The sequence below is a fragment of the Mercurialis annua genome, linkage group LG1-X (assembly GCF_937616625.2).
Source record: "Mercurialis annua linkage group LG1-X, ddMerAnnu1.2, whole genome shotgun sequence".
NCBI classification, from domain to species: Eukaryota; Viridiplantae; Streptophyta; class Magnoliopsida; order Malpighiales; family Euphorbiaceae; genus Mercurialis; species Mercurialis annua.
The window spans coordinates 146929-219017 of NC_065570.1; the positions used below are offsets into that span (position 1 = coordinate 146929).

General features: G+C 34.8%; 7 protein-coding genes across 8 annotated transcripts in view; 3 read left to right on the forward strand and 4 right to left on the reverse strand.

The window, feature by feature from the left end:
* Positions 1-32032: 32032 nt before the first annotated feature.
* Positions 32033-33907, reverse strand: LOC126678837 (aspartic proteinase NANA, chloroplast). Its single transcript, XM_050373750.2, has 2 exons — positions 33078-33907; positions 32033-33006 (listed from the first exon to the last, which is right to left on the reverse strand). Exons 1-2 carry the CDS (start codon positions 33713-33715, stop codon positions 32163-32165), a joined length of 1482 nt encoding a protein of 493 aa, XP_050229707.1. The 5' UTR covers positions 33716-33907; the 3' UTR covers positions 32033-32162.
* A 2629-nt stretch (positions 33908-36536) lies between these two features.
* On the reverse strand, positions 36537-38563 carry LOC126666154 (jasmonate-induced oxygenase 4). Its single transcript, XM_050359146.2, has 3 exons — positions 38034-38563; positions 37629-37953; positions 36537-36881 (listed from the first exon to the last, which is right to left on the reverse strand). Exons 1-3 carry the CDS (start codon positions 38510-38512, stop codon positions 36630-36632), a joined length of 1056 nt encoding a protein of 351 aa, XP_050215103.1. The 5' UTR covers positions 38513-38563; the 3' UTR covers positions 36537-36629.
* Positions 38564-52499: 13936 nt separating this feature from the next.
* On the forward strand, positions 52500-56121 carry LOC126664452 (coproporphyrinogen-III oxidase 1, chloroplastic-like). 2 transcript variants are annotated; one of them, XM_050356844.2, is made up of 8 exons: positions 52501-53154; positions 53239-53314; positions 53413-53507; positions 53848-53931; positions 55232-55319; positions 55396-55520; positions 55615-55713; positions 55804-56121. In XM_050356844.2, exons 1-8 carry the CDS (start codon positions 52630-52632, stop codon positions 55870-55872), a joined length of 1161 nt encoding a protein of 386 aa, XP_050212801.1. In that variant the 5' UTR covers positions 52501-52629; the 3' UTR covers positions 55873-56121. The 2 variants fall into 2 exon arrangements, with proteins under 2 accessions (XP_050212802.1, XP_050212801.1); XM_050356845.2 differs by lacking the exon at positions 53848-53931 and having other exon boundaries at positions 52500-53154.
* A 1498-nt stretch (positions 56122-57619) lies between these two features.
* Positions 57620-59391, reverse strand: LOC126677427 (uncharacterized). The gene has a single exon (XM_050372036.2). The coding sequence runs from the start codon at positions 59319-59321 to the stop codon at positions 57756-57758; it is 1566 nt and encodes a 521-aa protein (XP_050227993.1). The 5' UTR covers positions 59322-59391; the 3' UTR covers positions 57620-57755.
* Positions 59392-65207: 5816 nt separating this feature from the next.
* Positions 65208-67129, forward strand: LOC126663922 (uncharacterized). Its single transcript, XM_050356458.2, has 3 exons — positions 65208-65227; positions 65469-65700; positions 66333-67129. Exons 1-3 carry the CDS (start codon positions 65208-65210, stop codon positions 66519-66521), a joined length of 441 nt encoding a protein of 146 aa, XP_050212415.1. The 3' UTR covers positions 66522-67129.
* Positions 67130-67143: 14 nt separating this feature from the next.
* LOC126687852 (DNA damage-repair/toleration protein DRT100) lies at positions 67144-68698 on the reverse strand. The gene has a single exon (XM_050382408.1). The coding sequence runs from the start codon at positions 68655-68657 to the stop codon at positions 67311-67313; it is 1347 nt and encodes a 448-aa protein (XP_050238365.1). The 5' UTR covers positions 68658-68698; the 3' UTR covers positions 67144-67310.
* A 251-nt stretch (positions 68699-68949) lies between these two features.
* The window catches only part of LOC126687860 (phosphatidate cytidylyltransferase 1-like), a 9307-nt gene continuing 6167 nt past the window's right edge, over positions 68950-72089 (forward strand). The window contains exons 1-5 of the mRNA XM_050382416.2: positions 68950-69268; positions 69419-69565; positions 69852-70105; positions 70729-70880; positions 71013-71154. Of these exons, the coding sequence (XP_050238373.1) occupies positions 69494-69565; positions 69852-70105; positions 70729-70880; positions 71013-71154 (620 nt within the window). The 5' untranslated portion in view covers positions 68950-69268; positions 69419-69493. The remainder of the gene's footprint in view (positions 69269-69418; positions 69566-69851; positions 70106-70728; positions 70881-71012; positions 71155-72089) is intronic.

The following is a 72089-nucleotide window of genomic DNA, read 5'->3' on the forward strand; positions in this document are numbered from 1 at the left end:
TAATTTATCAAATAACTTTTATATGATTTTCAATAATCCCAACTAGAGACGTTGTCCGAATAACCGATAATTTATCGAGCTAACAAAATTCCTAGTTAAACACAACTTTTCAAAAATCCCTTTTCTATCCTATTTCGGACTATCAAACCGCTTACTTAATACAGTATGATTACAAAACTAAATAGACATTTCAATTGTCTGCAACACTGTCTAAAACTTCCGTTTAGGTTCCAACTTGATCCGGTACGCGTAAGGGGTCAAAAAACGCACCCAAACTCCCCTCCCGGAGCTGTTTTGGGGAATGCAGAAAAGCCCTAAAAATGGGATAAAACAATAATTAATTTATCAAATAACTTTTCTATTATTTTAAATAATCCCAACTAGAAACGTTGTCTGAATAACCGATAACTTATCGAGCTAACAAAATTTCTAGTTAAACTCAACTTTTCAAAAATCCCTTTTCTAGCCTACTTCGGGCTATCAAAACGCTAACTTAAATTAATCTGATTACCGAAACAATTGAACATTCTTATTTTTGGAAACACCATCGATAACTTCCGCATAGGTTCCAACTTCATCTGGTACACGTAGGGGGTCAGTAAACGCGCCCAAATTCCCCTCCCTGAGCAATTTTGAGGAATGCAGAAGAGTCCCAAAAACGGGATAAAACGATAATTTATTTATCAAATCACTTTTCTATGATTATAAATAATCCCAACTAGAAACATTGTCCGAATAACAAATAACTTATCGAGCTAACAAAATTCCTAGTTAAACTCAACTTTTCGAAAATCCCTTTTCTAGCCTACTTCGGGCTATCAAAACGCTTACTTAAAACTGTCTGATTACCAAAATAATTGAATATTCTTATTTTTTTCAACACCTTCTAAAACATCCGTTAAAGTTCCAACTTCATCCGGTACGTGTAGGGGGTCAAAAAACACACCCAAACTCTCCTCCCTGAGCTGTTTTGGGGAATGCAGACTAGCCCCAAAAACAGGATAAAACGATAATTAATTTATCAAATAACTTTTATATGATTTTCAATAAGCCCAACTAGGGACGTTGTCCGAATAACCGATAATTTATCGAGCTAACAAAATTCCTAGTTAAACACAACTTTTCAAAAATCCCTTTTCTATCCTATTTCGGACTATCAAACCGCTTACTTAATACAGTCTGATTACAAAACTAAATAGACATTTTAATTGTCTGCAACACTGTCTAAAACTTCCGTTTAGGTTCCAACTTGATCCGGTACGCGTAAGGGGTCAAAAAACGAACCCAAATTCTCCTCCCGGAGCTGTTTTGGGGAATGCAGAAAAGCCCCAAAAATGGGATAAAACAATAATTAATTTATCAAATAACTTTTCTATTATTTTAAATAATCCCAACTAGAAACGTTGTCCGAATAACCGATAACTTATCGAGCTAACAAAATTCCTAGTTAAACTCAACTTTTCAAAAATCCCTTTTCTAGCCTACTTCGGGCTATCAAAACGCTAACTTAAATAAATATGATTACGAAACCAATTGAACATTATTATTTTCGAAAACACCAGCGATAACTTCCGCTTAGGTTCCAACTTCATCTGGTACACGTAGGGGGTCAGTAAACGCGCCCAAATTCCCCTCCCTGAGCAATTTTGGGGAATGCAGAAGAGTCCCAAAAACGGGACAAAACGATAATTTATTTATCAAATCACTTTTCTATGATTATAAATAATCCCAACTAGAAACATTGTCCGAATAACAAATAACTTATCGAGCTAACAAAATTCCTAGTTAAACTCAACTTTTCGAAAATCCCTTTTCTAGCCTACTTCGGGCTATCATCGCTTACTTAAAACTGTCTGATTACCAAATTAATTGAATATTCTTATTTTTTCAACACCTTCTAAAACTTCCGTTTAAGTTCCAACTTCATCCGGTAAGCGTAGGGGGTCAAAAAACACACCCAAACTCTCCTCCCTGAGCTGTTTTGGGGAATGCAGACTAGCCCCAAAAACAGGATTAAACGATAATTAATTTATCAAATAACTTTTATATGATTTTTAATAATCCCAACTAGAGACGTTGTCCGAATAACCGATAATTTATCGAGCTAACAAAATTCCTAGTTAAACACAACTTTTCAAAAATCCCTTTTCTATCCTATTTCGGACTATCAAACCGCTTACTTAATACAGTATGATTACAAAACTAAATAGACATTTTAATTGTCTGCAACACTGTCTAAAACTTCCGTTTAGGTTCCAACTTGATCCGGTACGCGTAAGGGATCAAAAAACGCGCCCAAAGTCCCCTCCCGGAGCTGTTTTGGGGAATGCAGAAAAGCCCCAAAAATGGGATAAAACAATAATTAATTTATCAAATAACTTTTCTATTATTTTAAATAATCCCAACTAGAAACGTTGTCCGAATAACCGATAACTTATCGAGCTAACAAAATTCCTAGTTAAACTCAACTTTTCAAAAATCCCTTTTCTAGCCTACTTCGGGCTATCAAAATGCTAACTTAAATTAATCCGATTACCGAACCAATTGAACATTCTTATTTTTGGAAACACCATCGATAACTTCCGCATAGGTTCCAACTTCATCTGGTACACGTAGGGGGTCAGTAAACGCGCCCAAATTCCCCTCCCTGAGCAATTTTGGGGAATGCGGAAAAGTCCCAAAAACGGGATAAAACGATAATTTATTTATCAAATCACTTTTCTATGATTATAAATAATCCCAACTAGAAATATTGTCCGAATAACAAATAACTTATCGAGCTAACAAAATTCCTAGTTAAACTCAACTTTTCAAAAATCTCTTTTCTAGCCTACTTCGGGCTATCAAAACGCTTACTTAAAACTGTCTGATTACCAAAATAATTGAATATTCTTATTTTTTCAACACCTTCTAAAACTTCCGTTAAAGTTCCAACTTCATCCGGTACGCGTAGGGGGTCAAAAAACACACCCAAACTCTCCTCCCTGAGCTGTTTTGGGGAATGCAGACTAGCCCCAAAAACAGGATAAAACGATAATTAATTTATCAAATAACTTTTATATGATTTTCAATAATCCCAACTAGAGACGTCCGAATAACCGATAATTTATCGAGCTAACAAAATTCCTAGTAAAACACAACTTTTCAAAAATCCCTTTTCTATCCTATTTCGGACTATCAAACCGCTTACTTAATACAGTCTGATTACAAAACTAAATAGACATTTTAATTGTCTGCAACACTGTCTAAAACTTCCGTTTAGGTTCCAACTTGATCCGGTACGCGTAAGGGGTCAAAAAACGCACCCAAACTCCCCTCCCGGAGCTGTTTTGGGGAATGCAGAAAAGCCCTAAAATTGGGATAAAACAATAATTAATTTATCAAATAACTTTTCTATTATTTTAAATAATCCCAACTAGAAACGTTGTCCGAATAACCGATAACTTATCGAGCTAACAAAATTTCTAGTTAAACTCAACTTTTCAAAAATCCCTTTTCTAGCCTACTTCGGGCTATCAAAACGCTAACTTAAATTAATCTGATTACCGAACCAATTGAACATTCTTATTTTTGGAAACACCATCGATAACTTCCGCATAGGTTCCAACTTCATCTGGTACACGTAGGGGGTCAGTAAACGCGCCCAAATTCCCCTCCCTGAGCAATTTTGAGGAATGCAGAAGAGTCCCAAAAACGGGATTAAATGAAATTTATTTATCAAATCACTTTTCTATGATTATAAATAATCCCAACTAGAAACATTGTCCGAATAACAAATAACTTATCGAGCTAACAAAATTCCTAGTTAAACTCAACTTTTCGAAAATCCCTTTTCTAGCCTACTTCGGGCTATCAAAACGCTTACTTAAAACTGTCTGATTACCAAAATAATTGAATATTCTTATTTTTTTCAACACCTTCTAAAACATCCGTTAAAGTTCCAACTTCATCCGGTACGTGTAGGGGGTCAAAAAACACACCCAAACTCTCCTCCCTGAGCTGTTTTGGGGAATGCAAACTAGCCCCAAAAACAGGATAAAACGATAATTAATTTATCAAATAACTTTTATATGATTTTCAATAATCCCAACTAGAGACGTTTTCCGAATAACCGATAATTAATCGAGCTAACAAAATTCCTAGTTAAACACAACTTTTCAAAAATCCCTTTTCTATCCTATTTCGGATTATCAAACCGCTTACTTAAAACAGTCTGATTACAAAACTAAATAGACATTTTAATTGTCTGCAACACTGTCTAAAACTTCCGTTTCGGTTCCAACTTGATCCGGTACGCGTAAGGGGTCAAAAAACGCACCCAAACTCCCCTCCCGGAGCTGTTTTGGGGAACGCAGAAAAGCCCCAAAAACGGGATTAAAAAATAATTAATTTATCAAATAACTTCTCTATTATTTTAAATAATCTCAACTAGAAACGTTGTCCGAATAACCGATAACTTATCGAGCTAACAAAATTCCTAGTTAAACTCAACTTTTCAAAAATCCCTTTTCTAGCCTACTTTGGGCTATCAAAATGCTAACTTAAATTAATTTGATTACCGAACCAATTGAACATTCTTATTTTTGGAAACACCATCGATAACTTCCGCATAGGTTCCAACTTCATCTGGTACACGTAGGGGGTCAGTAAACGCGCCCAAATTCCCCTCCCTGAGCAATTTTGAGGAATGCAGAAAAGTCACAAAAACGGGATAAAACGATAATTTAATTATCAAATCACTTTTCTATGATTATAAATAATCCCAACTAGAAACATTGTCCGAATAACAAATAACTTATCGAGCTAACAAAATTCCTAGTTAAACTCAACTTTTCAAAAATCTCTTTTCTAGCCTACTTCGGGCTATCAAAACGCTTACTTAAAACTGTCTGATTACCAAAATAATTGAATATTCTTATTTTTTCAACACCTTCTAAAACTTCCGTTAAAGTTCCAACTTCATCCGTTACGCGTAGGGGTTAAAAAACACACCCAAACTCTCCTCCCTGAGCTGTTTTGGGGAATGCAGACTAGCCCCAAAAAAGGGATAAAACGATAATTAACTTATCAAATAACTTTTATATGATTTTCAATAATCCCAACTAGAGACGTTGTCCGAATAACCGATAATTTATCAAGCTAACAAAATTCCTAGTAAAACACAACTTTTCAAAAATCCCTTTTCTATCCTATTTCGGACTATCAAACCGCTTACTTAATACAGTCTGATTACAAAACTAATTAGACATTTTAATTGTCTGCAACACTGTCTAAAACTTCCGTTTAGGTTCCAACTTTATCCGGTACGCGTAAGGGGTGAAAAAACGCACCCAAACTCCCCTCCCGGAGCTGTTTTGGGGAATGCGGAAAAGCCCAAAAAACGGGATAAAACAATAATTAATTTATCAAATAACTTTTCTATTATTTTAAATAATCCCAACTAGAAACGTTGTCCGAATAACCGATAACTTATCGAGCTAACAAAATTCCTAGTTAAACTCAACTTTTCAAAAATCCCTTTTCTAGCCTACTTCGGTCTATCAAAACGCTAACTTAACTTAATCTGATTACCGAACCAATTGAACATTCTTATTTTCGGAAACACCATCGATAACTTCCGCTTAGGTTCCAACTTCATCTGGTACACGTAGGGGGTCAGTAAACGCGCCCAAATTCCCCTCCCTGAGCAACTTTGGGGAATGCGGAAAAGTCCCAAAAACGGGATAAAACGATAATTTATTTATCAAATCACTTTTCTATGATTATAAATAATTCCAACTAGAAACATTGTCCGAATAACAAATAACTTATCGAGCTAACAAAATTCCTAGCTAATCTCAACTTTTCAAAAATCTCTTTTCTAGCCTACTTCGGGCTATCAAAACGCTTACTTAAAACTGTTTGATTACCAAAATAATTGAATATTCTTATTTTTTCAACACCTTCTAAAACTTCCGTTAAAGTTCCAACTTCATCCGGTACGTGTAGGGGGTCAAAAAACACACCCAAACTCTCCTCCCTGAGCTGTTTTGGGGAATGCAGACTAGCCCCAAAAACAGGATAAAACGATAATTAATTTATCAAATAACTTTTATATGATTTTCAATAATCCCAACTAGAGACGTTGTCCGAATAACCGATAATTTATCGAGCTAACAAAATTCCTAGTTAAACACAACTTTTCAAAAATCCCTTTTCTATCCTATTTCGGACTATCAAACCGCTTACTTAATACAGTATGATTACAAAACTAAATTGACATTTTAATTGTCTGCAACACTGTCTAAAACTTCCGTTTAGGTTCCAACCTTATCCGGTACGCGTAAGGGGTCAAAAAACGCACCCAAATTCCCCTCCCGGAGCTGTTTTGGGGAATGCAGAAAAGCCCCAAAAATGGGATAAAACAATAATTAATTTATCAAATAACTTTTCTATTATTTTAAATAATCCCAACTAGAAACGTTGTCCGAATAACCGATAACTTATCGAGCTAACAAAATTCCTAGTTAAACTCCACTTTTCAAAAATCCCTTTTCTAGCCTACTTCGGGCTATCAAAAGGCTAACTTAAATTAATCTGATTACCGAACCAATTGAACATTCTTATTTTTGGAAACACCATCGATAACTTCCGCATAGGTTCCAACTTCATCTGGTACACGTAGGGGGTCAGTAAACGCGCCCAAATTCCCCTCCCTGAGCAATTTTGAGGAATGCAGAAGAGTCCCAAAAACGGGATAAAACGATAATTTATTTATCAAATCACTTTTCTATGATTATAAATAATCCCAACTAGAAACATTGTCCGAATAACAAATAACTTATCGAGCTAACAAAATTCCTAGTTAAACTCAACTTTTCGAAAATCCCTTTTCTAGCCTACTTCGGGCTATCAAACGCTTACTTAAAACAGCCTGATTACCAAAATAATTGAATATTCTTATTTTTTCAACACCTTCTAAAACTTCCGTTTAAGTTCCAACTTCATCCGGTAAGCGTAGGGGGTCAAAAAATACACCCAAACTCTCCTCCCTGAGCTGTTTTGGGGAATGCAGACTAGCCCAAAAAACAGGATAAAACGATAATTAATTTATCAAATTACTTTTATATGATTTTCAATAATCCCAACTAGAGACGTTGTCCGAATAACCGATAATTTATCGAGCTAACAAAATTCCTAGTTAAACACAACTTTTCATAAATCCCTTTTCTATCCTATTTCGGACTATCAAACCGCTTACTTAATACAGTCTGATTACAAAACTAAATAGACATTTTAATTGTCTGCAACACTGTCTAAAACTTCCGTTTAGGTTCCAACTTGATCCGGTACGCGTAAGGGGTCAAAAAACGCACCCAAACTCCCCTCCCAGAGCTGTTTTGGGGAATGCAGAAAAGCCCCAAAAATGGGATAAAACAATAATTAATTTATCAAATAACTTTTCTATTATTTTAAATAATCCCAACTAGAAACGTTGTCCGAATAACCGATAACTTATCGAGCTAACAAAATTCCTAGTTAAACTCAACTTTTCAAAAATCCCTTTTCTAGCCTACTTCGGGCTATCAAAAGGCTAACATAAATTAATCTGATTACCGAACCAATTGAACATTCTTATTTTTGGAAACACCATCGATAACTTCCGCATAGGTTCCAACTTCATCTGGTACACGTAGGGGGTCAGTAAACGCGCCCAAATTCCCCTCCCTGAGCAATTTTGAGGAATGCAGAAAAGTCCCAAAAACGGGATAAAACGATAATTTATTTATCAAATCACTTTTCTATGATTATAAATAATCCCAACTAGAAACATTGTCCGAATAACAAATAACTTATCGAGCTAACAAAATTCCTAGTTATACTAAACTTTTCGAAAATCCCTTTTCTAGCCTACTTCGGGCTATCAAAACGCTTACTTAAAACTGTCTGATTACCAAAATAATTGAATATTCTTATTTTTTCAACACCTTCTAAAACTTCCGTTAAAGTTCCAACTTCATCCGGTACGTGTAGGGGGGTCAAAAAACACACCCAAACTCTCCTCCCTGGGCTGTTTTGGGGAATGCAGACTAGCCCTAAAAATAGGATAAAACGATAATTAATTTATCAAATAACTTTTATATGATTTTCAATAATCCCAACTAGAGACGTTGTCCGAATAACCGATAATTTATCGAGCTAACAAAATTCCTAGTTAAACACAACTTTTCAAAAATCCCTTTTCTATCCTATTTCGGACTATCAAACCGCTTACTTAATACAGTCTAATTACAAAACTAAATAGACATTTTAATTGTCTGCAACACTTTCTAAAACTTCCGTTTAGGTTCCAACTTGATCCGGTACGCGTAAGGGGTCAAAAAACGCACCCAAACTCCCCTCCCGGAGCTGTTTTGGTGAATGCAGAAAAGCCCCAAAAATGGGATAAAAAAATAATTAATTTATCAAATAAATTTTCTATTATTTTAAATAATCTCAACTAGAAACGTTTTCCGAATAACCGATAACTTATCGAGCTAACAAAATTCCTAGTTAAACTCAACTTTTCAAAAATCCCTTTTCTAGCCTACTTCGGGCTATCAAAATGCTAACTTAAATTAATCTGATTACCGAACCAATTGAACATTCTTATTTTTGGAAACACCATCGATAACTTCCGCATAGGTTCCAACTTCATCTGGTACACGTAGGGGGTCAGTAAACGCGCCCAAATTCCCCTCCCTGAGCAATTTTGGGGTATGCGGAAAAGTCCCAAAAACGGGATAAAACGATAATTTATTCATCAAATCACTTTTCTATGATTATAAATAATCCCAACTAGAAACATTGTCCGAATAACAAATAACTTATCGAGCTAACAAAATTCCTAGTTAAACTCAACTTTTCAAAAATCTCTTTTCTAGCCTACTTCGGGCTATCAAAACGCTTACTTAAAACTGTCTGATTACCAAAATAATTGAATATTCTTATTTTTTCAACGCCTTCTAAAACTTTCGTTAAAGTTCCAACTTCATCTGGTACGCGTAGGGGGTCAAAAAACACCCCCAAACTCTCCTCCCTGAGCTGTTTTGGGGAATGCAAACTAGCCCCAAAAACGGGATAAAACGATAATTAACTTATCAAATAACTTTTATATGATTTTCAATAATCCCAACTAGAGACGTTGTCCAAATAACCGATAATTTATCGAGCTAACAAAATTCCTAGTTAAACACAACTTTTCAAAAATCCCTTTTCTATCCTATTTCGGACTATCAAACCGCTTACTTACTAAAGTCTGATTACAAAACTAAATAGACATTTTAATTGTCTGCAGCACTGTCTAAAACTTCCGTTTAGGTTCCAACTTGATCCGGTACGCGTAAGGGGTAAAAAAACGCACCCAAACTCCCCTCCCGGAGCTGTTTTGGGGAATGCAGAAAAGCCCAAAAAATGGGATAAAACAATAATTAATTTATCAAATAACTTTTCTATTATTTTAAATAATCCCAACTAGAAACGTTGTCCGAATAACAGATAACTTATCGACTAACAAAATTCCTAGTTAAACTCAACTTTTCAAAAATCACTTTTCTAGCCTACTTCGGTCTATCAAAACGCTAACTTAACTTAATCTGATTACCGAACCAATTGAACATTCTTATTTTCGGAAACACCATCGATAACTTCCGCTTAGGTTCCAACTTCATCTGGTACACGTAGAGGGTCAGTAAACGCGCCCAAATTCCCCTCCCTGAGCAATTTTGGGGAATGCGGAAAAGTCCCAAAAACGGGATAAAACGATAATTTATTTATCAAATCACTTTTCTATGATTATAAATAATCCCAACTAGAAACATTGTCCGAATAACAAATAACTTATCAAGCTAACAAAATTCCTAGTTAAACTCAACTTTTCAAAAATCCCTTTTCTAGCCTACTTCGGGATATCAAAACGCTTACTTAAATTAATCTGATTACCAAACCAATTGAACATTCTTATTTTTGGAAACACCATCGATAACTTCCGCTTAGGTTCCAACTTCATCTGGTACACGTAGGGGGTCAGTAAACGCGCCCAAATTCCCCTCCCTGAGCAATTTTGGGGAATGTAGAAAAGTCCCAAAAACGGGATAAAACGATAATTTATTTATCAAATCACTTTTCTATGATTATAAATAATCCTAACTAGAAACATTGTCCGAATAATAAATAACTTATCGAGCTAACAAAATTCCAAGTTAAACTTAACTTTTCAAAAATCCCTTTTCTAGTCTACTTCGGGATATCAAAACGCTTACTTAAAACAGTCTGATTACCAAAATAAACCCTAAACTCTAAACCCTCTTTCCTAGGTTACATACGTATGTTCATATGATGCATGTCCTATTAATGCATGCATTGATGTATGTAGTGATGCATTTCTATCAATGTCGTGGCAATCATGTATTTTTGTATCGGGTCTAGGCACAATTATGCTTTCAGAATCGTTAAACAAATAACTTTTAAATGTTATAAACATCGAGTTTTGTAAGTTCTCTAGACCTTTAAACTCTGCTTCTGGAAAGTTCCTCAACTTCTACAACTTTGCATTCCTTCTTCACACTCTTTCTGAAATTTCGATCGATCGAATCCTATAGCTTTTCTCACGCTATCTGATGCTAAACACCCATATATATAACATCAAATCACATTCACATCAATTATATTCTATTCATTGGAGGCAATACATCTCCTAGAAGCTTCATTTCAAAAAGCATATCATGTATGCCTGTCTCATCGAAACAACATATACGTATATATCTCGTATATACGTGTCACAAGAAATAAATAAGGACTTCACAAATCATTTATGGCTCTTATCACAAAACACCTCACACAGATGACTTGGATCAGACAGAACTCAACTCTATAGCTGCAGTAGTTCCTAGGTTACTTACTGACAAACGCATCTTTGCAGAGGTAACTGGACCAACTGCTCTGATACCACAATTGTCACGACCCAAATTATTGAGCCGAGACCGGTGCTAGGGAATGGGAGTGGTAGCTCCGAAACCCGTAGCAAGCCTAAAACCACTAATAATTTTTCTCATTTAAAGGTATAATATTATATGTAAATATTTTCAGAAAAACTCTTTTTGAAGATGCATTTATAGATATTAAAATATCATTTTACAATATAAAATAGGCTAAACCCATCTAAAGACCCTTGTAATATATCATTTTTGTTCAAAAAATCCTCGTACTATTTTTTTGTTCTTCAGGTCCCTGTACTTGGCAAAATTCCGATTTTTAGGTCCTTTTGAGGGACTGGAGGAACAAAAAAATTGTAAATAGAGGGACTGGAAAAAACTAAAAAAGGACCTAAAAATCAAAAATTATGTAAGTAGAAGGACTTGAAGAACAAAAAAATAGTATAGGGGCTTTTTGAACAAAAATGATATAGTACAAGGGCCTGTAGATGGGTTTAGCCTATAAAATACTATTTGAAGTCAAAATGTTTATCTAATACTGACAGCTACTGACTACTGCAGCTCTAGGAATTTATACTTGTGCAAGTCCAATGACTTCTGGCACAATAGAGATGGCTTGTCTGATCCGACTTCTAATACCTGCAAACATCAGAGTGAGGGGTCAGTATTTGGGAAAATACTGAGTGAGTATGCAACTTATTATCGGTATTATCAAAATACACATCGCATACTCAAACATATATATATCTATCTCGATATGATATAAAAATAACATAATATTCATAAATAGCAGATCCGACCGAAACCCTAATCTTAAACTCTGAACTTATCTTATTCCGAATATTCGAATCAAACTGATCCAAATGGTCCGACCCGGGAGTGTTCACACTCAACCACGTCAGCCGCGACCAATCTCTTAATCTCAAAGTGTGAGTCCAACTCACTGGTGGGTCCAACCCACTAGATACGGGGCTCTGGTTACACCGTAACCGAGTTCTCACTCGTATCACATTCATATCGTATGCGCATTTCGTAATCTCATAGACAATCTAGACACGCTAGACTGACTCAAATACTGGTGATCACACAGCCTATTGACACCCAATAGGTAGTTGGTTTCTTCGAATCGCACACTAGATATTCATATTCAGAACAATGAATATAACATCATTCATATAATCAAATTCACCGAACATAACATCTTATACGAACAAATCATATAAATGCGATGTATTGATAATAATATTCATAATGTATGAAAATAACTTTAATAATAATAATAATACGCGAAAGTAAATTGCCACTCACAGAACCCGCTATCCAAAACTGCATTATTGTCCGATCACGTAGGTTTCATGCGTCATTCCATTACGTAGCTATTCCAGCTCGTCGGCCTGGTAGCTTGTCGATATGTCAATTACCTATTCAAGTCACGCGTTCATAAACGTAAACTTAGTATCAACATCCTAACCACATTCTTTATGTTCTAAGTCCAAGTTTCACATTTTCGGAGTCCGTAAATAAAAATCAAGTTGAAACACTTCACGTCGGACCTCGGGACACCATTCCCACTTTAAAACAGGTATGCCAAGCCTTCCTCGCGTCGTGAGGCACTCCCTCACGTCATGAGGGAGCTCCTCACGTCGTGAGGAGCATCCTCACGTCGTGAGGATGTGTTTTCTGACTCCAATTACGATACCGACGTGTTTCCAACTTACTAACACATATCCATAATCATAACAATACTCTAGACAACCAAAAACGTGATAATAATTGCTCAAACGAATCGCATACGCGAATTCAATGAAACCGCTCGATTGAAAACCTAGGCAGCAACTATATCCTCACTTACATAAACCAATTATTGGTTCTTACCTCATTTTGATGCTCTAGGATGATAGATAATCCTATCCGCTTTCCAACGCCACGAGAATCGCTCAATTTCGAGTCCGAACGAAGAAATTAAGCCAATTGCAAGTTCGCTCGTTTCGCGAAATTATGTCTCACGTCGTGAGATATTGTCTCACGTCGTGAGACAGCCTTATACAGCCCCAAAAGTTGCCTCGACATGCTCCCGACACCCCTAACTCATTCTGACATGCCTTTACATCAATAATACACAAAATTCAACTTAATAATCATCAAAAATGTCAAAACCGACGTGGTTACGGTTGATACGATTCAATCGCAACAAAACAGCCTAAATATCTTCCATTTCAGCAACAAAAACCTGAAAATTACCTTGATTAAAAGCTTGGGGAAGATAGAGGATCGAATTCTCGATCCAACGGCGCGAGAATCACTCGATTTCGTCGAGAAACGAAGAAACGGCGGTGAATCGAAATTGATCGCCACTTTTCTCCTTTCTCTGATGCATTTCCTTCTTCTGGACAATTCTTTTTTCTTCTTCTTATCTTCATCTCTTATATATATTTATCTTGGCAAATATACCACTTTCATCCTTCATTTCTTTAACTTGAACTATTTCTCTTTTAAACTTTCTATTCTTAATCCAATGATTAATATACACTTTAACTCAATTACTTTCGTATTATTTATATTCAAATAAATAATACTAACACAAGATTATTACTTTCCGTAAATAATCTTTTAATTACTATTCTCGAGGTTTAGTTGGTTAATTTGCACTTTGGTCCTTGAACTTTTCAAAAGTTGCAATTTAGCACAAAATGCATCCGCGTCCAAATTTTAAAAGGTCTCCGATTGACCTCAAACTTTTACCACTTATACTATATAACATTTCGCGGACCTTGGCGAAATAATTTTCACTTCGGGATTTATATGGCTAAATTACCATTTTAGTCCCTATACTCTATTTTGCGATTTTATTAACATTTTTCTTTTCTAATTCCAATTCCAACTTTAGAACGGAAATATAATGTTAAATCTCTCGCAATAATCCTTTCGAATCCGTCCTGCTAAAATTTAATATTTATCTTAATTTCTCGGAAATCTTTTCGATATCGCCACTCTGGCGACCTAACACTGGACACGTGGTCCAATTAAATACTTAAATATTTTGGGGCATTACAGAAATCATCCATAAATACTTCCATGATATCTTCTATCATGTCGGCGAAGATAGATGCCATACACCTTTGAAAGGTGGCGGGGGCATTGCAAAGCCCAAAAGGCATCCGGCGGTATGCAAAAGTTTTGTAGGGGCAAGTGAACGTCGTCTTTTCTTGATCGTTCGGGAAGATGAGTATTTGATTATACCCGGAATAACCGTCAAGAAAACAATAGTACTTGTGACCCACCACTCTCTCTAACATTTGGTCAATGAATGGCAATGGGAAGTGGTCCTTCCGAGTTTTCGCGTTTAGCTTCTGGTAGTCAATACACACTCGACGTCCTGTTACCGTACGAGTTGAGATTTGCTCCCCTTTCTCATTTTCAATCACGGTCATTCCCCCCTTCTTGGGCACACATTGGATGGGGCTTACCCAACCACTATCCAAGATATGATAGATGATTCCTGCGTTTAAGAGCTTGACTATCTCCTTGTGTACCACTTCTTTCATATTCGGATTCAATCTTCTTTGCCTTTGAGTTGACTTCTTTGACTTGTCTTCGAGATGAATCTTGTGCATCACAACTTGAGGGCTTATCCCTCGGATGTCGGAAGTTTGCCATCCCATTGTTAGTATATGACTTCTTACCACTTGCACAACCCTCTTTTCTTAAGCTTCTGAGAGCTTGTTGGAGATGATGATATGAAGTGTCTTGTTTTCACCCACAAAATCATACCAGAGATGAGGTGGTAAAGGTTTCATTTTCACAACTGGTGGTACCTCGGAGGAAGGAGGAGTAATTCCCTCATTCTTGAAAAAAAAATCTCCGGTTTAGGCTCATCTTCCTCTGAATACTTATCATTAACCTCATCGGAATGGAAACTAACCTTCGAAAGTTGAGAAAAAACAGTCTCAGTTGACAAAATGCTTGTTTCTTTTGAGATAGAAGGTGTCTCGATCGAAACATAGGGTGTTTCGACCGAGACAGCCTTGTTTCGATCGAAACAAGCTACTTGTTCTTCCTCACTGCTTTTTTCTTTGATGCCTGTTTATGAAGAAACAAAAGTATTTCGAAAGAAACAGGCTTCTGTGAATTTCTGATGTCCCAAACTCCCTTCTGTGCCATTATTAAGCCTCTCAATTAATGTTCAATCTTAGTTGATCCTCAACCAATTCATCAACCAATTCCATCCTCGTGCATTCTTCCTCCTCGATGGCATTCCGCATCGCTCTCTTCATGTCGAACTCGACCTTTTCTTCGTCGATTCTCATGGTAAGCTTTTCGGCATGCACATCAATCAAAGCCCGGCCGGTGTTCATGAATGGGCGACCAAGAATCATAGGACACTTCTTATCCACTACATAGTCTAAGATCACAAAATCCACCAGGAAGATGAATTTATCCACTTTAACAAGCACATCCTCAACTATCCCACACGGCTTCTTAAGAGAGTGATCGGCGAGTTGTAATACCATCGAGGTACGCTTCACCGGTTGATCACTAAACAAGGACCTAAAAAGAAACAAAGGCATCAAATTTATGCTTGCACCTAAATCACATAAACAGTTAATCGAATTCATGTTGCCAATAGTGCAAGGGATAATGAAACTCCCTAGATCTTTTATCTTTGTCGGTAGATCACTTTGGATGATAGAACTACAACTCTCCGTTAGAGAAATTGTTCTGCCTTATTCCCAACTACGCTTGTTCATAATTATATATTCCAAGAAGTTTGCATATTGAGGCATCTCCCTCAATGAATCCGCCAAACTAAGGTTGATTTGAAGCTTCTTGAAGATCTACAGATACTTGTGGAACTTCTGATTATCCTGCACTTTCTTCAACCTACCCGAAAATGGAACTTTAGGCACAAATGGAGGAGGTGGAGGCGGTCTCACATACGGTTCCTCAACTTCGACTACAACATCCTCATTAGCCTTGAGTGGCTCTTGACTAGAGCTAGCAACATCTGCCTCAATAATAGGCTCTTCCTCTTCCACTCTATGCCTCTTGCAATTAGATTTCTCAAGGGTTCTCCCACTTCTAAGCTCAACCGCTTTGAGTTGCTCCCTTGGGTTGTTTTCTGTAGTGGATGGCAATCCACCTTGAGCTCTTCCTTGAAGTGCAATTGTCATTTGCGAAATTTGAGTCTCAAGGTGGTAAATAGTGGAGGCTTGATTCTTCTCTCTTTGCTTTGCCTCAAGCTCTTTTTACTTGTTCTCAAGATCCATTCTATCAAACTTCTCCAACAACCTATCCATCTTGCTCCCCTCATCTGAATTCCTTTGTGGTTGAAATCCGGGAGGGTGTTGAGGCCTACCACCAAAGTTGTTCCCTTGAATTTTGGTTGTGGTGGTAGTTACCTTGGTGTTGTTGAGGAGGTCTATTGCCACCTTGGAAACTTGGCCCCGCTTGTTGAGGAGCTTGAAAATTGCCTTGCCCATCATTATTCCTCCACCCAAAATTAGGATGGTTTCTACACCCCGAATTGTAAGTATTGGAATAGGGGTCATTCACTTGACGTTGCCCACCAACATAATTCACTTGTTCACTCCAAACTTGGCCTATGGCATAACACTCTCCACTACTATGGTTGTAATCCCCACAATGCTCACATCCCACTTGCACATATGCCACCGAAGCATTCCTTAGAGCTACTTGCTTCTTTAAGGCATCCAATTGGCTTTGAAGAGAAGTATTCTTAACTTTCATAGTTTCAAACTCTTGAACTTGATCAAGTGTCATCACCGACTTTTGGGCCGGTGGTCTTTTTCTTTCCGAGGACCAATTACTACTAACCATGGCCAACTTCTCAATCAAATCATTTGCCTCATCATATGTCTTTTGCATCAAAGAACCCCCCCGATGCCGAGTCGATGGTAGCCCTTGTAGTCTCACTCAAGCCATCATAAAATATTTGTATCACATGCTCTCGTTTTAGGCAATGGTGACGGACATGTCTTTGGAGATCCTTGAACCTCTCCCAAGCTTCGTAAAGTGATTCCTCCTCGTATTGGTAGAAGTCGATGATGTCATTCGTCAACTTTGCGGTCCTACCCACTGGAAAATACTTATTGAGAAAGGCTTGGGCGAGATCCTTCCAATTGAGGATCGAATCGTTGGGTAGTGAGTGAAGCCACAAGCTTGCTATGTATCTCAATGATACAACACTATCCCCGGCAACAACGCCAAAAATTTGTTGATAAAATTACCAACTCGTAATACTCGATAAGTCGAGGTCGAACCCACAAGGATAGAGGTTAAGCAAGAATGATTTTCACTCAAATCTTAATTCGTCTAGCGATAGAAAGGCATTGTTTGAGTTTTAACAAGTAAAAAGAAATAGAATTAATTACTTTGCAAACTAGATTATAAACTAATTTACTCAACAATCAATCAAACACAGATTTAACAATAAGTAAAAAACGTTTAGAGGTCACTAACAAATACCGGAAGAATCCTAGGTGGTTAGGGTTGTGTACTGAAGTAGGCTCGGATCAAGCTATCCTAAGGCCTTAACGTCCGCTCTCTCGAGTCTAGAGTTAAGAAAAATCGCACCTTGATTAATAAGTCGAAATCTAAATCGCCCTCGCGTAATTAGATTTTGCCTACATCAATCAAACACAATTAACGAGCAAACTTATAGACCACCTATTTCCTAAACCGCCTTCGCGTGATTAGGTCTTAGGTTCGTTATTGCTATTGTCCGTCTAGTCAACTAGCTCTCGCTCAATCAACTAAAATACCAACCAAAGGTTAAGAGATCGAATCAACTTAGGCATTAAACACAACAATCACAACTAACCCTAACTAATACACTAGCCCTAACCAACTAATCAACTAATAAGCATTCATTAGCAAACCCTAAACAAGGGGGTTTAGCTACTAACAACTAACATGATATCAACAAACAAGCAATAATAGAGATTAAACATAGTGTAAAGAGTAATTACCTTGTAATAGTAAATGGGGACCCAAAGCATTAAATAGATAATGTAGAACACTAATGATGAAAGGAATAGTAATCTTATATTAATGATAATAACTTGAATCCACAATAAAAGCTTTTAATGTCACTAAGAGTAAAAGGAATAAAATCTGGAAAAACTAAAATAATGGAGGCTATAATCATCAAAGTAAGTGCGTAACCCTAAAATAGGAAAAGAAGGGATCCTTTTATAGTTCAAGGATATAAAAGGAATAAAATTACATCATATGAAAAGTCTAGATGAAGCAATCAATCAAAATAGACTAAGGATTTGTCCACATGTGCCATTTCAGCTTCTAATCACGTGTCTTCATTAAAGAGGTGTTTCTGTCCGAAATGAGCTTGTTTCTTCCAAAATAAGTTAAGTAAAAATGCTCTCTGATCTGCCCAGACATGGTTTCGATCGAAACCACCCTTTTCTGGATCGAGACAAGGGTTTCTAGGGGTGTTTCGATCGCAACCACCTTTGTTTCAGTCAAAATAGCCCCTGGCTTGGAGTCTTCTGCTTCTTTTGGCTTGGTTTGCTCCGATTACGCACCACTTTGCTCGATTCTCATCAATATGTACCTGAAACACTTCGACATGAAAATGAGAAACAAAACACCTCAAATGGACACCAAAACATAACATAGTTACATCAAATAGACAAGTATAATAGGTGTAATTCTACACCTATCATGAGCGAGACGGCCGGAGCTGGTACTGGACTGGTTCGACATATTGGAGGCTCGATGTATGCTTTGAAGCATAAGGTTGTTTTGGTGTATATCTTTTATTTTAATTATTACAGTATTTTATTTATATTATTTTGTTATATTAACTTATAAATTACTAATTGATTAGTGTACACTTATATCAATTTACTTGTGCATTAATTTTTGCTTGAGGACAAGCAATTGTTCTAGTGCGGGGTAGTTTAATAAGACTCTAATTTACGTAATTTATATATTACCTTTATTACGTATTTTAATCCTTTTTACGTAAAATAGAAGAGTTTATAGTTACTTTTACTCTTTTTGTAATTTTTAGTATAAAGTGTAAATAATTAACATTTGTAGAGTATTGAATAAAACAGAGTTTAATTGGAAAAATAGTCAAGCCAGACTAATTCGGGTCAAGAACAAGACAGTCAACCAAAATCCGAGTCAAACCGGTCAGCAAACGGTCAAACCAGAGCAAGGAACCCAAAGCAAAAGGTCAACCGGCCCCCGTTATCAGACCGGATCCAGACCAGTCGAGCTTCTGCCTACAAAAAAGGTTAAACCAGCTCTGGACCGGTGCTCGATACCAAGCCGGTTCCAGGCCGGTTGAGCCTCTGAATGCGATCAAATTGTCCATTTTGGACACTTCCGGAAGTCTTACTAGGTGCTTATTGACTCCCATATGAACATATCTTTGATTCACACTCAAGATGGGATTTTTCCTTGACTTGCACATAAAGAAATGAGCTTTGTCAAATACTCCATCTCATTATGGAAATGAGATTTGCAAGCTTGACTCCAATCAAGCTACACAAGGCAAGAAAGAGACCAAGCTTGGATCCCACTCAAGATGAGATAAGGAAAGAAGATCTTCCATGACTTGACTACCACTCCTTTTATGCCTATAAATAGGACACATTTGTGTAGAGAAATATTCATTCACTTACACTTGCAATTGTGTAAACAATTACTCTAAAATAGTCTTTATCAACCATTATTCTCTTCTCATATGTTCTCAAGGTGTAACAATTTTATTGTTATTTACAATATGACAATTCTAATACCCCAAAATATTTAATTAGCTAATTGGACCATGTATCCAGTTTTGATTCGCCAGAGTGGCGATATCAGAAGAATTTCTGAAAGAGATAAAGTAAAGAAATTTCAAGTAGGTCGGTTTTGAGAAACTAATTATGCGAAATTTAGGTTATATTTCAATTCTAAAATTAGAATTGGAATTAAAAGGAAAAATGTCAAGAAAAGTCCAAAATAAAGTTCAGGGACTAAAGTGGTAATTTAGCCACTACGTCTCAAAAATGGATATTTATAAGTTTTGATGAGAAAATATTAATATTGGGATTCGTATTGTTTATCGGATATAAATAATACGTAACAGTAATAATTTAAGAGTTAATTGATTTAATTACGGACTAAATCGAACGAAAGAAAGTTCAAAAGTTATTTTGTAACAAAAGAATAGAATAAGGATGAAAAGGAGATTTTAGCCATGATATATATAATTTGGGGTATGAATCAGATGAACATAAGGAAGGATCCAGAAACCAATTTAAAATCATCGTTTCACTTCGTTCGTTCGCCGATTCTCCGTTCGTCGTCCGATTAAAGTGATTTTTGCGGCAATCTCTTCAGAATTCAAGCCTCTACCTTCCCCGAGCGTCAAAACAAGGTGAGGTATACGTTTTTATGATGAAAAATGAATAATGGATGGCTGTTTGGTGTGGCGCCGTTACGGTTTGAGTCGAAATTACGTATAACAAGTAAAAATCGTTGTTTATGAGCGTTTCGCAAGTAGGTTTTGATGTATATACGTATATAAGCATGTCGGGACTGTGTTGGACGGATTTTAGTGTGAGAAATCGACGGAAGAGGCCGAAAACGAGTGCCTCACGTCGTGAGACATTGTCTCACGACGTGAGACACGTCTCGCGACGCGAGACAAGGTCTCACGACGCGAGACCAAGTCTCGCGACGCGAGACTGACTGTCACGTCGTGAGACCCCCTTTCACGACGTGAGAGCAGCTAGGCACGATGTGCCTAGCCGTCGCCGACCCCCGTTGGTCGTATCGAGGTCCGACACGACCTAGCTCAACCCAGAAACATTATATGAACTCCGAAAACATGTGAAGCGAGTGGCGAACTTAATAATGTGGAATAAGGTTCACTTTTAGGTACTAAACGCGTATTTGACTTTTTAATGTGTCAGACGCGTCAACGAGCAGTGAGGGCACCAAACGAGGTCTAGTGCGAGCATATCATTACATAGATCACCTCATTGATTGGATAGCGGTCACTGTGAGTTGCACTTTACTTTCGTGTATTATCGATTAATATTATTTTGATATCATATTATATATATATACTGTTTATATGCATCGCACTATCTATATATATATATATATATATATATATATATATATATATATATATATATATATATATATATATATATATATATATATATATATATGAATTGTTGATATGCTACGTATTTTGATTAAGTTTTATGTAAGAGAACCTAGTATACGATCCAACGAAACTAGCTACCTATTGGGTGTCAATAGGTTGTGTGATCACCAGTAATTGAGTCAGTCTAGCGTGTCTGGCTATGAGATATGATTTGAGATGCATGCATGATTTGATTATGAAAGCTATGATATGGATGCGATACGAGAGTGAACTCGGTTACAGTGTAACCTGAGCCCCGTATCTAGTAGGTTGGACCTACCAGTGGGTTGGATCCACCACTTTGGGATTAAGAGATATGTTCTGACTGACGTGGTTGAACGTGAACGCTCCCGGGTCAGACTATTGGAATCAGGATGATTTGAATAATAGTGAATTAAGTTATGTTTCAAGATTTTAGTTTCGAAAGGATCGAGTACTTGTTCATATGTATTTTTATATTAATATTCTTTTGAAATTAGATGCTATGTTTTATAATAATACCGTTAGTAAACTACAGACTCACTCAGTATATTCCCAAATACTGATCCCTCACCTTTGATGTCTTTCAGGTACTTAGTATGTGGACCTAGCTAGAGGCCAATTTTGAAGTCCAGAAGTCAGCTGTGTATGTTTAGTATCTGACTTCTGTGAATGCTGCAGTAGTGGTCCTGTGTGACAGAGTCGTAGCCTAGACAGCAGTACATTTTGATTATACAGATTACTTGCTGTCCTGTTTATATGTCTTTGTAGGCTATGTGTTTTATATGTTGTGCACGGCACCAGATGCCGGTTTTATGTTGGATACACTAACTGATGGATATAGTACCGTGAGGCCAGTTCGTACAGGGTACGGTAACTAGAGCCCGCGAGGTTTTTGAAGAGTTAGTGTAAATGTTTGTGTATATATGTTATGTATATTTGCTTCTGTTGCTTTATGTTATTTGTTTATTATTTATGAAAAATTAATAGTGATTTAAGGCTTGCTACGGGTTCTGGAGCTACCACTCCCGTTCCCTAGCGCCGGTTGCGGCTCATTATTTTGGATAGTGACAATGTTGGTATCAGAGCGGTTAGTCCAGTTACCACTGCAAGTTTGTTTTGATAATTGTTTGAGAGCAGTTGGTCCAGTTACCACAGCTAGTTTGTTTTGGATGTCTGTCTGAATTGTGAAACTTTGTCAGTAAGTAAACCTAGGAACTACTACAGCAAGAGAGTCAAACCTTAGTTGTTTGCATTTGATTGATATGTGCATTATTAGGAGAATGTGATATAACGCGCGCGAACCGAGATAGTTAAGCGAATAAAGTGATTAATGAATGCAAATACGAACGACTAAGGCAATCAAGTGTGTATTGCTCGTGTAAGGAATATTAAGTGATTCCATATTTATGAATTATGTATAGACTGATTGAAAGTTTAATGTTTGTAATGCCTTATGAGATGATAATGAAGATAAGCAATGAAAAAGGGGGCTCAGATGGTCGTTGACGTTTGGAACTGTTTCTTTTCAGCATGTCTGGGCAGAACGGAGCTCAGTCACATGCTGCAGAGGAACGGAGGAAGCGCCTCCTATTTATCAAAATGGATTTCACAACGAAGTAGGCGGACCATTTGAAGTCCACCAGAAATGATTCCACATAGACATTGGGAGATCATCTGAGATATATTAAAATGGTTTCATGTCAGTATCAGAAATTGGTAGTTCTTCTAGGGTTAGAGGTAGAACTCACTCGCTTGAAATGGAGCACAGTGAGGAAAGTGAGGAAGATCCCGAGGAAGATCCAGAGGAGGATTTAGAGGAAGAATCAAAAGAAGTTCCTCAAGAGGAGGACTTTGAAGAAGAAGAGTTATCAGATGAGTCAGACGTCGAGGAGTATCGGAGTGAACATTTTTAGTCCACTGTGTGGAGATACCGCAATTTGAGAGAGGATACAGAGATAGCTAAAGGTCAGGAGCATGTGGTTTTGAATCAGGTTAGGAGGCAAATGCGTTCCTTTTCTAAAGGAATACTACCAGTGGGACTGTATTCCTTTGACTTTCTGCGCATGGACAAAAGAGTTCCAGACCTTAATGAAGATAATAGAACAATCAACCACAGATACGTCGGCGGCTTAGGACCCGAGTTTGGTGAGCTATATGAGCAAGTAGGTGAACATTTTAGGACGCTCACTATGATGGCCCGTAGGATTGAGACTAACCGTGAGTGGGAGGGCGATCCCGTACGACCCTTCTATTTTAGGCGTGAGTTCCATCCGGACTACGTCAACCCATCCTCTGGTAGTAGGACTAACCCCTACTTTATGCATAGAGGCGGAGGCAACTCCGGTAGAAGAGTTAGGGGACGACACACTGGAATAGTTATTAGGGAACCTAGCGTTCCACATCAGGCACCCCCAGGTATAAATGATTAATATGCTTTGAGTATTTGTGTTTATATGTTGCATTGTTGTGTATATGCTTACTGCATGCCATGATAGAGCATAATGAGTAGAATATACCTATAGGATAATACCTCAAATAGGTAGGGCCTATAGGAAGCGATACCGATAAACACGCGCTTAAGAAATGAATATATAAACATAATTTACAAAAGCAATAACATAATAAACGATAAATAATACATTTATCGCGAACGTAATTCCTGTGTTACGTTCTAGAAGTCGTGAAAGAAAAGATGGAATACTGGAAAGGAGATTTGATATGAAAGAACTGATACCTACACTTATAAGTGATGTGTATCAATACCTATACTTGTACATGGTATGATACAAGTATAGTAAAGAGGTGAAAATAATAAGTACGGCTATAAGAAGTTTTAGAATGAATTGAGTTATCGGAGATATGGAAAGAGAAGTGATGTGACAGAAGAATAGTCAGAAAAATGACAGCAATACAAAAATTTATAAAGTACCCAATAAGTATAAAGAAAGCTGTTTATAGTCGCAGAGTGTACAGTCTGGAGTAAATTTACGTTCTATGAAAATTATGAAAGTTTTTTAAAAAATTCAAGGTACAATTGTGCTCAGTCATCGTATATGACATCGCATAATCATGATAGGAATGCATAAGAAAATGATTTTCAAAATATAGATCATGCATCATATTTTTACAATGATGGAAAAAAATGTGATTTTGAGCAACTCTTTGGTGATGAGAGGTGTCATCACTCTGAGCTACAACTGTATTGATGATTTCAAACGATTTATGAAAAGTAGTTTAAAGAGCTGGCCAGCCAAAGAATGTTTTGAAATCATTTGTTGAGTAAGTGAACTCAGATGTTAAACTCTGCGACGAATAATAAAAGATTCTTAATAAATACGAATAAAATTGTAAAAGAAAAATTGGAAGTATGAAGAACGAAAAGACGATAATATGAATGAGGAATATCGAGAGATATTTTAAGGATACGTAACCTTATGGATGTCAATATTAAAAAAAAGTACAGAAGTCGAAAGAAAAAAGATACAGAAGATAAAGAAGATAATCCAGTAAAAAGTGAAGGTTTAAGATTAAATAGATCAAGAGAGATAATGACGCTAATTGACTGATATTAAGTGAAGTCATTAATATCAGCATTAAGAGCTATAGATTGCATCAGCAGAAAGGAGAAAAGCTAAGTTATGAAGCTCTAGTATAAGGAGAAGAACACACGTGTAGGCATACGTGTCATTAAATGTAAGAATTGTGAATAATATGAAAGAAAATATACTGAGGAAACTCATATACCCTTAAGATTTAGTAAGATGAATAGAGAAGTGGAAAGTTCTAGAGATACATTAGAAGGATTATCAGAATAGAACAGCAATAATGGAGCTATAATAAATGAAGGAAAGACGTAGCAAATACAGAAAGTAAAGGATAAGATGATACTTCATTGCTATTGGACAGATAGGAGTGAACTGTATCTAAGAAGCCACAATGTCATAAGAACGAGAGGTGGTATTAGTATAAAGAGATCAAGGTATTTAAAGACAATTAGAACCATGTTATAAGTGCTAAAGAAGCATAAGGAGTGTAGGACAACAAAAATCAAAACTATTCCCTAATTTTGGAAATTGCAAAGTCAAGTATGATTTAAATGCTAAGAGTGATCGAGAACACTCCAAGAAGAAGATGTGAGACAGAATAAGGATAAGCTAAGAAATGATCATGACTAGTACTAAGACGACACCTTGTAAAGTGAGAATAAAGTCGTAAAATTAGTTAAAAGTAAGAAACAGAAATGTGAGACGAAAGAAAAAGTTGTTTATATAGTAATAAGGAATGACGATAAAGGAAGTAAATAAATTATTAAGGATCTACTGAATCTGTTAAGGATGAAAGTTAAAGATGAAGGATCACGACCAACAGAACGACGTGAAAATCACGATAGCTTAAAGGAGCAAAGGAAAGAGAAATGGAAGATAATGAAAAATGTATCAAGTTTAGCTATGTTAAGAGAAAGTGAATGTATTAGACATAGTGCAAGTTAAAAAAGATTGGTTAATAAGGAACGAAGTATTAGGTAATGGTAAAGAGAAGTAAGAAACGACGATAACCAGTTAAGGGAGAAAGGTGATACGATAGATGATAATAAAGATTAAAAGTCGTAGATTATGATTACAAAAGAAGATACTTACAGAAATATGAATGAGGTAAGTACGTCATTAAGGATGTAACCGATATGTTGTGACTAGTCGCGTACAGAAAAGATGAGTCGCGACCCGATGACAACTAAGAATGAGGATTATCAAGGATAATAAATCAATAGAGTATTAAGTGAAGGTTAATCGACGCTAGTGATGATCAGAAGGAAGATTACAATTAATCGTACAAGACGTCAGGATTGCGATATCAACAATACGCCTTGAGCCACACTATTTTAGAAAGATGACGAATAGGACAAAGGTGACAAGGAGAAGATTATCAACTATGCAACAGCAAAAAGCTACTATGAACAAGATAAATAATCGATTAGCAACAAGTACGAAGTTATAGCTGTGCATAGAAAGCTAAGAGTTTAAGATAATAGAAAAAGGCTGCGGCTAAAACATACTATAGACGTCAAGGATAGTATAAGGATAGTTTTAAGATCACAACGAAATTTATGAAAATTCGAGGACGAATTTTTATAAGGGGGGAAGAATGTAATACCCCAAAATATTTAATTAGCTAATTGGACCATGTGTCCAGTTTTGATTCGCCAGAGTGGCGATATTAGAAGAATTTCTGAAAGAGATAAAGTAAAGAAATTTCAAGTAGGTCGGTTTTGAGAAACTAATTATGCAAAATTTAGGTTATATTTCAATTCTAAAATTAGAATTGGAATTAAAAGGAAAAATATCAAGAAAAGTCCAAAATAAAGTTCAGGGACTAAAGTGGTAATTTAGCCACTACGTCTCAAAAATGGATATTTATAAGTTTTGATAGGAAAATATTAATATTGGAATTCGTATTGTTTATCGGATATAAATAATACGTAACAGTAATAATTTAAGAGTTAATTGATTTAATTACGGACTAAATCGAACGAAAAAAAGTTCAAAAGTTATTTCGTAACAAAAGAATAGAACAAGGATGAAAGGGAGATTTTAGCCATGATATATATAATTTGGGGTATGAATCAGATGAGCATAAGGAAGGATCCAGAAACCAATTCAAAATCATCGTTTCACTTCGTTCGTTCGCCGATTCTCCGTTCGTCGTCCGATTAAAGTGATTTTTGCGGCAATCTCTTCGGAATTCAAGCCTCTACCATCCCCGAGCATCAAAACAAGGTGAGGTATACGTTTTTATGATGAAAAATGAATAATAAATGGCTGTTTGGTGTGGCGCCGTTACGGTTTGAGTCGAAATTACGTATAACAAGTAAAAATCGTTGTTTGAGCGTTTCGCAAGTGGGTTTTGATGTATATACGTATATAAGCATGTCGGGACTGTGTTGGACGGATTTCAGTGTGAGAAATCGACGGAAGAGGCCGAAAACGAGTGCCTCACGTCGTGAGACATTGTCTCACGATGTGAGACACGTCTCGCGACGCGAGACGGTGTCTCGCGACGCGAGACAAGGTCTCACGACGCGAGACCAAGTCTCGCGACGCGAGACTGACTCTCACGTCGTGAGACCCCCTCTCACGACGTGAGAGCTGCTAGGCACGATGTGCCTAGCCGTCGCCGACCCCCATTGGTCGTGTCGAGGTCCGACACGACCTAGCTCAACCCAGAAACATTATATGAACTCCGAAAACATGTGAAGCGAGTGGCGAACTTAATAATGTGGAATAAGGTTCACTTATAGGTACTAAACGCGTATTTGACTTTTTAATGTGTCAAACGCGTCAGCGAGCAGTGAGGGCACCAGACGAGGTCTAGTACGAGCCTATCATTACATAGATCACCTCATTGATTGGATAGCGGTCACTGTGAGTTGCACTTTACTTTCGTGTATTATCGATTAATATTATTTTGATATCATATTATATATATATACTGTTTATATGCATCGCACTATATATATATATATATATATGAATTGCTGATATGCTACGTGTTTTGATTAAGTTTTATGTACGAGAACCTAGTATACGATCCAACGAAACTAGCTACCTATTGGGTGTCAATAGGCTGTGTGATCACTAGTAATTGAGTCAGTCTAGCGTGTCTGGCTATGAGATATGATTTGAGATGCATGCATGATTTGATTATGAAAGCTATGATATGGATGCGATACGAGAGTGAACTCGGTTACAGTGTAACCTGAACCCCGTATCTAGTAGGTTGGACCTACCAGTGGGTTGGACCCACCACTTTGGGATTAAGAGATATGTTCTGACTGACGTGGTTGAATGTGAACGCTCCCGGGTCAGACTATTGGAATCAGGATGATTTGAATAATAGTGAATTAAGTTATGTCTCAAGATTTTAGTTTCGAAAGGATCGAGTACTTGTTCATATGTATTTTTATATTAATATTCTTTTGAAATGCGATGCTACGTTTTATAATAATACCGTTATAGTAAACTGCAGACTCACTCAGTATTTTCCCAAATACTGATCCATCACCTTTGATATCTTTCAGGTACTTAGTATGTGGACCTAGCTATAGGCCAATTTTGAAGTCCAGAAGTCAGCTGTGTATGTTTAGTATCTGACTTCTGTGAATGCTGCAGTAGTGGTCCTGTGTGACAGAGTCGTAGCCTAGACAGCGGTACATTTTGATTGTACAGATTACTTGTTGTCCTGTTTATATGTCTTTGTAGGCTGTGTGTTTTATATGTTGTGCACAGTACCAGATGCCGGTGATATGTTGGATACACTAACTGATGGATATAGTACCGCGAGGCCAGTTCGTACAGGGTACGGTAACTAGAGCCCGCGAGGTTTTTGAACAGTTAGTGTAAATGTTTGTGTATATATGTTATGTATATTTGCTTCTGTTGCTTTATGTTATTTGTTTATTATTTGTGAAAAATTAATAGTGATTTAAGGCTTGCTACGGGTTCTGGAGCTACCACTCCCGTTCCCTAGCGCCGGTTGCGGCTCAATATTTTGGGTCGTGACAACAATGGATTGCTAAACCTTTAAACTAGGATTAGCGATGTAGTCTAGTTAAAGGGGAAGTCTTGATTATGTATTAGTGCATCTCATACATGTTGTTAAACAAGGTTTTTTTTTAATCTCTTATAATGATCATGAATATTAAAATTAGCTACCTTTATGTTTATATCTTAGAGTTCATGTGAAGGACTTATATTGGTGAAGCATGAATTTGGATCTAGAGATTTAAACACAATTTACTTAAGAATAGAGATATGTCTAAGGAATAGTGATGACGCTAATTGTTTTGCTTAATGGGTTTAATTAATTAACATGGTAATTGAAAAATATCCAGAATTAATTAAACACGAGTTCGTGTCTAGAGAGGGAACAAACATATTTTAGAAACAATTGTCATGAAAAAGCTATTATGATGTATTATTGCATATGATAAAATTTCCCCTCGAATGTGGTGAAACCCGAAATCCTAGTTGTTTTAAATCTAAATATTTTATCCAAAATATTATTTCACTTTATATTATTTAATTATTTGTTTTCAACATCAAACAAATTTAACAGAACGATTACTTTGCAAAAGTTAAATTAAATAACATTTAAAGAGTTCATCCTTTGTGGATTCGACCTCGGAACACTCCGAGTATTACTTGCTACAATTGATTCTGTACACTTGCAAAATTAAGCGATCAGTAACAAAATTTCTAGTTAAACTCAACTTTTCAAAAACCGTTTTTCTAGCCAACTTCGGGCTAAAAAAATGCTTACTTAAAACTGTCTGATCACTAAAAAACTTAAAACATTTTTATTGTCTGCAACCCCATCTAGGTTCGAACTTCATCTGATATGCGTAGGGGGTCAAAAACGCACCCAAACTTCCTTCCCTGGATTGTTTTGGGGACTGCAGAACAGCCCCAAAAACAACCAAGCGAGCAGGGTTTTAATTTTCAATCTTCAAATGAAATGAAGATATGATAACATTTTTCGTACGTTAAATAACATTTTCCGAATGTTAAACAATAATTAATTTATTAAATCACTTTTCCTATGATTATAATTAATCTCAACTCAAAACGTTGTCCGAATAACCGATAAATTATCTAGCTAACAAAATTGCTAGTTAAACTCAACATTTAAAAAACCGCTTTTCTAACCAATTTCGGGCTATCAAAATGCTTACTTAAAACAGTTTGATTACTAAACAAATTAAACATTCTTATTGTCTGCAACACCGTCTAAAACCTCCGTTCAGGTTCGAACTTCATCTGATACGCGTAGGGTGTCAAAAGACGCACCCAAACTTCCTTCCCAGAGCCGTTTTGGGGACTGCAGAACGCCCCAAAAACAGCCAAGTGAGCAGGGTTTCAATTTTCAATCTTCAAATGAAATGAAGATATGATAACATTTTCCGTATGTTAAATAACATTTTCTAAATGTTATTTAATTAGCTATCCAAATTAGCTAAAATAAATTAATTATCGGGATAAAACGATAATTAATTTATTAAAACGTTGTCCGAATAATCGATAAATTTTCGAGATAACAAAATTCCTAGTTAAACTCAACTTTTTAAAAATCACTTTTCTAGCCAACTTCGGGCTATCAAAACGCTTACTTAAAACAGTCCGATTACTAAAAAAATTAAACATTCTTATTGTCTGCAACACCGTCTAAAACTACCAATTAGGTTCGAATTTCATGTAATACATGTTGGGAGTCAAAACACGCACCCAAACTTCCTTCCCTGAGCTGTTTTGGACACTCACACACGCCGAACGCTCAATTTTTGACAAGAAAAACGCCTAAAATGACTACCAGAACAACCCTCAAACTCAGCTCCTTACCACATGCCAAAACGGAAAATTCAATCATTAAAACTAAACATAACCGTCCAAAAACACAACCAAAATCATATTTGAAATATATACCTTTAGCGTTTTTGGGTTAGCTCTATCACCGAGCCGAAATTTCCGAGAACGAATGTCGGAATTGGAAGAACCGAGTTCTGCCGTCCAAGTTACTCCAAGAAAATGAAGGTTTGATGGTGATGGTGAGGTGGGTTTCGGCAATGGAGGTTTTTAGAGAGATGGGGTTTTAATTTTCTATCTTAAAATGAAATGAAGATAATGAAGACGATAACATTTTCAGTACGTTAAATAACATTTTCCGTATATTATTTAATTAGCTATCCAAATTAGCTAAAATAAATCAATTATCGGGTTAAAACAATAAGTAATTTATTAAGTCACTTTTCCTACTATTATTATTAATCTCAAATCAAAACATTATCTGAATAACCGATAAATTATCGAGCTAATAAAGTTTCTAGTTAACCCCAACTTTTCCAAAATGTGTTTTCTAGCCAACTTCAGGTTATCAAAATGCTTACTTAAAACAATCCGATTACTAAACAAATGCAACATTCTTATAGCCTACAACACCTTCTACAACTTCCGATTGGGTTCAAACTTCATCCAATACGCGTAGGGGGTCAAAAAACGCACTCAAACTTCCTTCCCAGAGTTGTTTTGGGGACTGCAAAACAACCCCAAAAACAGCCCCGCGAGCAGGTTTCTGCTTGTTGTACAGAGAAGGTTCTGCTTCTCGAAGCAGAACCAAGCTGCTCGGGGTTTATTCCGACACGCACACACGCCAAACGCTCAATTTCCGACTAGAAAAACGCTTAAAACGACTGCCAAAACAACCCTCAAACTCAGCTCCTAACCACATGCCAAAACGGTAAATCCAACTCACTAAAACTCAACATAAGCATCGAAAAACTCAACCAAAATCATATTTGAAATATATACCTTGAACGTTTGTGGGTTAGCTCTCTAACCGAGCCAAAAATTTCAATGGATGTCGGAAATGGAAGAACCGAGTTGCGCCGTCCAAGTTGCTCGATGATAAGAAAAGGATTAATTCATTTAAAGGTTCCTAAATTTTATATTTTTAGTTTATCTGGTTTTTCAACTTTTATTCAATTTTATTTAGTTCCTAAATTTTATATTTTCAATATATCTGGTCCTTGAACTTTGATTTTTTTGCTTCCTCGGGTCTTCAAACGGACGAAAGTTCAGGGACCAGATAAACTAAAAAATGTAAAGTTCAAGGATCAAATAAGATCAAATGGAGGTTCAAAAACTAGATAAACTAAAAATGTAAAGTTTAGGGACCAGATAAGACCAAATGAAAGTTTAAAAACCAAATAAACTAAATACATAATATTGAGGGACCTTAATATGAGTAGGTCCATAAGCAAACCAAAAGAAAACAGAATTTATTCCTCAACTTAATTGTCATCCTTTCGCCTCTAGCAAAATTGGTGCACGAAAAGGGCAAGATAATTATAAGAAAATAGAAAAGAAAGTCCTCCAAGTTGATTCACATACTATATATGGTTACATAAAATGTACTATTCTGCCAAGTTGTCGCGGCAGAGTAATTTAAGTTTTGAATAAAAAATAACAAGAAAGAATATTTAATTTCTAATGCTGCTTCGAGTTGGAGTCGGACGTTACACAGGAAGAAGGACCAAAGCCCAATTTTCCCCTTCCAAGATCGTACTCCCAAAAATGATTTTGCTGCATTATGTTACCCAATATAGAACTTCCTGGAAAATCTGCCCTCGCAATTCCAACACACTTGATCCCTGGCGCCACATCAATGATATAGCTCTTCACTGGGGGCTTGAATATAGCCCCATCCGCAAAATGAATTAGCAGTCTCGGTATGGTGGCCTTGTCGAATTCTTCATCCTCGAAACACAAGTCGTTCAAATCTGGCAGCTCAGGAGGCACTACCTTGGTGTATCGAGCAATCACAGGCTTCAAAGCATCCACAACTCTGTCGTAAGCTTCTCCCGCTAGCAGTGTCAAGGAGGTACCCGAATCAATAATCATTCCTCCCTCACCCGTAACATTCCATATCTCCGATGAGATATTAAGCATACTGCCGCCCACAGAGATCCCTGAGACGTTTACAGGATAAAATGCATTTAAGTAACCAAGGAGTAACTCTGTATACTGCATTTTTGGCATCTTCATTTCTGGGACATCTCCAAAACTGAGGAAGTTTTTATGTTTACTCGAACTCAAGTGATCTACCAAGCAATATGAGAACTTGTTGCCGAATATTTCTGCCAGCCTTAGAGCTAAAGAATGCTTTCTGTAACCCAAGCCCATCACCCCGTCGGGAAAACCACTACCCTCGCTGTATGATTCGGTGCACCCAATCAGAACATCGAACAGCCTTACCTTCATGTGACTGTGAAGTCCAACTGTGACGGTCTCGTTAGCAAAGACTCCCACCGCATTCGGGCCATTTAAATATCTACATAAAAACGTGAATGAATTAGACATTTAAATATAAAAATGGGAAGTTGAGGAATTAACTGTGAATACCTGTAATCAAATTTGCAGGGTGCGTTTGGAGTAGGACATTCGGTGAGAGAGAAGTAATCTTGGAGCTCAATCTTGCAATCATCAGAAGAGCATGGAATTGTGCGAAATGATGAAGAATCTTTAGCGCGAAAGACCCTTCCAGGGTGAGGATTGGGCTTTGGACAATCTTTGCACAAGTATTCACAATTCATCCAGGTCAGATCGCTGCCTGTATCTGTTATCAAAATAAACTTCTGGGGGCGAGGTGTTCCGATCCGAATTGATACAAAATATTGTCCCAGTCCGGAGTCTGCACCCGACCGTAGCGGAATCTGGGCTGTCTGGCTCACCTCAAAGGCCTTTCTTCTCTTGCCCTGTCGGAGGGAAGCAATCATTTGGCGCCTGGCCATGTCGCTGTGGAACAGCTGGCTCATGCCATCAAGTCTGCTCTTCGGCGGTCCAAGAAATTCGCTTTCTGACTTGAGCTTTGGAGAATGCCTATGCAGCATCTCAAACCAAACTCCCGTATGATTATTGTTATCATTATTGAACGAATCATTTTCAAATTCAAAAGTTGCGTCGGCCTGAAAAAATAGCACCGCAACATTACAGCAAGAGATCAAGAGCAACAACTGCACAAAGTTATTTGGGCCCGACATTACGATGGCCTAATACCGACAGCCAAATGCCTATGGCCAACGATGATGAATGCTAACAATTTTTGTTTTTAAAAAAAAGGGGAAAAAAAGAAGAGAAGGAAGAAAAATGCATGGCAGATAAGTGATTCGTCATAAAGGAAATTAAGACAATAATGGATGTTCTGAGCTGCAAATGCGGGGATTCTCACATCTTAGTTTACCATACATCTCTTTATTGGCTGGCTAAATTTCTTTTATTGTGAACTGTTATTATTATGGGTCCTAAATGGATTATTTTATTTTTCTTACAAGGTCAGCGCAAATCTCTGCTACTTCATAGCTTCTTTTACATTGTTGTAGGATACTGGTTATAAGCTTTTTGCCCTTTCAATTCTTTCTCTCTTAAAAGTTTTTTTGGGTAAATTACAAAAAAACCCCTGTGCTTTAATGAAATATATTAACTCATCCCCTGCTTTTTCTAGATATATTATCACATCCATTTAATAATTTTTCTATTAGTCAACTCAGTCAAAGGGTTAGATTTGACCCTAAAACTTATTTTTTGTCCAATTTCATCCAAAAATTGTAAAAAAAATAAATTTATTTATTTATTTATTTTTCTAAAATAACAATAAAATTAATTAAAATATGATGTAAGATTTTAATGAAAAATTTATTAATAAATTTTATTAAAAATTCTAAAAAAATTAAATAACATTTTAAAGACTAAATTATTAAAATGTGACTGTTTATAAATCTTATTGAACATGAATATATATGATAAATTTTAATTTTATAGTTTATCACATTTTAATAATTTCTATATATCAATATAATTAATAAATGATTCTTTCAAAAAAAACTAATATTTTCAACATCAATATAGTTAGTTAATAATTTATATGTTGAAATGTTACATAATGTTTTTAGACTTTTTTTCATTAAATATATAAATATATTTTTATTGAAATTTTAAAAAATATTTTTCTTTTTATTTTATCTAATTTATTATAATTTTAGAAAAATAAATAATTAATTTAATTTTTAAAAAAGAAAATTAACAATTTTGGATAAAACAGGACAAAAATTAAGTTTAAGGATCAAATCTAACTATTTGATTGAGTTGACTAATGAAAAAATTATCAGATGTGTGTAATAATATAATATATCTAAGGGGTCTCAATGGATTTATAAAAATCAGGAGATGAGTTAGTGTATTTCACTAAAACACAGGAAAATTTTAGTAATTTACCCTAATTTTTTTCAGTTTATGGTATAAATGGAGATGTTATAAAAATAATCCCGTAATTTTAAAGTTCTATAAAAAAAAGTACCATCTCTTCTTTTCAATTTTATAGTGTAACAAACAATAGAAAATTAATTAAGAACAAAGGATCAATTCACCCCCTCAACTTGGCACAAAATATCAAATAAATCATTTTCGAAAGAAAGAAAAGGTCAAACGAAACCACAATTTATCACTTTCATATTACAAAGTCCCTCCCCCACTCTCACCCCCTCAAGTGAGATATATTCTAAAATGTAAAAAAAATGATCCCTAATAATTGAGGTTCTAATAATCGTTTTCTTTTTTTACCTACCGCTTCTTGTGATAGTGCTAATATAATCATCATTTATCAAAAAAAATAATTTTTAATTTTCATTTATAATCCTTGTATTTTTAAACTTTAAAAACCAAATTAATTTTTAAATAAAACTTCAATGATCTTCTTAAACCTTTTTTGTTTTATTATCTTAATTAAATTTAAGGATAATGTCAAAAATTCACGAACTTTACGTGTTTTTTCATTTTAATCACGCAATTTAAATTTTGTCATTTTTATGCACGAACTACGTACCAATTTTTTTTCAAATTCATACACGGTGTTGACGTGTCACGGCTTCATTGGTGTAATTCATTGAGGTGGATATCATTTTACACCAATGAATGAGTATCATTTTAGCGCCGTGTATGAATTTGAAAAAAAAATGTTAGTTCATACATGAAAATAACAAAATTTAAACTACGTGATTAAAATGAAAAAAAAACATGTAAAGTTAGTGATTTTTTTTGACATTAACCCTTTAATTTATTATCGAAATAAAAAATGTAAATAATATTTTCTTCTTCTTCACCCACCGCCATCGGCACCCACCTCTGGCACCCACTCGACACCCACCGTCGGCGGAGGAGCTCTGAGAAGGAGAAAATTTGCTCCTTCTCGCATTATCCCTGAGAAGGAGCAGCAGCTTCTCCTCGTCTAAAGAGGACAGCTCCTCAAGCGAGGAGGAGATTCTCCGGCAATGGGTCGGCCGGGTGGTTGCTAGAGGTGTAGTGTTAATTAAAGTTTAATTTAAGCCTCTGACGATTCTTTAAAAAATTAACTATCACAGTGCCTTTTTTTAATGTAGTGTATCCTAGGAATGTAAATGAGTTAGACTACTCGCGAGTTACTCGAGATAGACTCAAAAAAACTCGAGATCGGCTCAAAAAATTCAAGCCGAGCTCGAGTATCAAATAAGGAGGCTCATGAGTCTCACGAGCCTAAATGAGCATCATACCCATATAAAATAATAGTTTAATGTTTTATTATATTGGCTTTTTATATCTTTAAATTTTATTATATATCATTTTAATTGGTTAAATACTACATTTTATTGCAAAAGAATTAAATAACATCAAATAATATAATTTGTAATGATTAATTGTATTTTTTTGTTGAATCTGAAATCGACCTCGAGCTCGTATAAGAGACTCGAGCTCGAGCTCGAGATTGGCCTAACTCGGTCTCAGCTCGGCCCGTTTACACCCCTAGTGATGCTCATAAAATCACACAATATTAAAGAATTTATATCGACAAATGAAAGGATTATGTGTTTCCACAAAATTCAGCTAGTTGGACTCTAAAATCATTTATTTCATTGGGATTGTAATCTAGGTTTTAATAATACAAAGGGCGTCGAGGTTTCTTTTTCCTTCGGGACCTTTACCATACCATGAGGACACATATTCTCCATAATTGACCTCACGATATTTAAGAGGAGATGAATCGCGGACAAGCTCCAATGCTGGGGATATATTGGCAGTCTTGGCTGGATCATGGAATGTCGCAACAGACAGTCGTGCGCTGCTCGAATTAGTTATAGCTCGATGTTCAGCACTCCTATACTTCCCATTGCTTATAATCTGCAATGACAACAAGATGCACATAAAGCTATTATATTTGTTGCTAATAAACCCGTGTGGTCATTAAATCCTTACGGTGCTTATATTTGTTGCTATTTTCCATCTATCTACTACAACGTCAAAAAGCATTCAACAAAAACTCCCCGCACCAACTATGTTCAATCCATAAAGTATACCAAGGAGATCTGTAACTATCAAGTCTTACTTTGTAATTAAATTCAATCTTATCAACCAAAGCAAGCCATGCCTTACTAGATTCCCCTTATAAATTCACTGATTTCATATTTAATCAAATGGTATATGAATTTCACATTCTATAGAATTAAAATCCATAAAAATTAAATGAGATATTCCCTCTTTCTAGATATAGAGCTGCCCAGTCTTCACCAACAAGATTCCATAGTAGATTTGACAACATCCAGATTTAGATCATTTGCATCTAGTGTCATCTTTCTAACAGAAATTTCCTATTCAATCTCCGTCTATGTAATAGGGTTATGATGTTCAATCATAGGCAATTTGCCAAAACAAAAAAAAATATGCAAATTGCATATGATAATTCATTTAGGTCTTGCAATCACAACCTCCCTCCAAAAAAACAAATACACCAATCATAATGATATTAGTAATTGATGTATTGTACCCAGATAGACAGTTTGTGCAGAAGGAAGAAGCAAACATAGGCATGACAATTTTCAAGAGATACTTGTACTGACAGACACCTAAATCATTCAAAACAATTATTACCTCAATTTGATCAGACAAAATGACGAGGATAGCATAAGGGAAAGGTTGGACGGTGAACCATTGGGAGTCTTTGAAGACCTGAAGACCAGGAACTTGGTCTTGAATCAGAAGAGTGATGGCGCCCATGTCGGAATGGGACTGGAGACCAAGAGTAAGTTCAGGGTGAGGGCACGGAGGGTAAAAGCTTATGGTAATATTCTGATAAAATTCGCCGCCAATTGCATCCTCAATGCGGGAGGACGGCAACCCAAGGCTCTCTGAGATGAGAGCAAGTAGCTTCTGAGCAAGCACCTTCATCTCATCGCCGTACTTCTCTACAGCTTCTCTGCCCAGTCCAAGAAGACGAAGAGTAAATGTATGATATGTTAAATTAAGACTTAAGAGAAATGGATCTGAAAAGGGTACCTGTAATAGAGTGGGGATTGAGGCCAGCGAGAAGGGTCACGGCGAGAAAGAGGGAGCGTGTGATGATCGAAGTAATCCCTCCAGTCCAGCACATTTCCCTCGCCTTGGGGCAGCAGCATTTTGCTTCCATATCCTTGCGAAGCAGCTGAATTCGGATCGCAAGCGTACTGGAGCTTTTCTTGAAAAGGGCAATCCTTGAAGAAGGAAAAACCAGCACTCCTAATCTGGTCTATTAATTCGACGGGTACCCCATGGTTGCTGACGTGGAACACCCCCCATTCCCTGCAAGCCTCCCCTACGGCTTCCCTCGCCGAATCTCTGTGCTCTGCGTCGAAACAAAACAAATCTACCTCTGGAATCAAATTGACACCGCCATCTTTCTCGATGACGGGCCGATTCTCAAGGGGCTGAATGTATTGCAGAGGGATCTTATCTCCTTCTTCTGCTATTCTCTGAACTCTCATCAATCCTCCATCCATTTTTTCACTTCACTTTGATGTTGAAGACAAGACAAGCTTAATCCTTCTACTTTCTTTTTTTTTGGGAAAAAGGGGCAAAGGAGCCCCTAATGTTTATAGCAAGTTACAAATATTACCCCTAATGCAATTAACCAACCATGTGGGGGACAATATCAGCAATGATCACCATTTGTTTTACGGAAGTTGATCGAATTACCATGCTTATTTGACTTCACTGCCCTTGGGAAAGAAAGGGTTAATTGCAAATTAATACACAAACTTTATCCCACTTTGCAATTACAACACGAACTTTAAATCTTGGCAAATTGGTACACCGATTTTCATTTTTTGACGAATTGATACACCGAACTGGAAAAACACTAACGTGGACATTGTCATATACAGCCACGTGTTGTTGTATGATTGGTCGGTGTACTAATTTGCTAAAAAATGAAAGTTGGTGTATTAAATTGCCAAGTTTTAAAGTTCGTGTTGTAATTGCAAATTAGGGTAAACTTCGTGTATTAATTTGCAATTAACCCGGAAAGAAAAGAGGATTTCTGATTGTCTTGAAGATTTTATTATTTCTGCAAATCCTGCTTCATTTTAAGTCATGTTGGTTTTTTTTAAATCTCAAATATCATTAATATAAATCTGAAACAGTTACATTAATAAAAAAAACTCAAGTAAAAGATAAAATCAATTTTGATGTTCTGAAATGAAACATGCATTTTGTGCTAATATGTGTGTTGCCTGATTTGCTGATCGCCTTACAAATAAAAACAACAAATTACTAGATGTGAGCGGAGCGGGGTTCGGGGGTGCTCACCCAGATTTATGGCTGATTTTGAATCTGGAAAGGTTTAAAAAATGGAGTCGCCATCTAATTTAACTAGAAAATGTCTTTTATACCAACTAGATAACCATATTCGCTTATGGATAAGATTATCGTGCATTGGATCAAAAAATCAGGTTCGTAGACCTCCCCTAAACTCTTGTGTTTGGTTTATCGATTACTGGTTTTATTTACTGGACATATTTAATTATCTTATCTCAACATTCAATGGCAAACCACCGGATATAGTGTTGGAAATGTAAATAAGTTTAAAAGTAGTAAACATGTAGACTTCCATATGACTTAATCTGAACTAGCATATGAGGCAAATAGCACTTACCCCTAAGCATAAATCTAAATTTGGCGGTTTCGATCGAAATAATTAAATAATGGCTAGTTTGGATCAATTCACATGCACAAAATCTAAAACCAAATGTTTAAGTGAGATTGATTTTATTTTAAGTCATCTTCAATGCCCATACAACCTCTAGTTATATTTTTATGGCAATTTTAAGATTTCTAAGTAATTTGCTGGATTTGTTGGATTTAATTTACTAAGTTAATTCTTTAGCCTGTTAATATTTTAGATTTGGCATACTTTTAGAAAACGTTTAAACAATTTCAACATACACACTACGTAGGAAATAAACATAAAAAGTTAGAAATACTTTTTAATCTTGTAGATCAGAGTGTCTGGCACTCGATGCGATTTGACCGTCGATGTGGTCCAAACCGGAACTCGAACAGAAGACGAAAGTTCTTCAACTCGTCGATACAGATCCCCTGGTTTGAACCACGGTCGATTCCAAGTACAGACGGACCCGGGATCCTTTCTGGAAGTGGCTGGTTTCGTCAACAGTGGGCTTCAGGGCACAGTTGGCTTGGCAGATTACAATTGTGGGTTTAGAGGCTCAAAATAAATTGGGTTTGACCCATTATAGTAGATATATAATTCTACAACTAAAACATTACACATGGGCTCAAACAGAGCCCAACTGTGAGTTCAAACGAACCCGGAAACATAAAATTAAGATCGAAACAAAGTCCGGAGGATCTAGAATTGATTCTAGGAAAAGGGGATAGGAAGAACTTGGCACCACTGGGAGTGGCGGCGGTGGCGGCGGTTTTGTCTTGGTCCAGGGAGCACTTTTTGGTTTTCGGAAAACGTGCAAAAACAGCACAAAAAAGCATAAAACGTACAAGAAACATTATGGAACACACTAAAATTGTAATATGATGTCTAAACATGCATTAAACACCCTAAAACATACATTTCTAAGCATATTTTGAAGTTAGCATGGAAAAATACTAAGAACACATAAACATGGCAAATTATACCTAACATGTATTCTAAGCAATATAATTGAATAGAAGATGGATATGTTGTATAAAACATATTAAAACAGACCTAAACATGCTTCTAGTCAGTTTTACATGGAAATTATGGCAAAGACATTAAATTTGACAATTATGGCAGTCTTAACAATTTTATGGCAAAAATAGTTCAATAAACTAGGGTTAATTCCATAAAAAAAATCGCAACATTTACACGAAATTTCATTTTAATCACGACCTTTAAAAGTTGCTATATAAAACCATGACCTTTCATTTTTTTCAAATCTATCATTTTTTGTATTTTTTTTACTAAGTTCTTCATTAAACCATTAATTAAAGACTCAAATTATAAATTGACACCAAATATTATTATCTTTCGACTAGAGAATGTAGGATTAGTAATTTTTGTCATAAAAAATAAACTGAATTTTACTTTGGTGATAGATTTGTAACAAAATAAAAGGTTGTGCCTTTAAATGCCAACTTTTAAAGGTTGTGATTAAAATGAATTTTTGTGTAAGGTCGTGATTTTTTATGAAATTAACCCCAATAAACTAATCATGCCTCTTAAATACATAAAAAATCAGCAGTTATGATTAAGACAACATAAAAAGTGATATGAGACAGTTATAGGTCCTCATAAGTACTGTTCTGAATTCTTAGTTTGTTTTCTAATGATCCGGATGTGGAATCCAGCTTTGGATCGATATACAATACTGCGTTCTTGAGTGATTAAAGCGTCTAAAGTTGTTTTAATGACTAGTGTGTGTGTGTGTGTGTGTTGAAAGATTCTGGAGACTAATTAGCAAATTGTGAATAATTACGTCTATTTATAATCCTAATAATAAAATAGGGGTGACCACGGTTCATAACCCAGCGGTTCCGGTTCGGAACCGCCGGGTCGCAGTTCAAGAAAATATGGAACCGGCCGGACCCGTTTAAGTGACGGTACCATGCCAGTTTGGAACCCGCCGGTTCTGGTTCCGGTTTCGGGTTGCGGGCGGTTCAACAAAATTAAAATTAAAATTTAAAAATAAAATAAACGCGGATTGATGTAATAGTTAGAATAATTGTAGTGAAAATATAAATAATTGTAGTGAATTTTTATAGAGCTATTAAATCTTATTTATAATCTTTATAAAATCTTTTATAAATTTTTAATATTAAATTTTTAATAAAATTACATGATATATATTAACTAAAATATATTATTAACAATTTTCGATAGTATATTAACATAAGATTGTTATAAATTATTTTCCTATGTAAACTGTTATCAAAGATTGCAAACTTGTGAATATTGTATGTATAATAAACTACATCAATTGATAATTATAATACATAGATATAGTAAATGTCTAATTAATATAACATATATAATAACTACATAATATAATATAATAAAAATAATATATATATATATATATATTAAAAATAAATAATGTTTATTAACGGGTTCGACCCTTAAACTGTCGGTTTCGACCCAAAACCGCCAATTCACGGTGCAAAAAATTTGGAACTGGCCCGGAACTGGCCTTTCTACGGTTCCGGGCCGGTTTTAGTCCATTTCCGGATTTGACCGGTTCCGGGCCGGTTCATGGGCTGACTCGGCCCATGGCCAGCTCTAACTAAGAAATTGGGCTTTTTACACAAACAACCTACTTTGCCAATTTCTTATCTTTTATACGGGTCCAAGTTTGTCTTTTCTAAACTACCATGTGCGGCCTATTTTATTACTTTTATACGGACTCTATATATTAAACCCTAACAGCATACAAATCATAATTTCATTTATTTTCTCTCTCCTCATCATTCAATTCTCTCTTCCTCTCGGTTCATCTTCCTCTCTTTTTTTACCGTTCGCCGTCTTCTGCTGAGCCGTCCTCTGTTCCTCCGCCCCTCCGTCATCGTTCTCATCATCGCCTCCGTTGTCAACTTTGTTAACGCCATCATCTCCTCTGCTCATCGTCGTCGTCTATTTGATTTCAGATCTATAATTTATTCATTGTTCTTCTTCTTCTTCTTTTCTATTTTCAGATATACAATTTTTTTACTATTATTTCACCATTAAACATGTATAGAGATTATATTTTAAGAATATAATGCTAATTTCATGTTATGTAATATAAATTTATGGTTATATGGAATAAATTTTTGTTATTTCTGCATTTTTTGTGTTTGGTTGTATTTCTGTGTTTTTTTTATTCTGCAGTTCGATTTATTGATGATGGTTGATTGCTGAAATATTATAATATTACAGTGTTGTTGATTTTATGTTGATTTTGTGTTGATAATCAGTTGGTATTTCCTTAATTTTAACATTGAAAAAATTTATTCTAAAAAAAAAACATTAGCAAATTAGATAATTCCGTGCGTGAAATAAACTTAAAAAAATAAAATTTAAATGATATTAGATAATGATATGTTAGCATTATCATGTTGACATGTTGTTGATTTCTTGTTGATATTTTATAGATTGTCACAATTTTTCAAAAAATTATGTTTTATTTTATTCCTTATGTTGATTCGTTGTTGATTTATTGTTGACACTATGTTGATATGTATTTCAACTTTTTTTGATTTTTCAAGTTTATGTTGACATGTTGTTGATATACTGTTGATAACATGTTGATTTTTCAATCATTGAAAGAAAAATAAAGTTAGTCTTAAATTGATGTATTAATGTACTATTGATATGTTTTTAATAATATGTTGATTGTTTTTGACTTAAATCAATCAATGTTCTCATTTTACAAACATCTTGACTAAATTAGCATTCATTGTTGATTCGTTGTTGATTTATTGTTGACATTATGTTGATAAGTATTTCTATTTTTTTTTATTGTCAATTTTTATGTTGACATGTTGTTGATATACTGTTGATAATATGTTGATTTTTCAATCATTAAAAGAAAAGTAAAGTTAGTCTTAAATTGCTGTATTGATGACCTGTTGACATGTTTTTGATAATATGTTGATTGTTTTTTTCTTAAATCAATCGATGTTCTCATTTTACAAACATCTTGACTAAATTAACATTAATTGTTGATATCATGTTGACATTATGTTGATAATTTGTTAATATGGTAGTGTTAATTCTACTAAAGAACAACAAAGGTATAAAATGTTTAAAATAAATGAATTAGATAAAGATATTAGCATAGTAAGTAATCAAAACAATATGAAAAAACAACAACAATAATTCAAATGAAAAAATAAAATTATTCTTACATATAAAAATAAAAATATATTAAATATACACCAACACAACAGTTTACAAATTAAAGAAATCTATTTTAAAATATTTTTTTTCCTCAATTCTCTTTGCAGCTGCACAGTTTCTTCAAAATCACTTGTATAACTGTTTTGCGTTCCACCTCTCATACCTAACTAAATTTCGACAAACACGGTTATGATACAGTTTCATTTCATCTAACGAAAGTTTATTTCACAGACAATATTATCTTATTTGTCAATGTTAAAATAAAAAGAATCAGTAGATATCAACATAATATCAACATAATGTCAACATAAAATCAATAACACTGTAACATTACAATAATTCAGCAATCAATCATCATCAACAAATCATTTTGCAGAATAAAAAAAACGCAGAAATACAACAAAACACAAAAAAATGCAGAAATAACAGAATTTTATTATATAAAATCACAAAATTATTTTATATAACATGAAATAAGTATTAAATTCTTTAAAAATACTCTTTATACATGTATAATGGTGAATCAACAGTAAAAGATAAACAAATTACAGATCTGAAAATAAAAAAAAGAACAAAAAATTTCAGATCTAAAATTAAAAAGATAAAAGAAAGATAACACGGCGAGACAACGTCGGAACGATGGAGGCGAAACGGCGGAGGCGGTACGGCGAAGGCAGAACGGCGAAGGCAAAACGGCGGAACGGAGGAGGCGGAACGGCGAAGGCAGAACGTCGAAGGCAGAACGGTGAAACGGAGGAGGCGGAACAGCAGAAGCGAAGGAGCAGAAATCGTGAAAATTGTCTTTCACAGCTCAAAAGAAATCATGGAGAAGAAGAATGATTGAGAGAAATAAGAAAAATCGTATAAAAGAGAGAAATTTGAAGTACATGTTATTAAAGTAAGAAAATGAGGTAGGTAAAGTAAAGATTTAATTTGTCCTGTATAAAAGTAAATGGGCTGCCAAAATCAGTATTTTATATAAAAAGCCCTAAGAAATTAGTCTGCAGAATCTTCCAAGAAAGAAAATTATGCATATGCTCTATTTTGAGAAAACTACATCAGATACGCTTTTTTATTAAATTTTTTCAAACATACCTACCTAAAAAGTCCACTTGCAAGCGTGCTTTTTTTTAGTATTTTTCTTTCAAAATTACGCTTTTTTTATATGGTCACATAGACATGCCTTCGTTTGTTAACTGAAAAGTAATAAATCTATTAAATTCATTTTGTCTATTTCACTTTGTAATTAGTTTTGTCAGACCAATGCATCCGCCGTGTCTTCATTTTCTTTTCCTATTTTTTATTTATTACAAATGCTATTATTTTTGTTAATCAATAGTTTTATTTAATTTATATTTTTATTAATTCTTTTATATTTTTTTCATTCATCCTTATTTATTTGATCATTGTTTTTCATCTTTATTTAACAATTTCATTTTCAGTTATAAATTATTATACCATTAATGTTATCAAATTTACTATTATACACATATCTTTTATGATTAATATATTTAATAGTTATTTACTTAATTTTGAATTTTTTATTTGGATAGTTGTTATCTAATTTTAGATATTTATCTTTAATAATTAAACACATGTCTTTTTTTTCTTAATTTAGACATTTATCTTCTATAGTCAAACATTATTATTTGCACTTTTTTTAAATTAAACCATTATCTTTCATATTTATACACTTATGATTTTATTGTATTTTTAATTGAAAATTTTGAGATTGCTTTCATCATAAATTTCTTTATACTTTTTTATTGTTTATATAGTTTGAAGTTGTTCTACCACATTATCGATTTTTGATTCAATTTTTTATTATTTGTCGATTGCTCTTCAGTTGTTTTTAATTGTTGATCCAATTTTTACAATAACTTTCTATATTCTTGTTTTTATGAATTTTATGTTTTATATTTTTTTAATTTGAATTTAGCTGATTTATTTACTCTTTTTTTATATCAAATGTTATTATTTTTGTGCTTTTAAGTTGATAATAAATTATGGTTTTTCAATCTTCATGCTTTCATGTTTATGAAATTTTCTCATTTAATTTTTTTACAATACTTTTTAATCATACATGTTACTTAGGTATATTAATCTGGCAAAGGTTTTTCTGAAATTTACTCCTATATTAGGCTTAATCACCAAAAAATGCCAAACCTATACGTCTTGTGTCAATTATAGCCAAACCTTTAAAAATCACCAGATTTAGCCAAACCTTATATGTTCTGTTTCTTTTTTAGCCATTTTTGAATCGAACCGGTTTTTATGACACCGTGTCGTCCACGTCACCGCCAACTAAGCAATTGGCTGGCATGACAACTGAAATGTTTAAATAAGGTTTGGCTATAATTGACACAGAATGCATAGGTTTGGTATTTTTTGGTGAATAAAACTAATTTTAAAATTAAATAATTAAATGATTAATTATATTATAATAAAATTCATATATATTTAAAAAATAATATTTTTATTTAACGCTAATTAAAATTAATTTATTTTTTTACTAAATTTAAATAATTCTAATAAATATTTTTTACATATTTGATGGATATATAATTAATTTAAATTCTATTAAAAACAAAAAATGTCATATTCATCTTAAAATTTATTTTTTTTAAATTCCAGTCGTCGGTTCTTTGACACCGCTGTCGTTTGAGACCCAATTGTTCGTCTTCCAACGAGCAATCTGAGAGTAATATACACAACAAACATACGACAGTGTTCGTAATTAAACTATACACACATAAATATAAAAATAATCACTGAATAGACTGTTTATTTAAAGGACGAGTGTAATTATTTTTTCATTTTTTTCTTTAAAAAGTGAAGCTCATTGTCGTGTAATCAATATATATCATGATGTTTATAAGTATAAACGCATATGTTATTTTACTCGGCATAGCCAAAAACTTACCTTAATTTACACATAACTATTTTATTTATTACCTAAATCCAGTCATATCAAGATCTCAACAACATTAAAAATAATAAATCAAGTTCAAAACATCATGAACATTAAATCCTTTCACCAAATTTAATTCAACATTAATTCCTAAGTAATATATTAATTCATTTTTTTAATTACATATTCATTAAAATATATTATAATATAAATTTATTAGATTTAATTAGGTTTAATAAAAAATTAAAATTAATTAAAATTAGTATTAAATAGAAAATATTAATTATTTTTAAATATATATAAATTTCATAAATGATATAATTAATTTACTAATTATTAAACTTAAAAATTGGCTTGAATTTAAAATTAGGTTTATTCACTCAAAAAATACCAAACCTATTTTTTTGTGTCAGTTATAGCCAAACCTTATTTAAATATTTCAGCTGACATGTCAGCCAATTTCTTAGTTGGCGGTGACGTGGACGACACGGTGGCATAAAAACCGGTTCGATTCAAATGTGGCTAAAAAAGAAACAGAACATATAAGGTTTGGCTAAATCTGGTGATTTTTAAAGGTTTGACTATAATTAACACAAAACGTATAGGTTTGGCACTTTTTGGTGATTAAGCCCCTATATTATTATATAACCAAAAAGAGATTAAAAGTGTGAATAGTTTGATGTAATTTAAATTTCTTTGCAATTATATTTACACAATAAAATTGTGTTATCCTTATTTTTAAAGATGGACAACTGTTTTTCATTTAATATTTAATTTTTTTTACTCTCTAATTACTTTGTTGCTCGCTCGTTGCTTTATAGTTGCTCTCTCTTTGCTTTGTAGTTGCTTTCTACTTTAAAAATACATTTTGTCTAGATATGTTAATCTACCAACAATTTACTTGAAATCTACTTTAATATTACTATATTAAACAGAAAAGATTGAAAGTGCTAAAATCTACTTACGAGCTATTGGAAAGTTACTAACGAGCTACTGAAAAGCTACTAAAGACCTACTTAAAAACTATTGAACATGTTGAAAGTAAAATTTACATGTATATATGCAATTAATACAAAACATAATTAATACAAATTAAAAAATTTAAACATATTTAATTATTATAAATTCAATAATGAATTATAAATATTTTTTTAACAACAATACGGAATTACATAGTAATGATATGACTAGAATGATTCTTACGATCATTTTTATTTAGAAATATTCTTATATTTTTTCTGTTATGCTTGAACACTCCTCGTATGCTACATTTTTTTTTATTTTTTTTAAATTTTCATGCTTTCTTATTTTTTTCTCTTTTTAGATCTTCAACACATTAATTTTACATGTGACTACAATAATTTATAAAAAAAACTACACAAGTAGCGTAAAAGCTACCATAGAGTAACAAATTGAAAGATAAAAAATCATGACAAAAAAAGTTATCTTTCTTAAAAATATAAGATAATATAATTTTATTTTTATATTCTCATTATACATGTGTTAAATGTAATTGAGTAGTACAGATTTTAAAAATATTATTTATATCGCTTATCTTATAAAAAAAATAGATGATATTTAAAAATAAAAAAAAGATAAAAAATCTATATTAATGACAAAATTAGATAAAAGTAAAAGTGTTACTATAATGACTTGATAAAATAATGATAAAATATTAAATAGAAAAAAGATAAAAAGATAAAAATTAAAAATTAAAATAACACGTGTTTTAATGTATAAGACAAGAGTTCACGTATAAAAAAATATATTCAAAAATAAACAAGTGTCTTGATAATGTAAGTATATTTGTTAACTTTTTAATTTAAAATTAAATATAATTGTTGTAGTAATAACAATACTAACATTTTATCAATTTGAATTTTAAAAAATGTACAGATAAAGTTGAAAAAAGAAAAAAAAAGAAAGATGAAGCGTTTTAAACATGGTCAACGTACAAATGTTAATTTAGATTCTTAAAAAGTGTATAATTTTTTTTATGAGTGTATAAGTGTAAACAAGTGGGTTAAATAGAGTATTTATGTAAGAAGTCTCTTTTAATAATTAAAAACGAAAAGCAATTTTAGAAGAAATTAAATCCACAATTTAGCTAAATTATATTTTAATTAAATTAAAATTAGTTCAAGTTTTTTTTTTTAAATTTTTTTTTAAGATTTAAAAACATAATGTATATAATATAAAATTTATTTTAAAAAAATTAAAAAAATCAAACATTTTATAAGATAAATTAACTAATCTAATATGCTTTTATATAGACCAAAATTAACAATACATTATATGAGGTGGACCAGCCATATTGATAGCATAACATACGAATACTACATAACTGCAAAGTTAAAAGTAAAAAAAGCGTAAAAGTGCTATGCTTTTAGTGGAAGCGTATTACTGCTAACTGATGTAAAAAAACAAGTACATTCGCACGTAACCCCTCTATTTTTTGCAAAAGTAGTCTCCGGTCCACTTCCATCTCTAATCAAAATTTTCTTCCAAAATTAACCTTTTTCCTTATAAAAATGAATAAAAAACAATTAAAAGTCTTGAAATATAAAATTACCATAAAATTAACTAAGATACAGGAATAACATGCAAAGTCTATTTAAAATAATAATATTATGTGTATAAATACACACACATCACGAATGTTTGCCTTAATTGCATGTTCGTATGATATGTTTGATATGTGTTAGAATTCTAGAGTTATGCGAGGTCTTTTTTCATGATCAGATATTAACAATAATCCTAATCTTTAGACCCGTCTATCTCGAGGGCGTCGAAGTCAGTATAATCTCGAGGAGCGATCCAGTGACGGGGTTATACCGTAATTACACAGTTTCTGTGAGTTTTATTTGCTACATTAATTTTATTAAGTAATGTATTATACTATATGCGAAATGTTTTAAGTACAGTTATCGAAATAGTTTTCGAACTAATCGTATGGAAACATGGATTGTGCTACCTAATAAGCATTATTAGGACTGCGTGCGCATTGGTAAGCATCATTTTAGGAATGTGAATTCACTCAATTGATTAACTTCTCAAGCTTTGTTAAGCGATGTACTAGATTGATTAACTTCTTAGCCTTCGCTAGTGATGTACTCGATGTATAAATTTCCTAGGGTTCACAACTTGTGCTTTAAGTGAATACTCGATGGATTAACTTCTCGATCTTCATGACTCTTTGGTTAATGATCAGATTTGTGGTTTAAGTGTTTAATCGGTGAGGTACTCGAAGGATTAATTTCTCGGGCTTCATGATCACTTGGATTCGATGATATTATGAGATATCACGACTTGAGGTTTAGGATTCTATTGATTTCCATACTGATTTAATATATATGTATTATACGATTTCGGTTTTGAACTTAATAATTAGATATAACTTATAGAAGTCTGTCAGTTTTGACTGACCCCCGTTGTTGTTCCATTTTTCAGGTTTTATGAGTAATTGTGTAGACTTCTATTTTCCTTTCGGATGTTCGATTTTCAAAAAAACAAAAACAAAAAGTCGAGTCGTTTTTATTCTAGTCCGTAGTTACTTATTAGACGTCGTGTCTTTTGTAATTTCTTTATTTACGTTTTATACTCTGATGTTGGATGGTTTAACGTGAGGTATTTACCACGTTGTTATATATATATATATATATATATATATATATATATATATATATATATATATATATATATATATATATATATACACACACACACGTTGATGCATGCTGTGAGATAAGAGCTGAAGTCTCGGTTTTCCCTCGAGCATTATTTTTTTGATTTTCGCTTATGTGTTTAATGGTCGTTTTCTGAGACTTTCTACAGATTCCGAAGTAACCACTCTCGTTCCCTAGCGCTAGTGAGATGCTGTAAAATCGGGTATATTTTAGTACGATATTTAGTATTTTTTAATAATTTTATTCTTGAATTAAAAATAATAAGTAGAAAATTGAAGGTATAGTTGAAATTTCAAGTGTGAATTTGAGTACAATTAGTGATTTTATGGCTAAAAGGTGGAGGTCTTTTTGGAACATTAGGCCAAATTAAAATGAATAAAGGATCAGTTTACCTCCTCAACTTGTGTTAAAGTTTCAAAAAAGTAAAAATTAGCAAACTCGTATTATTTAAAGTTTCAAAAAAGTAAAAATTGATTTTAGTGACGGATTTCAAATCCGTTGCAAATCGACTGTTTTCTAGTAGTATACTCTGAATTTATGTAAACCAGATAAAAAAAAACCTTTTGCTGACGTGTCACCATAATCGGAGAGTGAATTTTACAAAAATCATAATTAAACTCTAAATAAACTAAAGACCTTTTTGAACTTGTTTCAATTTTTTTCTGTTCTCAAGCGAGGAATATTCCTCCTCCTTGCCTAATGCCTGAGGAGCGATTTACTCCTGCTCCTTGCAAAAACGAGGAGCAGATATGTTCCTCGTTTGAGGAGCAAATCGCTCCTCATGGGGGGGGGGGGGAGCTCCTCCTCGCTTGAGAAAAGAAACAATTGAGTTTTTTTATGTAAAAATTATAAAAAAAAACCCTCTATATTTTTAGTAAAAATTAATTTGATATAAAAAATTTTAAAATTAAAAGGATTAAATAAATTTTTTAAACTATTATGTGCTAATTTAAAAATTTAAAACTATTTAGGACTATTTTAAAAAAATTATCCTAAAAAACCACTTTGACAAAAGAACCATCAAAAACTAGAGAGTGTCTCATTCTTTGGGTGAGAGTGGGAGAGGTTGTTTTTATCCGATTTACACGAGTTCAGGGTAAGAGTGATCCCAATTTGCTACCTTTGACTTTTTTGATATTTTGGCGCAAGTTGAAAGGTAAACTAATCCTTTGTTTAAATTAGAATTAGAGTCAATTACTGTTATCCCCATGAGATTTGGTCTGAAATATTACTTGTCCTATAAATTTTAAAAAACAACAATTCCCCCTTCATTTTTATGTTTCGGGCTAATTAAAATCCCCTTAGGGGAATTAAATTATAGAAAACACAAATATGAGGGGAAGTAGTTGCTTTTCAAAACTCATGGGAAAAATACATATAGTAATAGTAATTCTTAAATCAACAAATGATAAAAAAAACCCCTGAACATGGCCACCGGAGATCAAATACGTCCAAGGTCATGAAATCGGATCAGAATAGTCCACTACTTAAGCAAACCAGTTAAAATACACCCCTCGCACACTCTCACATCGTGTTTGAGACACACTTTCTATATCATATTTTTTAAATTATACAAATTAGTACTTGAAGATTTTTAAAATGAAAAAATAATTCCTCCACCTTGCCATCACACACCCACCGATAACCGACAAATTTTTTCGACGACAAAATTTATTTTCGGGTAATTTTATTTTGAACGGAGGAGAAGCAGCTGCTCTTCCTCCGTTAAAAAATTTGATTTTTTTTAAGTTTGTCGGCATTGATTTATGGTGAGCATGCGGCGATTTCCGGCGAGCGTGCGACGGTCAGTGGTCGGAATGGAATGGTTTCGGTGAATGGAGGGTGATTTGATCCAGCTTTGCATAATATAGTGGATATTTTTAATCCATATTCACAACTATTGGAGTTTTTTTGCCTCCATTTGACAACTTTGAACCTATTTGATACTTTATGACAAGTTGAGTTGATTTTTTGATCCTTTGTTCCACTTAAAATTATTAGACCTGTTAAAACGCCAAAAAAAAAAAAATGGGTCAAAAACCGGAAAGGGAAAAGAAGAGGCAGCCTTATCTGCTCGAGTTGTACTTATTGCAAAACCTAACCCGCAGTATCGAAGAAGAAGAAGAAAGGATTTGAGTTTAAAAGCAAATGCCTGCGCTATGCGTATCACCATCATCATCTCTTACGGTGTCTACTACTGGTAAATCGATTAGTAGTATAGCCAATTTCAATTGCTCCAAATGTATTCCCAAACACCACTTCTCCTTTTCCTCCTCGCGTCTCCGTCGCAAACCCGTGACGATAAGATGTGCTGTTTCTATTGAGAAAGAAACTCCGGAGGCAGAATGTCCCGTCACATTTCTGAAGGAATCTGAAGGCGGAGAGGTTAGAGCCCGGTTCGAGAAGATGATCAGAGATGTCCAGGATAGCGTTTGCCAGGCCATTGAGGCGGTGGATGAAGGCAGCAAGTTCAAGGAGGACGTGTGGTCCAGACCTGGTGGTGGAGGAGGCATTAGCAGAGTGTTGCAAGACAGCGCCGTTTGGGAGAAGGCTGGGGTCAACGTCTCCGTTGTATACGGGGTGATGCCTCCTGAAGCTTATAGGGCTGCCAAGGGTGCTTCTTCTGATCACAAGCCTGTCTCTGTTCCCTTTTTCGCTGCTGGCGTCAGCTCTGTAAGCCTCCTTCTTTCTTTTCTTTTCTTTTCTTTTCTTGTCATTTTCCTTGTCATATTATCACTCTTGTTTGTTCAATTCCAGGTCTTGCATCCTAAGAACCCTTTCGCACCAACATTGCATTTTAATTATCGTTATTTTGAAACCGATGCTCCCAAAGGTATGTCTTTTTCTTCTTCACTTTCATTTTACCTTTCATTTTATGGCAATATGTCACCATTCCATCCTAAACTCCCACTTTTTTCCGTGTCATCGCAGATGCTCCTGGAGCACCTAGGCAATGGTGGTTCGGGGGTGGGACTGATTTGACTCCTGCTTACATTTTTGAGGAGGATGTCAGGCATTTCCATTCAGTAAGTTATTTCTGCTTTTACTTAGCTTCAAGCTGTTTTCCGTGATAAAACTAAAGATGCCACGGATTCATGATTTATGTCACAATTTGAGTGCTTACTTCATGCTCTTATTTTGGATGGACAAAAGGCAAGAGACAGTACCTGTTCAAAGGATGTTTGCTCAAACTAAAATTATCACGCGCATAGGCTGAGCCTCCCGTCCTCTTTCTTTGTTACTAGCATAGTAGCTCATAAGAATTGAATGTTCAATTATAGTGTTAGAATTATAGCTATGTCTTTATGTGTTCTTTTTCAAATTGAAAATTAAAAAATTTCTTTCTTTTTTCAACATCTTCTGTAGACACAAAAACAAGCCTGTGACAAATTTGATCCTGCTTTTTATCCTCGCTTCAAGAAGTGGTGCGATGACTATTTCTATATTAAGGTATGCTTTCCATTAAACATTTGGCCATTGGAATTTGGTTTTGAAGTGTTTGTGCTGGCAGTCTCCTAACTTCACCAGAACACATACAATTGTAAAAAGGCTTAATCACCAAAATAAACCCCGACCTTTTAGCCCCTTTTCACTAGCACCCTGACGTTTTTGTCTGTATCACCCTAATTCGTACCTTTCGTTTCCAATTACACCATAAAAAACTAAATTAACCTTTTTTTCACTAGAAAAAATATCAATTTGATCCTTCATTTTTTATTTATTTTCTGAAAAGTATTTAATGTACTAAAAGTGAAGGATCAAATTGACATTTTATACAAAAAGTGAAGGATCAAATTGGCTTTTTTTTTCTAGTGAAAAAGGGTCAATTCAGTTTTTAGGGTGTAATTGGAAACGAAAGGTGCGAATTAGGGTGATATAGACAAAATTGCAACGTCAGGGTGCAAGTGAAAAGGGGCTAAAAGGTCGGGGTGTTTTTTGGTGATTAAACCTTGTAAAAATGGGGGAAAATTTAAAATGTGCAGTCATAATCACAGTGCCATTTGGCTCATCTTGATTTTCATGTATATTTTTTTCCTGTTTTCTTGGGTTATTTTTTTAATCCTATTTGGTTTAATAATTTCACATAAGTTTATTTATATTTCATTTTTTTAAGTTATAACTAGTATTTTCTTTCGTATATGGTTAATTCTATGAAAAGTACTATTTTTGAGATTTATTTACATAAATACATCATAATTTGTATGGAAAAATTAAAATGATTAATGATAAATACATAAAATGATGTCATTTTTGTTAAATTTATACTATAGTTTTTTGTAAATTTAAAAATAAAAAAGGGTCACTTTAAAAAGATAAAGTTGTGCAAGAACATTTTCTACTTGGGGTCCAATAATGAACTAAAAGATTAACCAAATCCTTTGGCTAACACTCTTTTTATTTTTGGTCCTTTGTATCCTTGGAAATAATTTCATCATGATATATATCGTCCATCCGAAAGACATGTTTCAACTACAGCCGACTTATGAATTTTTTACTTGTTCAAGCTTCAAGTCCATTAGGTATTTGTGTGTGTGGGATTGTTATTTGACAATTCTATTTTAGCAACTCTTGTTATTGGTGATTTTCTCTATTATGGTTCAGATTCTTGTTCTGCCAGCATTTTGCAAGACTGTTTTTACCCATATCAGTAGTTTTGGTTTTTAAAATTTGTGACTGGCAGAATAAGTTAGGTTGAAGAAATCTGCTAAAAAATGACATTTTCTTATTGAAATTTTATATTGATATGTAGCATCGAGGTGAGAGACGAGGACTAGGGGGAATATTTTTTGATGATCTAAATGAATACGATCAAGAGATGCTTCTTGCCTTTGCTACTGGTAAATATTTGAGACTAATCAACCCAAGAAATATTTACAAAGTTGTATTCATATGCAAATATTTGTTGAATTGCAGAGTGTGCAAATTCTGTGGTCCCTGCATATATTCCCATTATGGAAAAAAGAAAAGATACGCCTTTCACAGAAAATCACAAAGCTTGGCAACAGTTGCGAAGGGGACGCTATGTAGAATTTAATTTGGTATCTTAACTTAATCTAAGCTGCTTTTTGGAAAACATGGATTTTTTTAAGATGTGGCTTTGAATGCTGTATTTCTCTTTGTCTCCTCACACAGGTTTATGATCGGGGTACAACATTTGGGTTGAAGACAGGAGGTCGAATTGAAAGTATTCTTGTTTCTCTTCCACTTACTGCTCGGTGGGAATATGACCATGTAAGTTTTCAATAACATTCTGCTTTACTATAGAGTGAGATTAGGCGGAGAACTATTAGCTGACGCTCGGAGGTCTTTGTTGACGTACAGAAACCTGATGAGGGAAGTGAAGAGTGGAAGTTATTAGATGCTTGCATCAATCCTAAAGAATGGATCTAATTTACTTGCACTTTTTCTTGTTCTTTTTTTTCTTGTATCATCTTTGTCTCTAGTATGTCACTTCTTTTTGTAGCTGAAGAAGCTTAGTATTTGAGTCAGCTGGAATCTTCTAATATAAAAAAGGGCTATAGAAGCTTTGGTTGGAAACAAACTGTTTATGTAAACCTCGTCTGATGTTATTGGTCAATTACTTCTCTATTAATTAGCTAATTTTTACTTTGTAATTGAAAAATTATCAAAGAGTACAAATACTGATTTCTTATTGTTTACAAAAAATACTGAATACACTTGAGCAGTGAGTGGTTTTTTATTAGTATTATTATTAGTTTATCGGCTTTTAGATTCAAAAGGTTTCAAGGACAAAAAAAAAATTCAGGAAGTTTGACTAAATGTTGAAAACACAAATTTGGGAAAAAGGTGCAAAAATGACCTTAATATAAGCACTTGATGATTTTTGAATTTCAAATATAACCCTCACATTTTCTGAAATACGAAAAGTAAGCACTCTGTCATCCGTTTAACAGAATTTATTCGCTCATTAACGGAGCTGATGTGAAAATTGATAGAAATTAGGGAAAAGGCGCAAAAAGGACTTTAATGTTTATACGTTATAATGCGTCTCATTTAGAACATTAATGCTTTTTTCGGGGCTAAATTGACCCTAATATTTGAGAACGTTGGTATTTATTTAAACCGTTGTGTCAACAATGACCAACTCAAGGAAGGCCTTTGATCTTATACAGAGCAGTTATGGACAATTCCTTAAGTGCTTTGCTCGGAAAAAAAAAGGACTCATTGAGCAAAGGTTCCGATACTTGAAGGCGGGTGGAGCTTACTTATTTGCTTTGCGAGTTTACAATGCTGTTAAAATATATGACATGGCAGCCAAAAGAATACACAAAAAAAAAACAAATTTACGATAATAAATGCCACATAATCAACAATAAAAAATAATTTAATAAATTTTAATTTAAGTCATCATTCTCCCTTTTTTTCTCTCCATATTCCCAACCACCTTTGCTCTCTCCACCATCACTCTCTAAACATTACTTTAAGGGGATTTATATATTGTAACAAATAAAAGGTTCAAAGTAAATGAATATGAGTTGAGTCCGAACCAAATATAAATATACAAAATATAATTAAAATGAACTCGAGCTCAACATAAACATCTTACTTGATTAACGATCTGGATATGTGCGTCTCAAAGCTCGACTTGGTTTGCTAACAGCCTACATGTAACAAATACTTTAGAACCACCATGATCTAAGCTTGCAATTTGCAAAACAGCATGAATAGCAGTGCAGCAACTCCTGGAACATGTACATTGACATGCTCTCAAATCTTAGGCATGCCCTCCCAACATGCTCAAGCTTTCCTTTACGATTAGAATTATCCGTCATAGGTAGCTTCATTCAAAACAAATACTTCACAAGCAATCGCAATGTAAGACATCAAAACAAGTCAAATCCTCAGAGAAAGCCACTATAATTTAAATCCAATGCAGACTCTATTGTCAATTTCCAAATGTCTTAAAGTTCTTGACACTTATGTGTTCAATGCACAAGATATGTAACTGATATCAATTGTGAATTGGTGTTCTATATTCTAAAAGCTTTTCCATTTCTAGTGAGACAAAAATAAAGAAAATATAAGCCATTGGATCACCAGGAACTATAACATTAAACTAAACAAAAAGCATCAAAATCTAGCTTGATTCACATATTATAATAGCATGGCACAACACTTTCCCAAAAGCAAGATGCGTATTAAAACATTTAACCAAAAAGAGGAAAAAATAAAAGGTTATTGAACAGGGGAGATATTATGTAAAATGCTACTAATGAGCATCATCTATGAGAGATCAAAAGTTGTACTAGTGATCAAATGGTTTCATGTCCATCACTGTGTGGCCAATGTAGGAACTTGTAGCCCTGAAGTGAGGAAGGTAGATAATTTTGTGTTGATGACGTACTATCAGGAGTATAGATGTAGTCTTTCCCATAGCCAAGGTCTTTCATGAGCCTAGTAGAAGCATTTCTCAAGTGCAGCGGCACTCCCTCATTTTGTCCACCTGAACCCCTGACAAGCTTTTGTGCAGCCTGTATGGCTCGATAAACAGATATGGATTTAGGTGCCAAAGCCAAATAAGAAACACACTGAGCAAGTACGACATCAGACTCGGGCATGCCCAAGAAATGGCAAGCTTGGTAGCAAGCAACAGCCTGGTTAAGGGCCAAGGGGTCAGCCAGGCCAACGTCCTCACTAGCAAACCTAATCAAACGCCGAGCAATATAGAGAGGTTGTTCGCCTCCTTCAAGCATGCGCGCTAGCCAGTAAATGGAAGCATCGGCATCACTCCCTCTCATAGACTTGTGAAGGGCACTGATCAAATTGTAGTGCTCATCCCCTGCTCTGTCATAAGCAAGATGCTTGGACTGAAGGGCCTCCTTCGCGTCATCTAAGGAGACATTAAGCACCACAGGAGAGTTATGGAGTAACTTTAATCGAGCAGCTGCAGCGGTAGCAGCAATTTCCAAGGCATTCAAAGCAACACGGGCATCACCATCACAATGATGAGATAAAAAATGAAGAGCATCGTCAGAGACGAGGACTTCAAATCCTAAAGATGCAGGGAGTCCCCTATCGAAATCACGAATAGCGCGGGTAAGAAGGGAATGCAGATGATGAGGGGATAAAGGAGAAAGAGTAAGAAGAGTACAACGGGAGAGGAGAGGGGTAATCAAATGGAAGGAGGGGTTCTCAGTGGTAGCGCCTATCAATACAATGCTACCATCTTCGATGATGGGCAAGAAACAGTCCTGCTGGGACTTGTTAAACCTATGAACCTCATCGACAAACAACACGGTTGGCTTCCTCTTAGCATTATCAACTGCATGCCTAACATCCTTAACCCCACAAGTGACGGCAGACAAACAGACCAATTTGTAGGCAGCAGAAGAAAACGAATTGGCAATGGCTTTAGCGAGGGAGGTCTTACCAGTGCCAGGTGGACCCCATAGAATGAGGGAAGGGAGGCGGCTGCAATCGATGGCGGAGCGGAGAATAGAGTTGGGAGCCAGAAGATGATCTTGCCCGACGACATCGTCCACGGTCAGAGGGCGCATACGTTCTGATAAGGGTACATGCTGTTGTCTATGGATAGTTATTCTAGGGCGCTTATTAGTATCACACACTTCTTCTTCTAGTTGTTGTTGTGCAGTAGTAAGTGCTGTCGGAGGCTTTGATTTAGACTGGAAAAAGCGGTCCAGCTTTGGCTGCTGGGGAGAATATGGCTTACGGTTCGACGAAGAGTATGATTTATTATTAATACTATGAGACAAAAGCCACTCCGTTGCTTTTAAGGTTGATCTGCCGCCGGTTGCCGCTAAAGCTTCCTCCGCCTCATCGCTTGAGAAACCCATACTTCGCAGCTGCTCCATCTCCATTTTGTTTTTCTCTAACTATTACAAAAGTTCTATCATTCTACGTATTATACTATACCAATTGTTTTCGCGTTCCTCCTTTAAAATTCTCTATCTAATTTACAGAAAAAACAAAAATATAAAACTCCAAAAAAATTATTTTATAAAATTTGAAACACATCTTTTACAAGTTTAAGATTTATCTAAACCAAATATACTCTAAAATGTGTCCCGTACAATACTACTACCAAGTCTTCTAAGAGTAGCCTGAGTAGGGATGTAAATGAACCGAGCCGAGTTTTGGAGTGTTCATTTTCGGCTCGTTTAGCGAATAAAATGTTCATGTTCGGTTCATGTTCAGTCGAGTTTTGAACGGGAGTGTTCATGTTCGATTTCATTTAAATTTTATAGTGTTCATGTTCATCTCATGTCTGTTCGTTTAGCCGCTAAACGAACAAGCTCGTGAACGATCCTGATAAGTACTATACGAGTTCGTTTCCGAACGAGCTCGTTCGCGAGTCCGTTCGTTGAGCAGCTAAACGAACGAATATGAGCTCAACTTGTGTAATCATTAGACGAACGAACACGAAAACGAGTTGAATAAATTAAAACAATAGAGAAAATTATGTTAAGGTCCCTAGTGGTATCCATAATTAACAGTTTGATATCTCTTGTTTCAAAAGTCTACTTAATGATCCCTCAGTTTTAATTCTGTTAACTGAGAGATCCTTTTGTTAATTTGAGGGACTAAATCGTTTAACGGAACTAAAACTGAGAGATCAAATCGTTTAAAAGTGAGAGACCAAATCGTTTAATAAAATTAAAAATGAGGGACCAAACCGTTCACGAAATTAAATGTGGGCTATCAAATCGTTTGAAAGTAAATATCAAAATTAATAGAGGGGCCTAATAGTTAACGGAATTAAAATTGAATGATCATTAAGTAGACTTTTAAAACAAGAGGTATCAAACTATTAATTATATCATTAAGTAGACTTTTAAAACAAGAAGTATCGAATTATTAATTATGGTATACCTTAGGGACTTCAAAGTAATTTGCTTAAAACAATACCTAAAAATGAAGAAAAAAGTGAGAGTTTGAGTGAGAGATGACACATTAGATTTAGGGATACTAGTTTTAATTTTAGACTTCTAAATTTTAGTATATCAATTTTACTTTTAGGGTTATGAATTTTTAATTTTTCTTATATCAAAACTACGTAGTTTAGATAGTATATGCCAAAACTATCAAAACTACGTAGTTCTGTTTACTCTACGTAATTTTGAAGATTATTTAAGATAATTATATAAATTAATTTAAATATGATTTAATTCACGAATACTTAGTCGAGTATATAAATGAGCTTGTTCGCGAACTATATATGAGCTCGTTTACGAACTTGTTTACGAACTCTTATTCGAGCTTGTTCATGAACTACTAATCGAGCTGTTCGTGAACGTAAAGGAGCCAAACACCACTATATTCATGGCTCGTTTATTTTAACGAACATAAAATCAAACTCAAACTCGGTTCATTTAGAAAATGAACAAATACGAACCGAGCTTTTATAAAGTCGAACACTGAGCTGCTCGCGAGCAGCTCGGTTTGTTTCTAGCCCTATCTAAGAGCATTTTCAATGGTTCTCTGAAAGCGTATCTTATAAAGTAAAAAATATTTTAAAAGTAAAAAATATTTTAAAAATAAAAAGTGATATTTTCAATTTTATTTCAATAACTTTTTTATTAGAATTTTTTTATTTTATTTCATTTTTATAAATAATAATATAAATATTAAATATTAGTGATAAATCACCATAATGGATTTGAGCTCCGGGGTACCTGCGTACACCAAAAGCAGAGGTCAGAAAGAACGCCGGAGGGGGATCTCCGGGCGTTCGCTCCGACGCTCAAGTCAGGTATTTTTTTGTAGGGAAAAGAAGAGAGAAAAGAAAGAGTAATCTTGAGTGAGTAAAAAGAAGTACCTTAGGGTTTCCCCATAATGTGACTTATATAGACCATGTCTCGTGGTTCTTTTTTCCCTGTTTCGTAGGTCTGTGTTATATCCCGGTATTTTGTATCTCGGAATCTCGGTGTTACCCTATTAAGTAGGTCTCGCGTTATATCTCGGTACTTGCATCTCGGGATCTAAGTGCGAACGTCGGAGAGTAAGTCATGTTATCATCATGGTGATGCTAGGTGCAGTTTATTCATAGTTCGATATTGGTATCTCGGAATTTAGGATCTTCGTAAGGTACATGTTTGTGTATCTCGTCCAATGGTATCTCGGTTGCCGATCTGGCATATCTAAAAGCTCGGTTAGCTGGACTTAGTGTCCTCTCATTTTGTCGAGGTTGCTTCGCCCCTATGATCGTATATTATCCATACGTTATCAATTATATTAATTTGATAAACTCTTTAATATTAATTTTTTATTTTATTTTATTTTATAAATTACAAAATGCATATTAAATTATTAATAATATAAATTTACTCTTATTATTAATTAATTATTTTATTCAATTTTTTTATTAAAAATCAAAAATATTTTTTTTAAACAAAAGTAACCAATTTATTATTTTAATCTTATTTCTTGCAAAATAAAGCAGAGAGTGAAAATAATCCTCTATATGTAGATAGCTATTTTTAATTTATTATCAAACTCTTTAAATTAAAGAGTTTGGCTTAGAAAACCCTTTAAAAATGCTCCAATGCCATTGCTAACACAAGAATTTTATTTTTATATATATTATGTAAAAATAGTATATGTATATCAAACTTCAGCATTCAACACTATCTTTTAGACCCCCTTTAGAACGATTTCAATTGTGAATTAGAATTCATTTATAAATGAATTCTATATGAAAATCATTTACAAATGAATTACACAATTTGAAATGAAAGAATATAAAATTTAGAATTGAAATGAATTCCATATATTTATGTTTGGAATGAATTCTAAAATTGAATACTTTATAACTTTGTTCCTATATTAACCTTATAAACATTTGATTAAAAGAAAAATTCTTAGGTAGACCGAGTTTACCACGTCATCCATAGACTAACTCACTTATAATACAACACCTCATTAAAATGATAGCAATATCATAATATCACCATTAAGATTTGAATGCATTTATTGCACAATTATTACGATATTGCTATCATTTTAATGAGGTGTTGTATTATGAGTGGATTAGTCTATGGATGACGTGGTAGACTCGATCTACCTAAGAATTTCTCTGATTAAAAATATCTTAAGAATAGAAATGATCATTTTTTATAATATAAACTTACTAAATACTATGTATATACAAATATTTAACATTAATAATATTAAAATCACTAATTTTGTGGTTAAAATATATAAAATAATTTTTAATGATTTTTAATAATTGGGAATAAAAATATATATGAGAAAGAATGGAGATGGAAATTTTAATAAAAATAGAAAAAAAAATTAATAATATAAATAAAAAGTGAGAGATTGAAAATAGACAGCTTTATAAAGTAAGGATAATTTGGTCAAATAGAATTGTTCTTTTAAATTTTTGAAATTTATTTATAAATTCCACCTATTTTAGTTGGATTTACAATTCTCACATTATAACTAAACTCAATTTCAGAATTTCAATTCCAAAAATTGTTCTAATACATTCATTTATTCCAAACACAAAAATTTAGAATTGCAAATGAAATCCACATAATTTTAAGGAACTCATTCATTCCAAAGGAGCCCTTAACATCAAATATATTATGTTCTTTTATATATTTACTTTTTTCACTCTTTTATTATCTATACATTTTTCTATGTTTTTAATATAATTGTAAAAAATCAGTTTTAATTCAAGTTGTAGATAACTAGTACTCCCTCTGTCCTGTTTAAGAAGGGACAAATGACTTTTTCACATATATTAAAAAAATACTAACTATTATAATGTTTTCTTATTTTACCCCTATTTATGATAGTGTTGTATTTTGTGTATAGACTAATAGTCATTGATTATGGAAAGAGAAAAGGGGGTAAAAAGGAAAATTCATATAAATTTGCACAAAAAACACGATATGACCTTCTTAAATTGGACAAATAAAAATGGGATATGTCCTTTCTTAAATGGGACGGAGAGAGTATAAATTAACTAAATACTGCATAAAAGTATGATTATAAAAATTTGAATATAAGACTACCATTATTGTTATTGTTAATTATGAGTAAAATTGAATGTAAAACTAGAGTAATATTTTAAACTTCAAATACTAAACTAGTTATCCTTATTGTTAATTATAAAGAATCATTTAATAGCATATCAAATAAATAATATATAAAATTAAAGTTTATTAAGAAAAAAAAATATGTTTAATTTCGAAAACCTTTTGACAGTGTTTCTTGGCCGTTTCTTTTGGAGACTCTCCGTATGATGAATTTCAGCAACACTTGAATTCAGTGGATTGATAGCCTTCTGAGATCTTCCCAAATGTCTGTTCTGGTTAATGGTAGCCATATGGAGAATTTTTTTATGGAGAAAGGTGTGAGACAAGGTGATTCGCTTTCTCCATTGTTTTTTGTTATTGCAGCGGAAGGTTTTAAAGCTGTAATTGATAAAGCAAAAGAGTTGGGTCTTATTGAAGGTATTTTGGTTGAGGGCTTTCGGGAATCTATCTCCTTGCTTCAATTTGCAGACGACACTCTTTTGTTTATTCCAAATGATTTGGAAATGGTTCGGGATCTTCTTCGTATTCGTCGTTGTTTCGAAATTATCTCAGGTTTGAGTAACAATTTTCAGAAAAGTTCTATTATAGGCTTAAATGTTGGAGATGTGGATATTGCTTGTGCTGCTTCTATTCTTAATTGCAAGATTGATACTCTGCCTATTACTTATTTGAGGTTGCCTTTATCTAGGAGAAATGTGTCCTTGACTCATTTTAATCATATCTTGCAAAATTTCAATTCTCACTTGACTCTTTGGAAAGGAAATTTATCATCTCCCGCAGCTCTCGGTTCTCTGTAGTTTGTCTGTCTATTCTATGTGCAGTTTTGCTATTCCTTTGAATGTCATTTCTATTATGGAAAGCAATATGAGAAATTTCCTTTGGTCTGGTTTGGCTAATAATCGCAGCATTAGCAATGGGATGATATTTGTTTGCCTCTCCATTATGGTGGTTTGAGTATTCCTTTATTACGCTAAAAAAATCAAAATTTACTTCTTAAGTGGGTTCGGAAATGATAAATCACCACCGCATGGACCGGTCAGATGAACCTGAAGAGATAAGAAAAAGAGCACAGAAGGTCAGACGAAATACCGGTGGCGGACACCGGCAATTCGCTCAGACGATCTAGTCAGTATTTACGTGAGGAAGAAGAAGAGAGAAAAGAAGAGAAAAGAACGAGTGTAGAGCAAGAAAGAAGTACCTTTTAGGGTTTGTCCATAAGGTGGTTTATATAGTTTTACTTGGCACGTGTGTTCCGCAGTGGATCACTGCTCCTCCTTGGTCCCCACATAATCAGTTAGCTGATGTGGCTCGCTCACATTAAGTCTCGCTTATCGAGTAAGATATGCAGTGCATAGAACCGTCTATATGTCAGATTCTGTTTAGAGTTTGTTATGAAGAACGTTAGCTAGGTGGAAGACCGTGTACCGAGCTCTGTTTTGATTGTGACCGTGGTATCTTGTCCCGAGATGATCAAGCTATGATTTCGTCTCCCCTGATCTTTACTTTTGGTAGATCGGTCACAATGGTCATTAGGTGTCGGGTCCCTATATTCGCTTGACCTGGTGAGGCCTTATGTTGATAAGGCTGTTTTACTGCCTTATTATTGGTCCCGTTATCACTAGTCCCCCCCAGTAAATCGGGCATTTATGTTCGAGATCTAGTAGTTTTGCTGGCCGGGCTGACTCAAAGTTTAAACGAAAGATGGGGTCTCCTTTTGCTCGGTGACGTGCCTTCGTACGTTGTGTCAGCAAATACGTCGCTTCACCTGTACTTCTCTGGCATTGATTTGTTTTGTTTTGACATCTGTTGTTGACGTGTTTGATCCTGCGTATCCCGATGTGAGCAATTGCCTTAGATGGCTGCCACTTGTTTGTTTTCTACTTTAATCCATTTTTGAAATTTGATGCTTTAACACAAAAAATCTTTGGTTTCCCTCCTTTTTCCGTTATTTTCTATTTTCAGGTGTCTTTTATTATCACCAACTGCCGTGTCTCTTCATTTTTCCTCTTATATAAATCCTTTTAAAAAAATCCTTTGGAAAAATCTTTTCGCCTATCTAATTTCTTTTTCTTTGCACCTCTGTTTTTCTGATTTCATTTCAAGTGCCTTTTCGGATTATCTTCCTGCATTTGCGTTTTGCTGCCGTGGGTGGTTCCTTTTCACACTGCTGATCGTTCTTCTGCCATTTTTCCAGGTGAGTTCTTTTGCTCATCCTTGTATTCTGTTGAATGTATGGATGTACGTTATGTGTATTTTTCTTTTTGACATTGCTTGTGTGATAAAAATCTTTGTTTGTGTCCTGCATCTTTTGAATGTGTAAATTGAATCGCGTGTGGTGTGGTAGGTTTTTAGAGAAATGAAAATAGGGCTATAGGTTGTTTATGTGTTAGGAATCGGTGTTTCCTGGGAAAAACTGGGTTTGTTTTGTTTTCACTGTTCTTCGTGTTCATCATTTGAGAAAAATTTAGTTTAGTTTTTTTTTCCGATCTTTTTGAACTAGAAGTTTCTGTTTCCGATCTGTTTTTTCCGATCTTTGGTTTTCGGTGGCTCGATCTAGTTCGGGATTAGATTCTTGGAATGACTTGTTTGGTTCAATAAAATCGTAATTTATCTCCTTTGGCGTGGTGTCCGTAAACTTTGTGTGTCAAATGTTGATATTTGGGACTTGTTTAAAGATAATATCAGCTTTAAATTGGGAAATGGTAATGATATCTGTTTCTGGAAAGATTTGTGGCTGCTGAACCAACGGGTTCCTCTTCTTTGTACTTATAACAGTTTATTTAAAATGTCTATGGATGCAACAGTCTCTCCTTCTTTTTTTAGCAGACTTCAATAGCTGCTTCAATAAGTTCAAGTGGAGACGAAGACTCAGAATTGGCGAGGCTGCTTCCCTCGATCTTCTTCAGCAGCAGCTCAATTCATTCTCTTTTTCTCAGCAGCGAGACATGGTTCTCTGGTTACGCAAAGATGGGTTCTCAGCAGCGAGCTTTAATTCACTTCATGCCTCTAGTTTGAATGATAACTGTGACAGATTTGTGTGTATTCTATGGAAGCACAAGCTCCCACCTCGCTTACAGTTTTTCGTTTGGTTACTTCATTGAGGCTGCCTCACCTCGAAAGAATTCCTGTTTTGCCGTAAGTTGCTTCCTCCGGATCAACGGTTTTGCCATCATAGTTCTAAAATTGAAACAAGTTTGCATATTGTTGTTTCTTGCTCGATAGCTTGGAGATTTTGGTCTTCTTTTCTCAACAAAATTGGGGTCTCGACTTGGACGTTTCCAGGTGACATTTCTAGCTTCTACTATCAATGGATGGATTTAGCTAATATGAAGTATAAAAAGCTTTGGGCAACCATTTGGTTCTTTGGCATTAGGGAGAGTTGGAAAGCAAGAAATATGCAAGTTTCAGAATGAATTAACGGATTATAAAGATTTACTTTGGCTTTGTATTAATAAAGGGGTGATTCATTATAAATATCACAACCCTCGGTTCTTTTTTGGTAGTAATGATGTATTCCGGTGTTTAGATTTCTTTTTGAAATTCTAGATTCCGTTTCTTTTGCCTTCCGCTTCTTGTGGAAGAGCTAATATAATTATCATTTAACAAAAAAAAGTGTAAATTAAATAAATCATATACATAACAAATGAAATTAATAATTTTATTTAAAAGAATTGATATAATTGTAGTGAATCAAATTGCAGTGTAATCTATAAATAATTATAAAACAATAAAAAGCCGGCGATTTAAACTAGCATATATACGTGTGGTAGGCCGGATGATGGAGTATGGCAATGCACATTATGACTAATGATGAACGGTGCTTCCATTGTTGAATGCCATACACTGCGATTCCGGCCTGGAGATCCGGGAGCCAGCACTGGCAGGGCAGGTGGCCATTCCCAAGGGGAGTGGAGGAGCGATGCAGTTGTAGGAGAAGCACAAGGAGACGGTGTCAGGCAATGGCAAGCTTGGATCCAATGGAAATGCGGTTATATAGTTATGTTGCAGGTAGAGTGTTTGTGTGGTGCCCTGGTACAAGCTGTCCACGTACTCCTTTGGAACCTTCCCTGTCCACCGGTTGTTATTTAAAAACAAACTCTCCACCCCCGCCAACACACCCGTTAACTCTCCGCTCAAAGAGTTATGGCTCAGGTCCACCGTGGAGCCCTCCGATATTAATAATGGTGATGACGAAGGGAGTGGGAGTGGGACCCCCCCAGATAAATTGTTCCGTTGCAAAAGCAGTGAAGAGAGGGAACCCCCTCTCTCTCTCACTCTGAATAAGAGAGCGTGTGGGATGGGCCCATTAAATTGGTTCATGCTTAGGTCTAGGTGCTCCAAATCTGGGAGCGACTCTAGGCCATTGATTGGGCCCCACATCTCGTTTCTTGATATGGACAGGTAACGGAGTGACGACGGCATCTCCAACGGCAGTGTCCCTCTTAATCTGTTGTTTCTGAGATCCAAATGCAGCAGTCCGCTGGAGCAGCTGGGGAACTCTCCGGTCAGGGAATTGGAGGCCAGAATGAGCACTCTCAGCTCCCTCAGTCCTGTCAAAATCCCCAGCGGAATGGACCCTGTCAGTTGGTTCTGGCTCAGATCCAGGGTGTGCAACTTTCTGAGCATGGACAGTGAGGTGGGTATGGAACCAGTTAGGCGGTTGTTGGTTAAGGAGATGACCCTGAGGTTGTCCAAGCGGGCCAGCTGGGGAGGGATTGGGCCTGTGACAATGCCCGGATGGAGGACCAGCTGCGTTAGCTGGGTGAGGTTGGAGAGTGCAGGGGAGAGCTGACCTGCGAGTCCAGGTGAATCAGAAAGGCCAGTGCCGAGAGTGAGGGAAGTGACTCGGCCGAGATAGCAGGAGACTCCGGAGAAGGTGGAGCAGGGGCGTGGGGAGGTGAAGTCCCAGGTGGAGAAGAAGTTGCCGGAGCCTGGATTGATGTCGGTGAGGCTGTTCTTTATGGCGGCAAGTGCTTCTAGATCGATGCTCTTCATTTCTAATGCTGCTTGCTGATATACATTTAGAACGAGTATTGACAGCAGTAGAAAGTGTGCCTGCGCCATGACAAGAGAATGCTGTATGTGTATTGATTGGATTTGAAAGACAGGGACAAGAGGGAAGGCATGTGTTTTTATGGCAGTCTGTTCCATCCCTTCCTAGTATTATTGCCCCAGCGCCATCCACATGACGACCACACACTTGTAAACAAAAAATAGAATATTGTTCCTGGGCCTTTGGAAGTGTTTCTGTTTGAGAAATGAGGCCAAGATGTATGAGAAAAGCCCATATACTCCAAAAGAGAGACGGGGTTGGGCTAAAGCTCATCAACGTCAACATCAATGTTAATGTCCTTTACATTAAAATGCGTAGCTGCTATGATCACATTGTGTTATCTTCCCCCTAAATCAAACCACAACTTATAGAATACTGAAGGAAACTTGTTTGTTATGCACCAAAACCAAAACCAAAACATAGATCAAAAGAAAAGTTAAAGGAAAGCGCCACAAAATGAAAGGTTTAGAGGCGTGAATCTAACGCTCTCAACTTTTTATTTATTTTAAATTAAGATTGCCAGAATCAAAATAAAGGGAAGGCCTAATTTCTTTTTTAAAATAAAAAGGCCACTAAATCAGAAGAAGATTGCGTGCTTTGTGGCCTCCTCCGTTGTTATTCTCATTCTCTTCTTACTTCTTATTTTTGTTTGGTTGCTGTCTGCATTCCATTGTACCAGAAAAAGAGAAAGAGGAACCAACTATAGCAGGTGAGATTTCCATTTTCTCGAATTTACTTCAATCTCATACACTCATCTTATACAACTATAACTCCAAATTTAGGTTATAATTATGCTTTTACACATCAATGTGTTTCTCATTTTTCAATTTCACTTCCTTCTATGCTTATCATGTTTTAGGCACACCAGCATCTCTTTGCTGCATTCTTATGCGCTTCTCTAGATTTTTCATCAACTGAAAACGAGTCCGCAACCATGCTAAAGGATCACGGCTCTACTTCCCCCTCAGCTTCTGCTCGCATTCGCCATCGAAAACGCTCCAATGAGGTTGCTTACTCTGTCTCATTCATTTCATTGCTATGCACTTGTGGCATAAGAAATATTGTTAATATCAAAGGAGACCCACATCTCCCATTAGCTAACTTTTCAGATGCTCACTTCACACAGAAATCCCAAACTTCCAAGGGGGAAATCCAAGCCATCTACCTTTCCATTATCACATCAGTATCATAGCCTTCTATACATCTAATTCATGTTAATGTGTGGAACACTTGAAACAATGTTATTCTGAGTGCTTTCAAACTTTTAGTTCTATCTTCTGTGTGGTTGTCAGGTTGTTCCAGAGACTGGTAAAGAGAATGGAGGCCAGTTGTTGGTTGATGATCAAAACAAATACAAGTCTATGTGGATACGCACATACTCAACTGTTTGGATGATTGGGAGCTTTGCTTTCATTGTCTACATGGGCCATCTCTATATCACGGCAATGGTCGTTGTCATCCAAATATATATGGCAAAAGAGCTATTTAATCTACTAAGGAAAACGCATGAAGATAGGCATCTCCCAGGGTTTAGACTCTTAAATTGGTACGTCATTTTCTCCCTTTAGATTGTCTTCTACACTTACTTACTTAGACCTGAATCTTGATTTCATTTAAAATGTGATAATTATTGCAGCACCTTGAATCCGGGCTTAGCTATTTGAGCTTGAAAATTATATCTGCAGTGTTTTGCTTTTGTATTTCTTTTATTCATTCATTTGATATAATAGATTGAGTGATTTAAGCTTTGCACTACTTGCCATGCTAACAAAGCGCACATTATTATGTTAAAAAGCCTTGAGAGGTATAGATGTTTCCTTTTCCGGGCAGATTATTATGCTATCATTGCTGTTTTTGGCTTTGATTTTGATTTTTGTTTTTCTTTCAGTATATTTCAACAAAGCCAAAAGCAGGTTCTTACAACTTATAAAACCACAAAATTAAATGAGGTCTCCTTTCTGCTTGTTTTCCAAGTATAAGCAATTGCATTTAGAAAACAGAAACCAAAAATGGGAAAATGTTTTGATACCAAACAACCCAATAATGTGAAATTCAAAGGTCTAATTATGACTGAATGATAAGATTTTCTAAAGTGTATTTGCTAACAAAATGTGTTTTGTTTCCAAAATTGTATTATTGAGCTTGTCAACCTGTCCTTTTTCTTGTCAGGCACTTCTTTTTCACTGCAATGCTATTTGTCTATGGCCGAATTCTCAGTCAGCCGCTGGTCAATACTGTTACTCTTGACAAATTCTTGTACCAGCTTGTGAACAGTCTCATCAAGTATCAGATGGCTATTTGTTATTTCTTGTATATTGCGGGTGGGTTAAATACATTGTTTCTGCACTTACTGTTCATATAACATGCGATGTTTAGTTATTTCTAATGAGTTTTACAGTCAGCTTGTTCTTCATAATGTCCTTATGGTTATTGCATTTGCAAAATTTTCTCAGGTTTTATGTGGTTCATTCTTACACTAAAAAAGAAGATGTACAAGTATCAATTTGGCCAGTATGCATGGACTCATATGATTCTAATCGTGGTGTTTACCCAGTCCTCTTTCACAGTTGCCAATATTTTTGAAGGAATTTTCTGGTAACTCAAAACTCTTTGTAGTGTTTCTATGCTTACAGGCTTCAGTATTTATATTCTCATTTTTTAATTTGGAATAACATGTATCATCTCTCCTTAATTATGATATCAGAACTGCCCTAATCTAAAGGGGTCATCCTCTTGTTATGCTATTTCAATCTTAAATATGATGTACCCTATGAAGCATCGATACTGGTACGGGTATCGGGAACAGCATTTTTAAAAAGAATAGGACACAAGTACGGCGGGAACACGGAAAATTAGTTATTTTATAAAAATAAATATTTACTCATATAGAAGCTTTAAATATGCAAAAACAATGAATAAATTAATCCAAAAATGAAATAGAAATGGTGTTTTCATTGCTATACTTAACGGGTTCTATCCAACTCCTTCCGAATTAGTCGGAGCAGTATTATACCTATTAAAAAAAAATACTTGCCTACACTACAGCTCCAAGAACAGACTTTGTAGCACCTGCAGCTGTTTTGTAGGTTGCAGCACAAGTTTTTTCTATTCTATTAGAATTGGGATTTAACATAGCTTATTGTCTAATTCGATTTGGATCTTGGCTCCATTTATATAAAGATGTTATGACCAGCTGTATTATCACAGCTGTAATAACAAAGTTCCTATTTTGTTAGCTAAAATCTAGACTTTTAATTAGGAAGTATTTTGTTTTCTATTATTTAGGAAGTAATATTTATGCTTATTAGAAATCCTTCTTAAGTAGGGATTCTTTTCCTTTTGTAGTTTAGATTCTTCTCTATTTAAAGGAGAAGAAATATTCAATAAAGTAATCAATAATTCAGTCAAAAATAAAGAAAATGAGAGTTGGTGATCTCTTGAACAAATCACCATTAACATCTCAAAAATAGGTTTATCGAAGAACAGGAAAAACAAGGGAAATCGATGAGATTTTCCGAGTAGTAAACATG

Bases quoted from the DNA above. Each gene is read 5' to 3' on its own strand.
- LOC126678837 (XM_050373750.2), bottom strand. From the start codon at position 33,715: ATGTCGGGCCCAAATAACTTTGTGCAGTTGTTGCTCTTGATCTCTTGC. The intron at 33,007-33,077 runs GTATTCACAGTT...GTTTTTATGTAG, and splicing joins CCCTGCAAATTTGATTACAG to ATATTTAAATGGCCCGAATG.
- LOC126666154 (XM_050359146.2), bottom strand. From the start codon at position 38,512: ATGGATGGAGGATTGATGAGAGTTCAGAGAATAGCAGAAGAAGGAGAT. The intron at 37,954-38,033 runs GTACCCTTTTCA...TGGACTGGGCAG, and splicing joins CAATCCCCACTCTATTACAG to AGAAGCTGTAGAGAAGTACG. The intron at 36,882-37,628 runs GTAATAATTGTT...TTGTCATTGCAG, and splicing joins TTTTGTCTGATCAAATTGAG to ATTATAAGCAATGGGAAGTA.
- LOC126664452 (XM_050356844.2), top strand. From the start codon at position 52,630: ATGCCTGCGCTATGCGTATCACCATCATCATCTCTTACGGTGTCTACT. The intron at 53,508-53,847 runs GTAAGTTATTTC...CATCTTCTGTAG, and splicing joins ATGTCAGGCATTTCCATTCA to ACACAAAAACAAGCCTGTGA. The intron at 55,320-55,395 runs GTAAATATTTGA...GTTGAATTGCAG, and splicing joins GCTTCTTGCCTTTGCTACTG to AGTGTGCAAATTCTGTGGTC.
- LOC126677427 (XM_050372036.2), bottom strand. From the start codon at position 59,321: ATGGAGATGGAGCAGCTGCGAAGTATGGGTTTCTCAAGCGATGAGGCG.
- LOC126663922 (XM_050356458.2), top strand. From the start codon at position 65,208: ATGGGGTCTCCTTTTGCTCG. The intron at 65,228-65,468 runs GTGACGTGCCTT...TTCTATTTTCAG, and splicing joins ATGGGGTCTCCTTTTGCTCG to GTGTCTTTTATTATCACCAA. The intron at 65,701-66,332 runs GTGAGTTCTTTT...TTTTTTTAGCAG, and splicing joins TTCTTCTGCCATTTTTCCAG to ACTTCAATAGCTGCTTCAAT.
- LOC126687852 (XM_050382408.1), bottom strand. From the start codon at position 68,657: ATGGAACAGACTGCCATAAAAACACATGCCTTCCCTCTTGTCCCTGTC.